General features: G+C 45.8%; 2 protein-coding genes, 1 long non-coding RNA gene and 2 pseudogenes across 3 annotated transcripts; 1 reads left to right on the top strand and 4 right to left on the bottom strand.

The window, feature by feature from the left end:
- Positions 1 to 26,313: 26,313 nt before the first annotated feature.
- LOC136508091 (probable inactive purple acid phosphatase 1) lies at positions 26,314 to 37,989 on the top strand (annotated as a pseudogene).
- LOC136507609 (uncharacterized) lies at positions 30,793 to 31,365 on the bottom strand. The gene has a single exon (XM_066502278.1). It carries the CDS (start codon positions 31,363 to 31,365, stop codon positions 30,793 to 30,795), a length of 573 nt encoding a protein of 190 aa, XP_066358375.1.
- Positions 37,990 to 38,277: 288 nt separating the features above from the next.
- Positions 38,278 to 41,634, bottom strand: LOC136508856 (uncharacterized; annotated as a pseudogene).
- Positions 41,635 to 45,577: 3,943 nt separating this feature from the next.
- LOC136506741 (uncharacterized) lies at positions 45,578 to 46,230 on the bottom strand. The gene is made up of 3 exons (XR_010771712.1): positions 46,141 to 46,230; positions 45,965 to 46,057; positions 45,578 to 45,883 (listed from the first exon to the last, which is right to left on the bottom strand). It is a non-coding gene; the product is annotated as an uncharacterized lncRNA (long non-coding RNA).
- Positions 46,231 to 46,239: 9 nt separating this feature from the next.
- LOC136507608 (uncharacterized) lies at positions 46,240 to 50,858 on the bottom strand. Its single transcript, XM_066502277.1, has 5 exons — positions 50,637 to 50,858; positions 46,875 to 47,410; positions 46,533 to 46,796; positions 46,340 to 46,442; positions 46,240 to 46,275 (listed from the first exon to the last, which is right to left on the bottom strand). The coding sequence occupies exons 1-5, from the start codon at positions 50,856 to 50,858 to the stop codon at positions 46,240 to 46,242; spliced, it is 1,161 nt and encodes a 386-aa protein (XP_066358374.1).
- Positions 50,859 to 72,089: the final 21,231 nt, after the last annotated feature.

Raw genomic sequence — 72,089 nt, 5'->3', positions numbered from 1 at the left:
TTGAGCCTCATCATCACAGACAGCCTGCTATCCTGCTGCCACGGCCATATCAGACACGTCCGGTAGGCATACCGGACACGTTCGGTATGAGCAGGCAGACAGCATGTCATGCGTTGCTTGCTCTTCTTGCTCTGGCTCGACGCTCTTGAGGTCTTGTGAGGCTTCTTCGCTGCATGAAGACACAATGGACATACTTTCCATTGACTCAATCTCAAGTGCATCATCACATTTGGATTTTCCATATAAATCAAAAAGTCTAGTCCAAATGACATGAGCACTCTCCGGAGGTGGTTGTCCATTAAAGATTGCCTCATCTTGAACCTCTGCACTCAATGTACTCAATATGACATTAATAGCTTGAGCATTGAGTTGCACGCATATCTCTTCCTCTTTTGACAAATTTTTGTTGTTGCTCCAATCAACTATAGGAAGAGGTATGCTTGCATCCACAATATGCTCAACAAGAGGACTAATATCCCTAAAAGCATTGAGTATAGGAATTGACCAAGGTAGAAAGTTTGAACCATCATTTCGGAGAATCACCGGCTCCAACTCGATAGGCGTCGACATCCTTTTCTCACGGCGGTGAAGCTTTAGGTGAGAACCTCGCTCTGATACCAATTGAAAGGACCTAGGATGCCGCCTAGAGGGGGGGTGAATAGGCGTTTCTGAAAATTAACACCTTTAAATGCGGAAACAATTAGAAAAGTGGAAACTACAAATTAAGAGTAATACCACCCCTCACAAGTTAGCCACAGAGTAAACAAGATATAAAGAATATATCTAGAAGCTACAACCCTGCAACACATAGTTAGAACAGAGAATAAATATTTTCAGCACAGGTACAAAATACCGGATGTGTCCGGTATGAATACCGAACATGTCCGGTATACACAATTTCTACAGAGCAGCCCCAAACTTCCTCCTTTCGATTTCTATCATCAAGCCAAACTATAGGTACCTACTAGAGATGACAATATACACAGAGAACCTGCACAAGAGCTAGAGCAACACAAATATCAAATGAAATGCGAATTGAGACATGATGTTTGTTTTACCGAAGTTCGGACTCATTCAAGTCCTACTCTCTATTGAGGGGGATGCGGGCAACATAGCGAAGGTCAGCCCTAGAGGGTACCACGAAGGTCACTCTATCCGAAGTCTTTTCCAACTCCTTTTCCTCCTTCCACTAGTTGATTCCGAGGTGGCGAAATCGACCATTACAAACTTTCCGAGGCACACCACAATCTCTTGGGTGCTCTCCGGTGACGCCTAGCCATCTAGGACCAAAGAGTCCAAGAGTAACAAATGCAAATCACGAGATTGACAATATGCACAAGTGCTCAGTGGTTGGATTGCTCTCTTTTTGAATTTCTCTCAACCCACAAATTGATTTGGCAATTTGGATCACACACTCACTAAGAGAGGGTTTGGGAGAGTTGGAAAGGCTCAAAATCGTGTATGTGTATCAGCAAAATCAACAGCTTCCAAAGGTGGAGGCTTGGGGGTATTTATAGCTCTCTTGAAAAAACTAGCAGTTTTATAGCCATTGCCATACCGGACGCGTCCGGTATGACTTACACTATGCCAACGATAACTAAGTTACAGTGATGTTGTGAGGCGTCAGAACTCCCGATGAATGCCAGAACTTCCGACCGTCGGAACTCCCGACCCTTAAGGCTTTTGAAAACTAGCCATTGGCCTCTGGCTGTCCATACCGAACACGTCTGGTATGAATACCAGACAAGTTTGGTATGACCACCACAGTGAACTCTCTAAGTTAGTTAAAGCGCGAGACGTCGGAACTCCCAACCATTGTCGGAACTCCTAACCGTCGGAACTCCCAACGAACCAACCCGAGATCAACAACATTACCATTGCTAGGCGAATACCGGACACGTCCGGTATCATTACCGGACACGTCCGGTATTGCCAGACCAGCAAAAAACAGATTAGCTCTTTTGTCTCTCAAACACTCAAAACTCACATGGGTTGGCTTGAGCACTTATGAAACATTATCTATCAACATGATGCATCCCTCTTAATAGTACGACATTCCTATTAACTCAAATTTAAAAGTATAACAAATTTAAACCTTTTGAATTGATCTCTTTCAACCGAAGCCATGTATTCCAATCTTAATCAAGTGAGGGTGCCAACATATTTATATTGATCTTTTCACTTGAGCATAGCCATCTTGAGCACGTGACTTGATTCCATTCATAAAATTTGAATAATCCCAAATGTATCAAGTCGCTTCCATCAAACACTCCAATAGTGATTTGATCCTCCACATTAACATGACCATCATAGCTTGATTAGTACCTCAACTAAATGCAAGTACTTCCTTCTTCACCCTAGCTAGGTTCTTTGGCCACCAAGCCGTCGTTTGCCCTTCACCCTTGCTTAGTACCTTGAAGCCTTTCCTTGCTATCTTCACCATCTCAAGCCATCAAGTCACATCTTGTGTTGAATCATCCATTCATTTGAATTGTTATCTTTTTCATTTCAATTTAGCAAGCTTCAAATATGAGAACATTCCATATGCAATCCCTCATGTCTCATTAATTAATTCTTACGAGCTTGCTTTCACATAGTACATGGAAATCCCACAATAAATAAGCCTTTGTATGAATTCCATTTGTATTGTTGTCTTGTGCTTGACTAGATTGTTTATACAATAACACATTATTTTGGCTTTCATTAAGTACCGGTGAGATAACCTATTATATGTCCACACTTAGCAAATGGGTTAGACCTTTAATCACATTGTCATGCAATCATCCAAAACCCACTAAAGGGCTAGATGCACTTTCACGCCTGCACATGGCACCAGTGATGGACAAGACCACGATGTAGCACCGTCTCTATTGATATCTATAGGGTCGGCGGGACCCACATGAAGGAGAAGAAGGACCCAGAGATCCTGAAGGCCTTGGTCTCTCTCTCTCTCTATTTCCTTTTCCCGCCACTATAACTCATGCTTTCCCTTGGCCTACGAAAGTGAAAGCAGGGTGTCCCCTTAGGGGGCTTCGCACGATCAGATCATTGGACGATCAACTCATCTGATCATCTGACCAATGAACCCATCGAACCTCGAACACAGCCAAGCAGCGACCGAGCTCTCAGCACCCGTTCGCTCCTTTCACCAGAGACTTGGGACCTATCCCTCTCTCGACTATTTATAATACCTACTACAAATTTTCAGTGCTAGTAACACGAGCAGCAGCAACGAACTAGATGTAGGGATGTTCCGCCTGAACTAGTATAAACCGCGTGTCTTCTTAGCACACCATCTAAGCTAGATGTGCAATATTAGAAATTTACATGTTGGTGGCAACTCAAAACACTAACAGTTGGCATGCTAGGTAGGGGCCTTTTGCGTGTCTCGACATCAACACTAGAGCTCGAGGAAGAACAACTCTAGCTCGAGCAGGAGCGCACGGAGCTCGATCAAGAGATTTAGGCCATAGAGACAGTGGGCGCATGCGTGCCTCGGCAAATGAGGTCTCCCCCTCTATCGGCTTCTGAAGAAGACCGACCTCTTCAAATGGATGCCCGAGGCCTAGGAGGCGCTTGACACGGTCAAGCAGCTCATGATGAAGGCCTCGATCTTGGTTCCTCCGACCAATGAAGAACTACTTCTGCTCTATATTGTGGCCACCACGCAAGTGGTCAGCGCCACCTAGGTGGTGGAGCGAGAAGAAGAGGGCCACGCCCTCATAGTATAGCATCCCATGTACTTCATCAGTGAGGTCTTGTCCGATTCCAAAACCCGCTACCCCCAAATCTAGAAGCTCCTATACACCATCCTCATCGCCAAGAGGAAGTTATGCCACTACTTCAAGTCACATCCGGTAACGGTCATGACGTCCTTCCCCCTCGGTGAGGTCGTCCAAAACTAGGGTGCCACAGGAAGAATCATGAAGTGGGCACTTGAGCTGATGGGTCAAGGCATCTCGTATGCCTCTCGAACGGCCATCAAGTCCCAAGTGCTGGCTAATTTCATTGCAGAGTGGATCGAGGTCCAAATGCCGCTAGCAGTCATCGACCAGGAGTACTAGACAATGTACTTCGATGGATCGTTGATGAAGAAAGGTGTCAGTGCAGGGCTGGTCTTCGTTTCGCCCCTTGGGGTAAGCATGAGGTACATGGTTCGCCTCCATTTTCCCTCCTCCAACAATGTGGCCGAATATGAGGCGCTCATCAATGGCCTGCGCATCACCATCGAGCTCGGTATCCAATGCCTCGACATCTAGGGCGACTCCCAACTGGTCATCAACCAAGTCATGAAGGAGTCAAGCTATCACAATGCCAAGATGGCTGCATACTACCGAGAAGTCCGCTAGCTGGAGGACAAGTTTGACGGCCTTGAGCTCAACCACATCCTGAGGCATCTCAATGAGGCAGCCAATGCACTGGCGAAAGCAGTGTCCATCCAATAGCTGGTGCCGATAGGTGTCTTCACCAGCGATCAGTACAAGCCCTCGGTCCGCTACGAGGAGCCATAATAATTAGGTAATGGGCCCCCTACCCTAGGCCCGGGGGTTGACCAACCGTCGGATCCATCTAACCCTGAGGTCATGGAGCTTGACGAGGATCCAATGATAGTGCCCGACACTCTGGTCGATTGGAGGACCCCTTATGTCAACTACCTCCTCCGTGAGGCACTGCCGACGGACAAGACGGAGGTTCAGCGGCTCACATATCGCACCAAGTCCTTCGTTCTTATTGAGGGTGAACTCTACAAGCGAAGCCACACTAGGATCTTGCAGCGCTGCATCCCTATCGAATAGGGGAAATGGCTGTTGAGCAACATCCATGGTGGGGTCTGTGGTCACCATGCCATGCCAAGAACCCTCGTCAAAAACACATTCTGACAAGGCTTCTACTGGCCGACATCAGTAGCTGATGCCGAAGAGATTGTGCTCACCTGTGAAGAGTCCAATACTATGCTCGGCAGACCCACCTGTCAGCCCAAACACTCCAGACGATCCCTATCATGTAGGCATTTGTGGTCTAGGGGCTCGATCTAGTTAGACCTCTCAAAAGGGCACCCGGGGGCTACACCCACTTGCTTGTCACCATAGACAAGTTTACAAAGTGGATAGAGGCTTGGCCGATCTCCACGATCAAGTCCAAGCAAGCCATGTTGTTCTTCCTTGACATCGTCCATCGCTTTGGGGTCCCAAACTCCATCATCACAGACAACGGCACGTAGTTCACCAAAAAGAAATTCCTCTAATTCTGCGATGAATACCACATCCATGTCGATTGGGCCGCCGTAGCGCACCCCCACAGGAATAGGAAGGTCGAGCATACAAACGGCATGGTCCTACAAGGTCTCAAGCCTAGGATCTTTAACCGATTGAACAAATTTGGTGCACGATGGGTTATAGAGCTTCCCGTGGCGCTCTGGAGCCTGAGGATGACCCCCAACCAGGCCACCGGCTACACACCATTCTTCATGGTCTATGGTTCTGAGGCTATCCTCCCAATCGACCTCGACTATGGAGCACCAAGGCGTCCCTCAAGGATGCAATGGACTAGCTAGATGAAGCCCACGATGTCACCCTCCTCCACTCGGCCAAGTACCAGCAAGCATTGCGCCGGTACCACAGCCATTGAGTGCGAGATTAGGCCTTCAACGTTAGAGACCTGGTGCTCCACCTCGTCTAGAGCAACAAGGACCACCACAAGCTCTCTCCGTCGTGGGAGGGACCATATGTCATCATAGAGGTGCTCCGACCAGGTGCCTACAAGCTCAAGACCATCGACAGCAAAGTCTTCATCAGTGCCTAGAACATCGAGCAGCTATGTTGCTTTTACCCTTTATAAATGCACACTTTCTCTTATCAGTTTCGCTATCGAACTCCCTGACCTTTAGTGAAACCTGACCCCAGCAACGGCGGGGGGTCGGGCCTCACTCGAGGGCTAATAAGAGCGTACCTATCTGGTAGACATTCTCTATGCCCGACCCCCTCTTATGTTAAGACCCAGAAGTGAGGTTTGTGGAAATGAACGCTGAGTAAAACTGGTCGGACTATGAGAGATCTATGCCTCAACGGCTACGGCGCCTTTGCTCACTAGCATGATCAGAGTTTTTTCCGCACCCCAGGCCTTTTGGCCTTAGCTACGAAAAGTGTCGGTGCACATCTAAGTGTTTATCCACCTAGCCAACTTTCTCTGTGCCTGACCCCCTCTCACATTAAGACCTAGGAGCTAGGGTTGCGGGAACACACTCTGAGTATAACTGGTCAGACTACGAGAAACATACGCCCTATTGGCTATGCCGCCTTTGCTCACCAGCGTGATTAGAGTCTGCCTACCCGCACCCCAAGCTTTACGGCCTCAACGACGAAAAGGGTCGAAACTCACTAACCATTTTATATGAAAAAGGGGAGAAAGGCTAAAAAGCTATTTGGCCATAATGAAATTTAAGAGTCCATTTATTACAAGTTCGTTGCTTGGCTTATCTGCCTAAATAAATTCTTGTGCGGGATGTTCTCATCCTCTATCTCTATAGGTAAGTCCTGTCCCAGCGGGTCACACAAGTCGACCGGATGACTTAGTCACTGCCAAGGGAAGGGTAGGGAGCAGCAGGATGCCCCACGCGGGTTATGCCGACCCTGTCACTAATGACGGACCCAGATTCCACTCGAACTTATCCAGTAAGAGCTCCCTGAACCTGTCACTCGTGCCATTGAGGTAAGTCATGTGCCCAAGCCGATCGAACGGCTTAGGTCGCTACCGAGAGATAGGTCACCCTTACTTTACGCACATTCTCTCATCTTAATTTCGCTATCGAGCCCCCGACCCCAGTAGTGGTAGGGCTCGAGCCACGCTCAGGGGCTAGCAGGAGTGTCTGTTCGGTAGGCATTCTCTATGCCCGACCCCTTTCTCATGCTAAAAATTAGAGGCAAGGGGTGCAGACACAAACACTGGGCCAAACTGGTCGAACTGCAAGAAACCTACACCCTAGCGGCTATGACACTTTTGCTCGCCAGCATGGTTAGGGTTTTTGTCTCCGTACCCTGAGCTTTAGCCTCCACCTTCCTAAGAAGGATTTGGAGAGGCCCACCTGTGGAATCTCCATCGAGGAGAGGTCAACAGGTCGCCCAAAGCCGATCGGACAGCTCGGGTCATGGCCAAGAGACGGGTAAGGAGCAGTAGGATACCTCATGTAGGTTATGCCGACTCCATCACGAACGATGGACCTAGACCCCACATAGACATATCCGATAAGAGCTCCTCGAACCCCTCGCTCGAGCCATCGAGGTAACTTTACCAACCCCCACTTTTTCCAGTGCATGAACATTCATTCATCCATTCATTCATACATTCATCCATACATTCATCCCATGCATCCAAGCATTGCATATGCAATTGCTGCATCACAACACTTCACATTGTGTCACAAAGCGGTAGTCATCTCATTCTATATGAGCGGGGACCGACCAAGGTTCGAAGGCTAGCCCGCGAAGGGCTTGAGGCCACCTCGCATCAAATAGAGCCAGTGGAGAAAAACTGAGATGAGCCCCAGTGGCCCTTGCTCGACCCCACTCAGAAGTAGATAGGGACATCTTGACCTTTCTCGATCGATCCTAACCTCGAGCCAAACCCATAGAATCTCCATCGAGGAGAGGTCGACAGGCCACCTGAGTCGCTCTCTGGAATGACACGGGCATCTGCCGAGAGGCAGGTTAAGGAGCAGTGAAATGCCACATGAGGGCTATGCTGACCCTGTCAGCAGATGACAGACCTAGATTCTACTCGAACTACCCGATAGCAAGCTCACCTAGCGTGACACTCGAGCCATCGAGGCTAGTGTCGTTAGCTCAGCCCCTTCGGTTGTGGAAACCAAGGACGGGGTGACGCATGAAATTTGGTCAAGCCCTACCGAGCCCCATGGGGCTCGGGGGCTCGAGCCGCCCGACACGAACTCAGGAATCCAACTGACTGGGGTTTGAAGGACGGCCCACGAAGGGCCCAAGGCCACCTCACGTCGAACAGAGCCAGGGGAGAAAACACAGATGAGCCCCAGCAGCCTTCGCCCGACCCTCTTAGAAACGAACAGGGTCATCTCAACCTTCTTGTTCGATCCTAACATCGAGCCAAGGCCACAGAATCTCCATCAAGGAGAGGCCAGCGGGCCACCTAAGTCACTCTCTAGAGCAACACGGGCATCTGCTAGGAGGTAGGTTAAGGAGCAGTGGAATGCCACAAGAGGGCTATGCCAACCCCATCACGAATGATAGACCCGGATTCCACTCAAACATGCCCGTTAGCGAGCTCACCGAGCACGTCACTCGAGCCACTGAGGCAAGTGACATTAGCTCAACCCCTCCAATTGCAGAAACCACGGATGGGGCGACGATCACAAAAACAAGCCGACCCTCAACCGGACCCCTGCTACGCATGGGGCTCGAGGAAAGTTGGACTCGCAAAGAGACCAAACGTGCGGTCGCAAAATGATGACTCAGATCCTAGGGAGGGGGTACACATGAAAACAATAGACACTTTCTCCTACTAGTTTTGGTATCCTCTCCTCAATCTTTAAGTGGCACCCGACCCCAACAATGGCAAGGGGTCGGGTCTCACTTGGAGGCTGATAAGGGCATATATACACTCTTTCTGAAATAGTCACTGTGCCCGACCTCTTCCTCACGTTAAACCTAGTGGCAAGGTCTGTAGAAACGAACGACTGAGTAAGGCTGGTCGGACTATAGGAAACCAATGCCTCAGCGGCTATGGCATTTTTGCTCACCAGCATAATCAGAGTTTCCCTCCTACACCTCGAACTCTACGGTCTTAACAAATGGAAGGGTTAGAACGTATTAACCCCTTTTTCACACATGAAAAGGGAGAAAGAACAGATTCGATCAAATGAAACAAAATGATAAGTTTGTTTGGATAGTACAGAGGGGTCGGAGCTTGTCCGCTTGTTACATGAATTATTGCCTGGCCTATCTAGCTAACTAACCCCTCCGGGGGAGAACTATGCTCTCTATTCTATCCGTCTGGTCCTACAAAAGGGGAGCCATCGCCGTCTCCATCTCCTCCAGCTCATGGGCTTCATAGCTAGGCATGAAGCCATGGCTCATCATCTCCAGGTTGATATTGTCCCCATAATGAGAATGAGCAATCGCGAAGGATTGATTAACCCTAGCACAAAGGGCATTCCTCTTGAGCTGGCGCACCCGAGCCATGATTTTGACAGCACGGGCCATGAGCGAGCTGGTCCCCTCTAACCTCACCACCTCAAGGTCATCGCAGACCACTTCAAGGGTGGCACTTAGGATACCAAGCTCATCACTCTCCGCCTGAAGATTCCTTCTCGCCTCGGCGAGGTCCAAGGCCTGCCCGGCAGAAACACTCTCGGCCTCCAGCTTCTAGGCCATCGCATTTCCAAGCTCAGCCTAGAGGGAGCCGACCTTCTGTTGCATGTTGTTGCACTCTTGGTAGTCCTGGTCACGCTCTCAGATGGCCTGGTCGCGCTCCTCATGAGCCGCACCACGCTCCGAGCAATGTCTTTCCACGGTTTAGAGCAGCTCATCCTGCTCCTTGCGCAATCGGGTGACCGTCGTGGTATCTAGGCTCGCCTTCTTCTCTAGGACCACAAGCTTCTCCTCGGCCCCAAACTTCAACTCCCTTTCCTTCTCCACCTTGGCCAGAAGGTCAAGGATCTTCTAGCAGACCTTGTCTCGCTCCTTCCTAACCTTGGCGGCCTCCTCGTCGTCTCTCTAAGACCTCGTCGACAGGGCCTCGAACGCCCTCTCAATCTCGTCTGCATGCCGATGGGCCTCATCCACCTGTGACCGAAGACTATTTGCCTCCTTAGTGAGGGGGGTCAGCTCGGCCACCCTCTGCTGGGCAGCAACAAGCTAAGTAGTCACCTCCCCCACGTAACCATGCCTCCTCAATGAGGCAGTACCAGGTTTCCTTCTGTTCATGAAGGAACCGAGACTTCCCCTGGCTATGAGCAATGAGGGACAGAAGGGATACAATGGTCAAAATACAAAAAAACATATGGTGAAAGGAAAGGGTGAGAAGCAGGATCAAGCAAATCCTAGGCTGGCGTGAACGACAACATCATGCAAGGCTCCCCTGGCATGGTCTAGGGCTTCAAGCAAGGACGTGACCCCCACATCGAGGCTCTCCCGCTCCATGCTCTCGGTGGCGTCATCAAGGGTGAAGAGTGTCAATGATGGATCCTCCAGATCCATCCACCAGAGCAGAGGCTAACCCCATGCAGGTGAGTCGCTGCCCACCATTGTTAGGGCCAAGGATGGCTCCCCGCTGGCTCCGAGCACCACTGACCCTTCTCGCAGTGATGTCCCCACCGGGACACTCCCTCCAGCGACATAAGGGGTCGACAGTACGGACACTGACCCCTCTCCCAGCACCACAACATCTAGGGACCCCTCTATCACATCCCCCTCTGTTTGGCCCATGCCAGGTGTCATCGCTTGGGCCGCCAGTGGCGCATGTCAGGCTGGTGCCTCAAGCACCACCATGATTGCGCCCAGCTATGACTTGCCTGTCACAGCCGCCACCTCCACCTACGACGGCGGGGTCATGACCAGCTGCACCATGCCTGCCATGGCCGGCGTCGTGAGCGTGATCAGTAGCTCCATCCACTCAGTCGTCGATAGCGGTATCATAGCCATCGCCGGCTGCTCCGTGACCTTCGAAGGCATCCCTTGAGCCCCCTTGTCTACCCATCCCACCGAGGTAACGGGCACCACCATGGGCAACGTTCGATAGACTGACGACGCAGTCACACTGGCACCGCTCCCTCCCGAAATGGGCATGACACCATCTAGTGGCTGCCACCTCAATTGGAGGGCCACACTCTTCTTTGGTGCCAATGCCAAAGGATTACGCTGCCTGCCGACATTGCAAGGGACAAAAAGCATAAGTCACGATGAAATCCATCCAAAACAGACAAAATAGGGGAAATGATAATTTACCTCAGCGCTGTCGGGCGGCAGATACGTTTAGGGGGCAAACCCCCCAACCTCTACTCTGCCTCATCGATTAAAGGCCATTTTGAGCCCGCCCCCTGCTCCTAGGCAGAGGGGCTCGCTCCCCTTGACTCTTGGGGCATGACGGTAGAGCCGCCCGCCTCCGCCAGAATCTTAGGCATGGCAGCAGAGCCACCCGCCCCAGTTGACTCCTGAGGTAGGTGGACGGTACGGCCCACCTCTGCTGGCTCTTCGGATGTGCCCTCCCCTCCATGGAACAGGAAGGGTCCTGACTCCTACAAGGACAAACCGATACCTGTCAGTACATCCATGTTCTCCAGGTTGTCCCACTCAATGTCATCGGCTACCATGTCATTGTTGTCATCATCATCATCATTGTTAGTGTCTTCCCTCAATTCCTGCGCCTATAGCTTCCGCTGCCTCTTCCTCTTCTTGTCCTCCTTCGCCTTCCTTGGCCACTCGCCCTCGGCGCAGTTCGCCTCCCTCATGGATGAATCCCTCAGCAATAGCGCTGGGTGATCCATGAAGATGAGGTCCCTCGACTGGTCCCGCCCCTCTCCAAGTTAGTATCAAGAGGTTGGGAAATCAATTAAAGAGGGGGCATGAGAAGGGGAAACTTACAAATACGACGTGGCCTGGTTCTGGCCACATTGGAGGATGTCCTGGCACCGGGTAGACGAAATCGAGGGGGCACTCGCATCATCCCACAAGAGCTCCATTGCCTCCTTGATGCGTTGCGCGATCTTGGAGTTGGGGAGTGCCCCTTGGACGAGCGCCGTTCTGTCGAATGACGCCTCGGGCGCCATTGCGTACAGTGGGAGCGCGCACATCATCAATGGCACCACCCGCCTCGCGTGGTAGTCCCTGATGACACCTGACCCCTTTAGGCCGCTCTCCTTCAAGTCTTGGCCATATACGATCCATGGGTTTTCCTCAAAGAAAGGCAGAGAGCCCTCGGGATTGGTCGAACAGACCTGAGAACTATATGGATTGACCGCTGAGAATCTAGAGTCGGTCACCAGCTGACCCTAGCCGGATCCCCGCGAATGGGATGCCAGGGCCCCAATCGGGAAAGACCTTTTCCAACCCACCAAATCTCATGACCATACCCGTGAAAGGTACGATCTCGACGAAAAGGAACCATCATCCCTAGGTCATGTCGTGGGTGACAAAAGAAGTCCAAGGCCCTCAGAGTCCTCCCATTTGGAAAAGCCTCCGAAGGAGTATTCTACTCCTTCGAAGGCTCGGGGGCTACTATTGGTGACCAATACTATGGTACCTGAAGAGGAGGGGCTAATGGTCGTCAACCCTAAATTCATATAAGCAGTCAAGAGCGCAACTACAGCTCCAACCGACCGCTAGGTGCTCAAGCTCTGCCTCGCCCAACCTCTAGGGGTGGGCTCCACCTCGCCCAACCTCTAAGGGCTAACTCCACCTCGCCCAACACCGAAGCCATGGGCTCCGCCTCACCCGACCCTTGGGTCCACGCTTCGCCTCGCCCGACCCTTGGGTCCAAGCTCTGCCTCGCCCGACCCTTGGGTCTGTGCTCCGCCTCGCTCGACCCTTAGATCCACGCTCCGCCTCACCCAAGCTCTGAGGGCTGGCTCCACCTTGCTCGACCTCTAAGGGCTGGCACCGCCTTGCCTGACCTCTAAGGGCTGGCTTCGCCTCGCCCGACCTCTGAGAACTGGCTCCTCCTTGCCTGATACCAAGGCCATGGGCTCCACCTCACCTGACCTCTAAGGACTAGCTCTGCCTCACCCGACACCGAGGCCATAGGTTCCACCTCGCCCGACCCTTGGGACTGCGCTCTACCTCGCCTGACACCAAGGCTGCGGGCTCCGCCTCGCTCGACGGAGACCCATACTGCCACCAACCAATCTAGGTCCAAGCGTATGGGTCTAGGTCAAAGCTTTGACATCAGGGAGGTGACCGGCATGCCCTGATATAACTCATGGCCATGATGGGCCATACCAGAGGATTCACATCAAGAACAGTGTTAGGCAAGCCGGTACTATTTTGCCTTACCTCCATATGAATACTGACCAGCACATTGGTTCACCATGACATCCGCTAGGATGGAGTGGAGCACCATGACTAGCAAACGACGCCTGCACATGGCGCTAGTGATGGACAAGACCACGACATGGCACCATCTTTATTGACATCTATAGGATCGGTGGGACCCACATGAAGGAGGAGAAGGATCCAGTGATCCTGAAGGCCTTGGTCTCTCTCTCTATTTCCTTTTCCTTCCGCTGTAACCAGTGATTTCCCTTGGCCTATAAAAGTGAAAGCAGGGTGTCCCCTTAGGGGGCATCGCACAATCAGATCATCAGACGATCGACGCATCTGATCATCTAACCAACAAACCCATCGAACCTCGAACACACAGCGGAGCAGCGACCAAGCTCTCAGCACCCGTTCGCTTCTTTTACCAAAGACTTAGGACATGTCCCTCTCTCGATCGTTTGTAACCCCTATTGCAAATTTTCAGTGCTAGTAACATGAGCAGCAGCAATGAACTGGATGTAGGGATGTTCTGCCCAAACTAGTATAAACCTTGTGTCCTCTTAGCACACCATCCGAGATAGACGCGCAATATTAGAAATTTACTTGTTGGTGGCAACTCGGAACACCGACACTAAGGGATTTGGGGAAGAAAGGAGGGGTGAGACTCACTGGCCTCCCTACCCCCTACTTAAATAAGCGCCCTAAGGATGGTAGCGGGGGAGTGGGTGGTTGGCATTAAAAATGCACTCAGGCATCGATAGGTTTTCCACAAAGTAAAAGCATGAGAAACAGAACGGTTCGAGTTCCCAGGCACCACTATCTTTATCTTTTACTAGATTCAACGACGCGCATACGATGTGTTCAAATGGGTGGGAGACTTCCACCCGAAGGAATCCTAAAACTTGGGAAGGCATTACTGCCAGTCAGCATAACCCACGCAGTTGTCCTGATACTCGGGGCCTTCTGATTGTATTCAAGCATCTTGGTACCTGAGAAAAGCTCATCGATACCTACAGTACCCGAGTGTTACAGGGACTCATAGCACCGAAGGATGGTACAGCTCTATGAGCCAGTCATTAAATCCTATGGGGGCTACTATCAGAGATATGGGCCCGGGGTACCCTCACCGACCACAAGGACTAGGCACAACTACCAACTTGGAGATCACGATGTATCAAGGATATATGCCGCTATCATAGCTATGGTAGGATAGAATTGATTTCTTGTAACAAGCTCGGAATCCAATCCATAGCGCCGATCACCCTCGTTGTAACCCTACCCCTCTACCTATATAAAGAGGGGTAAGGACTCCGTGATCGTCACGTCCACCATGACACCATCACCTCATTCCAATCTACCTTGTAGCTAGGAGCAATAGCCCCTGTAACCCAGCATACGAATACAAGAAGTAGCAACTAGACTTACAACTTTTACTCACTTTTCGGGGCCCAAACCAGTATAAATCTCTGTGTCTCATGTGCAACCATCTAGATCAATCTATGCAATCACATTACTAGGCATTGCCAGAGCTAAATAATCCGACACATAGTGCTTCTTATCCTTGGTTTGGCCAAGAATAGCTCCTACAGCAAAGTCACTAGCATCACACATGATCTCAAAAGGTAGCTTCCAATCTGGTGGTTGGATGATTAGAGCTGAAATGAGTGCCTTCTTGAGGATTTGAAAGGCTTCATGGCACTCATTGTTAAAAATGAAAGGTGCATCTTTAACTAGGAGGCTAGTCAGGGGTCTAGCAATTTGAGAAAAGCTTTTGATGAAATGACTCTAGAACCCTACGTGACCTAGAAAGCTACAAATGCCTTTCACATTTGTGGGAGGTGGAAGTTGTTCAATGACTTCGATCTTTGCTCTATCCACTTCTATCCCATGTTCGAACACCTTGTGTCCTAGCACTATTCCTTCCTGGACCATAAAATGATATTTTTCCTAGTTCAGGACTAAGTGCTTTTCTTCACACCATTGTAAGACTTTGACTAAATTCTCAAGACAATCAATGAAGGCTTTGCCATAGACGGTAAAGTCATCCACGAACACCTCCATGATTTTCTCAATCATATCAGAGAAAATGGACATCATGCACTGTTGGAAAGAAGCTGGAGCATTGCATAATCCGAACGACATTCGGCGGTATGCATAAGTTCCATACGGGCACGTAAAAGTAGTCTTACTTTGGTCATCAGGGTGGATCGGGATTTGGTGATATCCAAAATACCCGTCAAAGAATCAAAAGAAGGAATGGTTCACGAGATGTTCTAGCATTTTGTCAATGAATGGCAACGGGAAGTGATCCTTCTTAGTGGCCTTGTTAAGTTTTTGGTAGTCAATGCACATCCTCCACCCGGTGATAGTTCATTGAGGAATGTGTTCATTCTTATCATTCCTAACGACCGTCATTCCTCCTTTCTTTGGCACAACTTGGATAGGGCTAGCCCACTCACTATGAGGCATGTGATAGATAATCCCGGCATGCAAAAGCTTAAGGACCTCTTTTTTAATAACTTCTCGCATAGTCACATAGTATTGTTAAGCCTCCGTTGTGGTTCCCTTGATGGCGAAGAATTGGGATCGATAGGAATATGAAGAGTACAAAGAGTAGGACCCTATGAGGTCTTGGAGTGAGTAGCCTATGGTTGATTTATGTCTTTCTAAAATAGTGACAAGTTTATGGGTTTCCTCTCGAGAAAGCTTGTCACTTATGATAACAGGAGTTTCTTGATTGTTGTTGAGAAAGACATATTTCAAGCCTGAAGGAAGGGTTTTAGCTCCATTGAGGGTTGTGGTGGCACCTCTGTTAGATCTAGTTCGACAGGCTCTACAGCTCTTCCTCTTCTTGAATGAAATGTTCATCGTCGAGAGCTGATTGGGCCATGTCTTCTAGAGATGCCATTAAGACATCCTCAATAGGGTCATGTTCGGGCTTGGGTTCTACTATCGCGTTATTTGAGCGTGCAAGTGAAACAGTGATGGGAGAATTTCCTAGCTTTAAATTCAAGAGACCTTATTTTGGTCGCTCTCAAAAGAGTGTCCCTAAAGGTACTCCAATCAAGAGAGACATGTCCGAGATGTCATAGATGTGAAAATCTAGACGGTACTCGGAGCCTCTTATGCGCAAAGGAATAGACCTTATGACCCCATAACTTTTAAGAGTAACTCCAGAAGGAATTCGCAAAAGCTTATGAGATGGGATCGAGGACTCATTGGGGCAAAGTTTTTCAGCCAAAGCCATTGAAATAATATTCATCCCAACGGCAGGACTATAGTGAGCCTCTATGGTTGTTTTCTTTAGGATGCTAGTTAGGACATCTAAGGGGGCAATGATTTAGGCTACCTCAGTGGATAACTCCATTTTTGCCAACCACTCATGGCTCATGATGGCTGAAAGTCCTTTGATGTGTTCCATTAGGAAAGACTCATTATGTAGACCATCGTCATCCTCAAATGGTGCAGAGTGCACCAGAGGCTTCACTTGAACTGGTAAATTCGAGGCATTCTAAAAATCTTCAAAGAGATCTTCCTCAATTTCAAAGGGGAACATAGAAGGATGAGATTCATCATCTTCTAAAGTGTGGTGTGTTCCATCAATGGGAGGTTCTTCGGTAACCAAATCATCAAAAGAATTCAAAGGAATTTTGGATTTGGTTGCGTGTGCCTCCTCTTGTTGGTTGGGACTTGGCTCGAATTCTTCTTCCTCCTTAGGAAACTCATCAAAAACGCTAGTGTAGGGGGTGTTTTCAAGGATTTTCTCAAGAATGGCTTTCCCTTCACTAATGGTTTTGTGAGAGAACGAACCTCCTGAAGATATGTCGAGGTGGAGAGAGCAGCTTCTTTGCTAAGACCAAGATGAAAGTGATGTAAAAGGACATGGTCAAGCAAGGAGAGGTTTGGACTAGAGTTAATAAGGCTTATGAACCTAGCCTAGGCTGCTCCTAATGTTTCCTTCTCCTTCTATTGAAAGGTAAGTCCTTCTATTCACAGAGCAGCAATTCGAGAAAGAGGGAAGAAAGTAAGACAAAATTTGTCTCGAAGTTCATTCCAATTCCCATTTACTCCTCCTACGGTATGAGCATAACATTGTTTCGCTCTACCCAAAAGGGAGAACGGAAACAATTTCCATTTAATGGCCTCTTGTGTCATGCCAGCAATAGTCAGGCAAGAACACAATTGCTCAAATTCATGAAGGTGGGTGTAAGGATTTTCATCTTCTATGCCAGAGAAGGATTGCTCTCAAACCATGGCTATGAAAGCAAAACGAAGCTCATAGCCATCAGTAAGAATGGGGTGCGAAGATGGTGGAGGCTCCAATAATTCAGCCTTCAGAGCCAAAAGTTGAATGATAGTTGTGGAATCCATGTGGTAAGGGTGGTTGAAAGAGGTAAAGGGATGTAAGGACGAACTTGGTTCTAAACTAGCACGGCTACCATTCCCTGGTAATGGCATCAGAAATCTTGTTGGTATTTGTTAACGCACACAGAAAAATCCGCAAGCGTATGGATACCATTGTAGCTTTCACCCGAGAGTATTCCAAGGTATCGATTCCACGGGGAACGCGAAGTGTTCTAGTAAGGGTCAAGGTCGTCTAAGGATAAAAATAGAAAAGTCTTTTTGTGGGTAGAGAGGGATTTTCTAAGGCTTAAACTAGATAACTAAGGATTAGGCTTACTTTACTTACTTGCTTTGGAGCAACAGTACCTTTCTGACTTTTGAGGAGGTGAGAAAAAGTAGTCGGGAGAAGGCTGCCTAAGCTCTACGAAACACCAATTTGAACATGGTGGATTGCAACGGCCTAATAGAGCTATCACCTCTGGGGCTACCACAACTAACCATGAGATTGAGCGCAAACTCAGGTAAACACTAGCTTAGACACCACTTCTACGCTAATGATTACTACTCTAATCTAGATCTTAAGACTAGAGCACTCAATGCAAGCGGACTTCCCATAAGTAAAATAAAGTAAAGATTGAATTCAATTAAATAGAGAACTTATAAACACCAATAGAAGAACCTAGATGTAACTTAGAGATGGATCAGATCCATAGAGGTATAAAGTCAAGAAGAATCCAATAGATCTGGCTTCTCCTTAGATCTCTCTCCTCTCCTCTCTCTCCCTATTTTCTATAATTCAACTAGGTGAGAATCACCTAGAGGGACACTACTATAATTTGTGTATGAAATAATGAAGCTCTGGAGCGTAGGGTGTGTAGATGTGTGTCTCCTGGAGGGGGTCTGAGCATCCATATAAAGGGGGGTAGAGTAGAGACCAAGGAATCGCCATGTCATCGATCCATGTCGCAATCTTTGGTCACCATCATATCAAACCAACCTTCTTTGGGTGATGGAGATCATAGAGATCGCTTCTAGAAAGTTCCCAACCGACTTATGAAGAAAACCGGAAGAGAACCGGACATTTGGGCCCTGAGCCGGGCCTGAACCGGTGGGTTGGGCGCTACTCTACGTTTCTAGGAAGGAAACTAGACTCATGGGCAACTGGGCCAGCCAAACCGAGTAGCCTAGCTACTCCTCCGTGCGCCTACTGTGCCAAACTAGCCAAGGATAGCTAGGCCCCACTTGGCCTATTGTCTGCTACTATCGCCGATGCCCGCCATGTGGCCTAGGCAAGTGAGTGATGAAGAAGATGATCAAGTTCAAGTGCTCTCTATCTCAAATGTGCAAGATGACACTAATAAAGCTAGCACAAGTGGCTCTCATGACAATGTGCAAGATCAAGTGGCTAGTTCACCATCTCAACCGAATGATCAAACAAGTGTAAGCAATATTCCAATACTCCAACCAACAAATATTGCAAGGGATCATCCATTGGACACAATTATTAGAGATATTTCTAGAGGCGTACAAACAAGATCAAGATTGGCTTCATTTTGTGAGCATTTTTCATTTGTGTCATCCATTAAACCAAAGAAGATAGATGAAGCATTGAAGGATGTTGATTAGGTGAATGCAATGCATGAAGAATTGAACTTCACTAGAAATCAAGTATGGGAATTAGTTGAGAGACCAAAGGAACACAATGTGATTGGTACCAAATGGGTCTTTAGAAACAAGCAAGATCAAGATGGGATAGTAGTAAGGAACAAAGTAAGATTAGTAGCACAAGGATACACTCAAGTAGAAGGTCTTGACTTTGGAGAAACATATGCCTCAGTTGCTAGATTAGAAGCAATTAGAATCTTGCTAGCCTATGCTTGTGCCCACAACATCAAGCTCTATCAAATGGATGTCAAGAGTGCATTTCTCAATGGCTACATCAATGAAGAAGTTTATGTTGAGCAACCTCCCAGTTTTGAAGATGACAAGAAGCCCGACCATGTGTACAAGATGAAGAAGGACACTACTATAATTTGTGTATGAAATAATGAAGCTAGGTGAGAATCACCTAGAGGGACACTACTATAATTTGTGTATGAAATAATGAAGCTCTGGAGAGTAGGGTGTGTAGATGTGTGTCTCCTAGAGGGGGTCTGAGCATCCATATAAAGGGGGGTAGAGTAGAGACCAAGGAATTGCCACGTCATCAATCCATGTCGTAATCTTTGGTCACCATCAGATCAAACCGACCTTCTTTGGGTGGTGGAGATCATAGAGATCGCTTCTAGAAAGTTCCCAACCGACTTATGAAGAAAATTGGAAGAGAACCGGCCATTTGGACCCTAAACCAGGCCTGAACCGGTGGGTTGGGCACTGCTCTACGTTTCTAGGAAGGAAACCAGACTCCTGGGCAACTAGGCCAGCCAAACCGAGCGGCCTAGCTGCTCCTCCACGCACCTACTATGCCAAACCGGCCAGGGATAGCTGGGCCCCACCTGGCCTATTGTCTGCTACTGTCGCCGACGCCTGCCATGTGGCCTAGGCAAGTGAGTGATGAAGAAGGTGATCAAGTGCATGTGCTCTCTATCTCAAATGTGCAAGATGACACTAATAAAGCTAGCACAAGTGGCTCTCATGACAATGTGCAAGATCAAGTGCCTAGTTCACCATCTCAACCGAATGATCAAGCAAGTGTAAGCAATATTTCAATACTCCAACCAACAAATATTGCAAGGGATCATCCATTAGACACAATTATTGGAGATATTTCTAGAGGTGTACAAACAAGATCAAGATTGGCTTCATTTTGTGAGCATTTTTCATTTGTGTCATCCATTGAACCAAAGAAGATAGATGAAGCATTGAAGGATGTTGATTGGGTGAATGCAATGCATGAAGAATTGAACTTCACTAGAAATCAAGTATGGGAATTAGTTGAGAGACCAAAGGGACATAATGTGATTGGTACCAAATGGGTCTTTAGAAACAAGCAAGATCAAGATGGGATAGTAGTAAGGAATAAAGTAAGATTAGTAGCACAATGATACACTCAAGTAGAAGGTCTTGACTTTGGAGAAACATATGCCCAGTTGTGAGATTGGAAGCAATTAGAATATTGCTAGCCTATGCTTGTGCCCACAACATCAAGCTCTATCAAATGGATGTCAAGAGTGCATTTCTCAATGGCTACATCAATGGAGAAGTTTATGTTGAGCAACCTCCCAGTTTTGAAGATGACAAGAAGCCCGATCATGTGTACAAGATGAAGAAGGCATTGTATGGCTTGAAGCAAGGACCTAGAGCATGGTATGAGACGTTGAGGGATTTCCTACTCTCTAAAGGGTTCATGATGGGCAAGGTTGACACCACTCTTTCACCAAGAAGATTGGAAAGAACTTGTTTGTGTTGCAAATCTATGTTGATGACATCATATTTGGATCAACCAATCAAGACTTTTGTGAAGTGTTTGGAAAGATGATGGCTAATGAGTTTGAGATGTTCATGATTGGAGAGTTGAGTTACTTCCTTGGTCTTCAAATCAAGCAATTGAAGAATGGTACATTTGTAAGTCAAGGCAAGTACATCAAAGACATGCTCAAGAAGTTTGGCATGAATGAAGCAAAGGCCATTAGTACACCCATGAGAACAAATGGTAATTTAGATAGTGATGCAAGTGACAACATGGTGGATCAAAAGTTGTATCGGTCTATGATTGAAAGGCTACTATATGTGACCACATCAAGACAGGATATCATGTTTAGTGTGTGCATGTGTACAAGATTTCAAGCCTCACCAAGAGAAAGTCATTTGAAGGCTACAAAGAGAATATTGAGGTACTTGAAGCATACACAAAATGTTGTTTTGTGGTATCCCAAAGGAGCAAAGTTTGAACTTGTTGGATATTCGGACTCCGACTAAGCGGGATGCAAGGTTGAAAGGAAGAGCACCTCGGGCACATATCAATTGTTGGGAAGATCAATTGTTTCATGATAATCAAAGAAACAAAATAGTGTTGCATTATCAACCGTCGAAGTCGAATACATATCCATCGGTAGTTGTTGTGCACAAATTCTTTAGATGAAGGCCACCTTGAATGACTTTGGAATCAAGTTCAAGAAAGTGCCATTGCTATGTTACAATGAGAGTGCAATCAAGCTAACCAACAATCTGGTTCAACATGCAAGAACAAAGCACATTGATGTCTGCCACCATTTCATAAGAGATCATTAACAAAAATTGGACATTTGCATTGAGAGTGTGGGCATCGAAGATCAACTTGCTGACATATTCACCAAGCCACTTGATGAGAAAAGGTTTTGTAAGCTAAGGAATGAGTTGAACATATTGGATTTCTCAAATATGTGTTGATGCACCCCCCATTATATGACATGCATCTCCTTCGAGCAACCAAGGTAAAAGTTGATTGGCATGGCATACATCCTTTGCTAAGGACATGTTTAGTGCATCTAGTTATTCCTCATGTTTAATAGGCTCATTCATGAAAATCAAATAATTTTGATGCTTGTATGGTACCACTATTGCTTCTATGCTTGACTTGATCTAGTGGTAGCATATGATATGTTTGTGGGCTTGTGAACCTAGTGTTTGATCTAGAAAATGAGCTATAAGTGTTTAACTCAACATGGTACAAGATAACCCTTGAAATGAGGTGTGAAGAAGCTTGTCCTTGGATCAAACCGAGTTAAATATCTTTGGCAAGTGTTCTAGATTAGACCAAATTTGGGAAAATGATCATCACCCCATTGATTGACATTAATAATCTTAACCTATCTAAAATTGAACCTTTGTGGTCAATGATGACAAAGGGGGAGAAGTAATGCACAAAGATAGTGCAAAGATGACATAGGGGGAGAAATATGAAAGTAAGGGAATAAATTAAAATTTGAGCACACAAGTAGGGGGAGCAAGCTCATAAAAACTTGATTGATGCATTTGAATGTGCATTTGCATATGCTTGCTTGCATTGAAAAGTTTAAATTCAATATACATGCTTGTGTGGTGTATGCTAATTGTAGGTTTGAATGATAAAATAAAAAACTAGCATGCATAGGTGGTAGTTAGATTTGCCTTGCTTTGTTTTCACAAGTGATACTAGAACCTTGTTTATAATATATGTTGATCTCATGAGGTATCTAGTGTTTGTGTTTTGCAAGTGACATCTAACTAGCAATGGTGCTAAGGATGGTATATTGGTGCACTCCGATGGGTATCACGCTTCAAAGGTCCATCTCTTATACCTTAGCATCATTTGGTAGACATTACTCTCCCACAACTCAAATCTATGCATATGTGCAAGCTTTCAAACCAAACTCTTAGCACATATGTAGGGGGAGCTAATGCTACCAATGGGGGCTTATGAAACTTGTCCAAGCAACACAGATTCAAATTTGAATTTATTTCATTTCTTTGTAGAGGTTGTCATCAATTACCAAAAAGGGAGAGATTGAAAGCCCTCGTTTGGTTTTGGCTAATTGATGAAATCTACTTGGACTAACCCTATGCTCTAAGTGTGGATTTGAGATAGGTTGGTCCAACCCAAGTGAAGGAGCTAGGTGGTACTCATGGATGGAGATGGCCACATGAAATGAAGTCCATGGTGGTGGTGTGGATATGTGATGATGATCAAGCTCTAGGACTTGGAAAAGAAGAAAGAGAAAAACAAAATGGACTCAAGGCAAAGGTGATATCCATAGGGCCATTTTATTTTTGGTGATTGAGACACTATAGAGAGTGTGATCACATTTAGGATAGATGGTCGTACTATTAAGAGGAGAGCTCTTATCGGACAACTCGATCATCTAGTGCCACTAGGTGTTGGAATACTTGCATTGCATTTTAGACCTAGTGCACAATCGATGAGAAGTGATTAACCTTTAAAAATGATTGTGAAAATGCTAACACACTTGCACGTGATGGTGAAACACTTGGAGTGTTAGCACATTTGCAAAGGTGGTGAAAAAGGTGAAGAAAAGGAGGTGTTCCTGGGCTTGGGGTGCTACCACGGGGGCACCGCATTGCCCTGTTCGGTGCACCACCACCCCTGTGTCGGTGACCGACTGAGGAGTTCGAGAGCGTAGCGCTCTGGTGGGGCACGGCCACCCTGTCCGGTGGCACCGCCACCCCTAGAGCGGTGCCCCCCAGACCCTGGCCGAGAGCAACAGTGTAGGCGTAGGCACCAGTGCATCCGGTGTTCACCGCCATGGAGAGGGCGGTACACTGCCTGGTCACCACCGCTGGTGGGGCGGTAGCACCGCCTCTTTTATCTAGAGAGCAGGGGAAGGGCTACTGGGCACCGCCGCCCTGAGAGCGGTGCACTGCCATAAAAATCTAGAGAGATGGTATTTTGGGGGGTTGGTTGGGTGGTCACCGCCACCCTGTCTGGTGCCCTAGCCATTGGAAAGTGACCATTGGGAGGAGCACCGCCATGTCCGGTGCCAGGCACCGCCGTGTCCAGTGCCCTCATAGAAACCAACTTCAAAGGGGTAACGGCTCTATTTGCTTGTGGGCTTATAAATAGAGCTAGTGGCCGGCCTTGGCCACTCTCTTGGCACTTCTAACAGCCGCATACACCCTTTGAGAGCTGAGCACACCACTCCACTCACTTGCACACTTGATTTCATCATCTTGAGTGAGATTAGAGAGCCTCTAGTGTATTGCTTAGTGTTCTAGTATCTTGTGGCACTAGTTGGGCAATTTGGGTTGGTGGAGATATTGTTACTCTTGGTGTTTGCCGACACCTAGATGGCTCGGTAATTGGTGGATCGTGAGCGGTGGAAGGTGATTGTCTTCGGCTCCGATCATTGTGATTGTGAGGGGTTCTTGTGCCTTCCCCGGCGGAGCGCCAAAGGCAACTCTAGTGGATTGCGCATGGCTTGTGGATCCTCATCTTGTGTTGGTTGTACGGCACCCGGTTGCAGGTTAAACGTGTGATGCCTATTAGCACGTGAACCTCCAAGTGAGTGAATCGCCACAACGGGGACTAGCTTGCCAGCAAGCAAGTGAACCTCGGAGGAAAAATCATTGTGTCTTGATTGTCTCCTTGGTATTGTTGGTATTCTTGGTATTCATTGTGATTGATCACTTTCCACGTCGGTATATCACCTCTACCACTCTCTTGCTTTACTTTGTGTATTTAGTTGTGTAGAGCTTGTGGTAGTTGTAGCTAGTATAGCTCTTTAGTTGTAGTTCTCTTGCTAGCTTGTTCACGTAGGTGTAAATTAGTGACTTAGCCCTTGTGTGATATACTAGAGATCATAGAGATTAGAATTGAGTAGGTGGCTTGCAACACAAGTGTAGTGCTAGCACAAGATTCGCTTCGCCATCTTATTTACTAATCACTTGTCTTAGTGTTATTGTAGAATTTTTAATAGGCTATTCACCCCCTCTAGCCATTAGGACCTTTCAACAGCGCTCGCGGTGTGAGGCGGAGGTGTAGTGAACAGGCACCATGGCATGGCATGGCTTGTGGTGTCCAGGTATAGCACCGCCGCCGGGGTGTTGCCGGACGAGGGCACGAGTCCCCGATGTCGCCATCGGGAGGCGGAGGCGCAGGTCCCAACGCCACCTACAAGTCCGCGAGCCTACCGTGCCGGTTCCACCCGCTGGTGCTCCAACTCGACAACGACATGGCTGACCTGCGGGTGCTGGTGGGCCGCCTAGCGTCGTCGTAGGCCCCCGCCTCCGTCTCTGCGAAGGTCGTGGCCGAGGGCGCGGCGCAGCTGGGCGGGGTGCTCGTCTCCCTCTCCGAGCTGCTGCACCACCCGCAGACATAGGGCCCGCTGCGCCGCCTCGGCCCGTCCCCGTTCGTGGAGCGGCTGTTGGACGACTTCCTCCGCCTCGCCGACGCGCACGACAGCTTCCGGGACGCCGTGGTCGCGCTCGCGGGGCTGCAGGCCGAGGCCCGCGCCGCGCTCCGTAGGGAGGAGCCCGGCCGCCTCGCGTCGGCATCCCGGGCGCTGCGCCGATCAGTGCGGGACCTCCCTGGGTGGCCTCTTCGGTGCGCCGCCGCAACCACTGGTGGAGATCCGGAGATGGCGCAAGGAAAGGAGCTGGGGACGTGCTTGGCCCCAATCAAGACCGCTGCCGGCTCCGCCTCATTCTCCTCTGCGCCAAGCGCTTGCTTGGCGAAGCTGTCCTCCCACGTTCGCGGCTGCGCGCACGTGCCCGCCATGGTTATGCCCGAGCAGAGCTTCGGCCGCCGCACAAGGAAGCATGTGGGTCGATCACCTGAGGGTATTTTAGACTTTGTTCGGCGCTGGTTGACACCATTAGAGTCGAAAGTAGACGGAATGACGTGGAAGAGAAAAAAGTTTAGCGCGATGACACCTAGTGCGTTCGAACTTTTGAGTGGTCTGTAGATCGCGACCATCTTTTATAATGGCACACAGATAAAAGGCTCATGAATTTTTCTATACATGTAAACTAGCATTGGGGCAAATCCTACTTAATTGAGCGACAGAGTTCCTGTTATTTACTTTTTAAAAAAGTTACTCAGCCACTCTCTACTCTAGACGTGTGCCGAAACAACAAGAACCAAAAGCAAGTCTTGTGAAGCTGGTCATGTGACTTCGCTTCTGTTGGAGTGAAAGAGTCCGGAATCCTCTTGTCTTATTTGTTTCGATACGGATACGGACCATCGCCCGATCAGGGGTACCTCAACAGCATAGCTCTCCATGGCGATGGCGACGGGCAGACTCGATGGCGCAAACTTGAACATCACAACATGACTGGCACTGACACTGACAGAGCCAATGGCGACGCAACCAACGCTCTGCATTGGCGGCGGTCTCAGTTCCGCACGCCACTCTGGTTCCGGGAATATTCCGCTCCTGCTGTCCTCGATGATTGGGGCTGGGGGTATCTATCTACTACGCGATGCCTCATCCCTTCCGCAAACCCAGCACAGTACAGTTCGACATCAAGTCGGTGCCTTTTTTTTCCCTGGGAAATTGCCATTGCTACAAGTGGTTCGGCTGCTGTTTCTTTCAGACTCTCAGCTTGGAGTTCGTCTGGGCAGCATGAGGGCGCCGCTGCTGCTATGGGCGGCCGCCACGTGGCTGGCCGTGAGCGCCATGGCGCATCCTGGCAGAGGCGGCGGCGGGGAGCAGCCGCTGTCGAGGATCGCTGTCGAGACGGCGGTCCTCGCCGTCGACGATGCCGCGCAAAGGCGTCCCCTTTGGTTCTTGGGCTCAAGGTCAGCTCCAGTTCTCCCATCCACTCTTGTTTGGGGGTCAATTTCTGGTTCACTGACAGTCTAGGGAACATCTGGATTGTGGCGCTGCAGGGCGAGAACAGTGAATGGGTGGATGTGGTGTGGAGTTCTTCCATCCGAACCCATCCAGTGACGATTGGATCGGTGTATTCTCTCCTGCGAATTTCAGGTAAAAGTACTGGTTTCTGGCTAATTGATTGGATCAACAAACTCACTCAGCCAGATGGGGATAAATGTCTCCATAATTCTCCTTTGCAAAGAAAGGGCACGCATTCAATCTGATGTCTCTTGTTTGGGCATTGTCAGTGCTGCAATCTGTGAGCCTGAGAGTGCGAGGCAGTATCCTCCGGTGCTTTGCACTGCACCTATCAAGGTCAGCAATTCAGCATGTACCCTGTTCCGTTTAACTTGACTTTGTGTACAATAGCATTTCAAGTTTCAGATTTTCTGAATCCATTTATTTTTGAACCCTGACTGGTTTTTCTCCCCATAACTTCATCCATTCATTGCAGTACCAGTTTGCAAACTTCAAAAATGATGCCTATAACAAGACTGGAAAGAGCTATCTGAAGCTTCAGTTGATCAACCAGAGGGAAGATTTCTCATTCGCACTTTTTTCAGGAGGCCTCTTGAAAGTAAGCCAAAAAAGTTACTAGCATCTTCTGAACTTCTCTACTGTCCACTATAATTCTGAATTTCCGAAGATGCATTCATTCATGTTCTCCATCTGAACAAAAAGCCACTGCTGTAACAGCCCAAGCTGATTGCTGTCTCAAACAAGGTAGCATTTGTGAATCCAAAGGCACCAGCCTACCCACGTTTGGCACAAGGGAAGTCTTGGAATGAAGTAAGCCTTCTTGTCATTCCACAAATGCGACAACCGTTTCAGTTTCATGGATTAGATGAAACCTTGTGCAATGTGTATGTTTTTTTACAAGAAATTATTTTAGTATTCTGCTGTGAGCTCAACTTTGTATCAACAAAGGAGAACATACATTGTGGAAATAAATTAACTGTGGTCACCAGTCTAAGAATGCGACTCTAATATCTTTGTTTTTACAGATGACAGTCACCTGGACAAGTGGCTATGATATTACAGAAGCAGTTCCTTTTGTTGAATGGGGTGAGAAAGGAGGACGTCGGTTTCTTGCTCCAGCTGGAACATTAACATTTGACAGAAACAGCATGTGTGGTAAATTATTATTTTCCTAATCTCCCTAGAGATGAACGAAGAAGCTTTTGACAGTTCACAGTTTACTAGCCGATGTATCTATCTTTTAATTAACTCTAACCTGCAAACTCAGGCACACCAGCGAGAACTGTTGGTTGGCGCCATCCAGGTTACATTCATACTAGCTATCTGAAGGATCTGTGGCCAGACTCACCGTATGGGTTCTGCCTTGCATTTGTATTTGACTATTTATTTAAAACATTTCCATATGGTCAACCTGTTCCGGAACTATGACAGAGCCAGCGTGAGCTAATAAGCAACATGTTAATTTGGGAAAAAAAATCAGGTACACTTACAGGTTTGGCCATAGGCTAATGAATGGGACCTGTGTCTGGAGCAAATCATACAGCTTCAAAGCATCACCTTACCCTGGACAAGGTTCTTTGCAACGAGTTATCATATTTGGAAACATGGGAAAGGTACATGTTTGCTTCCATGTCTATCCTAGTTTCAGTCAAATCACAAATTGGTATTTTCCATTTTCAAATATTCTCAATCTTCTGACATTGTTATTACAGGCAGAGGCAGACGGTTCAAATGAGTTCAACAACTTCCAGCCAGGTTCACTAAACTACTTACCAGATCATCAGTAACCTAGAAAACATTGACATGGTGGTCCACATTGGGGACATCTGCTACGCGAATGGCTACTTGTCTCAATGGGACCAGTTCACTGCACAGATTGAACCAATTGCTTCAACCGTGCCATACATGATTGGAAGGTCAGCTGAGTGTTCCAGTTCGATACTCTCTTATGTTCCTCTCATGTATTCCTGTATACTGTTAACAAGAAGAGGAATTTTTGCAGTGGTAACCATGAGAGGGATTGGCCTGGCACTGGTTCATTCTACGGGAATCTCGACTCCGGTGGAGAATGCGGTGTCCCTGCCCAAACTGTGTTCTACACTCCAGCTGAGAACCGTGCAAAATTCTGGTAACAGTAGTTAAGGCCACAGCAGTTTCTTCAGATGCCATTTCTCAATTTTACTGACTGAACATTGATCCTTCTTCAGGTACGCAACAGACTACGGCATGTTCAGGTTCTGCATTGCTCACACAGAAGAGGACTGGAGGCCCGGGACCGAGCAGTACAAGTTCATCGAGCAATGCCTGTCGTCTGTTGACAGGCAGAAGCAGCCATGGCTCATCTTCCTTGCGCACCGCGTTCTTGGGTACTCGTCCTGCGCCTACTATGAGTCAGAGGGCATGTTCGAGGAGCCGATGGGGCGGGAAGCGCTGCAGGGGCTCTGGCAGAAGTACAAGGTCGATCTTGCCTTCTATGAACACGTCCACAGCTATGAAAGGACATGCCCAGTCTATCAGGTGTGCCATTCATTGTGACAGACGGTAGAAGTATAATTAGTAAATCACGCTATGAGCCAGCACCTCTGCCCTTTAATATTGGATTAGACAAGTCTGATTGGAATTGCTCCTCTACCTGAGCTGAAGAAACTCAAACATGAGTCCAGAAATTCACACGATGCAAGGCTTGGTCTGCCTGGTGCTCAGCGAAGTAGCAAATCACATGAACAAGCAGGTACTTACTTTCAGCATCATTCCTCAACGTTTGCTACATGATTATAGCCGAGGAATCCCATGCTTGAAATAATTAGCTGCCAAGACGTTTTCCCTATCATATACTATACATTAAATGGAAGTGAGTCAAATACTGCATTCCTTGGACATTTCAACACCCTCATGTATTATGTTGTCATGATAGACATACTTCCTGACTTCATGTTTCTCATATCGATTAAGTCTGTCAATGCAGTTTGAAGTAAAAACTAAACATTCAAAATAAAGTGCTAACTCCTAAGATAAATGGAAATCTTACAGTTAGACTGCAAGAATTTTAAACTTTTATCATAAGTATTTGCATAGTCATTTGTCCTTTGTCCTTTGTGCTGTTTTTTTACTGGTACCGTTACTATCACATAGGAAACTTTCATATGCCGTTTTTGTATAAACTCAAATCAAACATCCATGGTCAGGTAATACTAATTAATTGTGCCTGTAGAGAGTTTGTGATGACTCATGTCATGTGGACTGTGGAGCTTCTGTTCCTTTTGACTGATGTTCCCAGTTGAATTATCTTGTGACTTGTTAATTGTTATGCCATACTCTTCACTAGTAAGTTCTGATATCATCATAATCTAAATATTGAAACAATGGTTCCAACTTCCAAGACATGAATTATTCTATGCTCACTGCTCTGACAACCACTGATTTATATTGCATTAAGGAAAAGAAATACGCAAGAAGTACAAACCCCAACACACACAAACAAACACACTCAAACACACCCAACCTCAACAAGTCACATTTGCACCAGGTACAAAGAAAAACATGACCTCCATCAAGCCACCTTGCAGCCTCAAGAGACGACTGCACCCAGCTGACTAAACCCCCAACTCGTGCTAGACACCACAGCTCACCCTCTTCCAGGATAAACTTTAGGATCTGCTGAATTAGGGGAAACACCATTGAAAAACGAAATCATTGCAGTGTTTCAACAACATCCAAGCACCCAAGACAACCAGAGAATTAAGGCCCAGCTTCATGCTGCCCCGAATGAAGTCATTAATCCTCAATCAGCAGTCACTGAGCACCTGATAGGATTACGGATCCTACCGCGTAGATCACGGAGTCTGTAGGGGTGAGAGGGAGGTGGAGCAGGCTGGGAACCTCGCTGCCGGCGGCTGGACGCCGTGGTGGAGGATGGGCGGCTGCGGCTGTAGCCCTAACCCTCGTGTAGCTACAGTAACGGCGGCACTGTTCATGCGTGAACAGTAGAGGCGGCTAGGGTTTCTCCCGGCTCCCTGAGGAAGCCGGAAACAATAATATGTTTCTGCTTAATCTCACAAATAGAGTCTTACAAATATTTATATGTCTCTCTAATAGCGACAATTATAAAATAACCCTCTAGCAATACTATAATTGCGACAATTATATGGGCCATAGCCCTTTGATGGCCGGCTTCCCTCCTAGCCCTTAGCTGGGCTGCGACGGCTGTAGGGAATGCCGGTCATAACATCTCTCCCCGCCTGCAAAAACAGCTCGTCCTCGAGCTGGAAATCGGGGTGCTCGGCGCGGAACTCCTCGAGTGACTCCCACGTTGCATCATCTGCTGACAGACCGCGCCACTTGATCAAAATCTTCCAAACACCCCGGCGCTGCTGAGCGCGCAGGGCGCGTTCCGGGCCTGGCAGGGCCCGGCCATCCAAAGCCGGTGGCAAGACACCGGCGGCAGTGGGGGGATCGCCGCGGTGCTGCTTCAGGAGGCCCACATGGAATACATCGTGGATGCGGGCGTCATAGGGCAGCTGGAGGCGGTAGGCGACGCGACCGATGCGCTCAAGCACGCGAAACGGCCCCACCCAGCGCGGCCCCAACTTGCGCTTGGAGCGAGGGTCGAGGGACTGCTGCGTGGTGCGGTGAAGGAGACGCAGCCAGACCCACGAGCCCACCTCGAACTCCACATCCCTGTGGTTGGCGTCGTAGTAGCGTTTGGAGAGCTGCTGGGCTTGAAGGAGCCGCTGACGGACCTCAGCGAGCATCTCGTCGCGGCTGCGGAGTATGGTGTCGACGGCCTCGGTACGAGCCGTTCCCGGCTAGTACGGCAATATAGGCGGCGGTGGTCGACCGTAGACGACCTCGAAAGGCGTGGCGCGGAGGGCGGTATGGAAAGAAGTATTGTAGCAATACTCCGCCCACGACAGCCAGTCCACCCATGCCCGAGGCCGGTCACCTGTAACACAGCGCAAATACATGGCAATCACCTTGTTGACCACCTCCGACTGGCCGTCCGTCTGAGGGTGGAAGGCGGTGCTCATGCGGAGCTTGACGCCCGCCATCTGGAAAAGGTCCCGCCACACGTGGCCGGTGAACACGGGGTCCCAGTCACTGACGATGGAGAGCGGAAACCCGTGGAGCCGTACAATGCCGTCGAAGAAAGCACGGGCGACCGACGCGGCCGTGTAGGGGTGCCCGAGAGCGATGAAGTGCGCGTACTTAGAGAAACGGTCGACGACGGTGAGGATAACCGACTTGCCGGCGACTTTGGGCAGCTCCTCGATGAAGTCGATCGAGATGTCCGCCCAAACTTGGTAGGGCACGTCGAGGGGCTGCAGCAGTCCCGCTGGCTGCAACGCCTCCGTCTTGTTGCGCTGACACGTGGTGCAGGAACGCACCAAGTCGCGCACCAGTGCCCTGTCCCGCAGAATGTAGAACTCGGCACGGAGGCGGTGCAGCGTCTTCTGGGTCCCCTCATGGCCGGCGGCATGAGCCAGCAGGAGGACCTGGTGGCGGAGGTCCCCGTGATCCGGCACGAAGATACGAGACCCGTGGAGGAGGAGGCCGCTGTCCAGGCGCCACGGCTCCGCGAGCTCCCCGGCCTGGAGCTGCTGCAGCAGCCGCTGGCCATCCGGCGCCGTGGCTGTAGCGCGCCTGATGGCGTCGAGGAGGTCAAACGAAGGCCCGGACACAGCCACTGCTGCCCCGAGGGCGTCCAGCGACGGTACAGGCGCCACCGCCTCACTGTCGCGGCGTGACAGAGCGTCCGCCACGGTGTTGAGGCGGCCCGGGCGGTACTCCACGGTGAAGTCGAAGCCGAAAAGTTTGCTGATCCATTGGTGCTGTGGGACGGTAGACAAACGCTGATCAAGCAAAAATTTGAGACTGTAGTGATCAGTGCGAACCAGGAAGGGGCGCCCCCACAAATACGGGCGCCAGTGGCGCACAGCTTGCACCAAGCCGATGAGCTCGCGTTCGTAGGCGGCGAGCTTGAGGTGGCGAGCTGCAAATGGCCTGCTAAAGTAGGCGAGGGGTCCCGCGCCCTGGTGGAGGACGACGCCGAACCCCGCACCCGATGCATCGCAGTCGACCACGAAAGTAGCGTCGAAATCCGGCATCTGAAGCACGGGCCCCGTCGTTAAGGCGCGCTTGAGCGCCTCGAAAGCCGTCGTCGTGTCGTCGTCCCACACGAACGCGTCTCGCCGCAAGAGACGCGTGAGCGGGGCCGCGATGATGCCGAAGTCGCGGATGAACTTCCTGTAGTATCCCGCCAAGCCCAAGAAGCCGCGAAGGCCCCGGGCCGAGCGAGGTAGAGGCCACGCCGCCACCGCGTCGACCTTGTCGGCGTCCATGGCGACACCGCCCTCGGCGATGACATGGCCAAGATAGGTCACGGATGGCGCCCCAAACGAGCACTTGGAGCGCTTCAAGTATAGATGGTGCGCCCGCAGGGCGCTGAGGACGATGTTGATGTGCTGCAGATGCTCGGACCACGACGAGCTGTAGATGAGGATATCATCGAAGAAAACGAGCACAAACTGCCGGAGGTAGGTGCGAAGCACATCGTTCATCAGGGCCTGGAAGGTGGCCGGGGCATTAGAAAGCCCGAAAGGCATCACCAGAAACTCGAAGTGGCCGTGGTGAGTGCGGAACGCCGTCTTGGCGATGTCGTCGGGATGCATCCGCACCTGATGATACCCCGAGCGTAGGTCCAGCTTTGTGAAAAAGCGAGCTCCATGGAGCTCATCGACCACCGGTATCGGGAACTTGTCCTTGGACGTCTTGGCGTTGAGGGCGCGGTAGTCAATGCAGAAGCGCCACGACTGGTCCGCCTTGCGCACCAGCAAGACGGGCGCCGAGAAAGGTGAAGTGGTCGGCCTGATGATCCCTTGGGTGAGCATGGCCGCGCACTACCGCTCCAGCTCGTCCTTCTGTAGCTGGGGATAGCGGTAAGGGCGCACCGCCACCGGCGCGGTGCCCGGTAGCAAGTGGATGCGGTGGTCGTACGCTCGCGCCGGCGGAAGGCCCGTGGGTTCGGTGAAGACGACGGCGTGCTGCTGGAGGAGGACGTCCAGCAGCGGCTGCCGTGGGTCGGGGGCAGCCGTGGCCAGCAGCTTTGCCGAGGGGGCTGGAGAGGGTGCAACCGCCCCGGCCACTCCCTGCCAGGTGACGCGGCGGCCGTCGCGCCAAAACGACAGGGTGAGGGCCTCGCAGTCCCATAGTATGGGGCCCAAGGTGCGGATGAAGTCGAAGCCCATGATGAAGTCAAATCCGCCCAAGTTGAGGCCGACACACGTGATGGCGAAGTCCTCGTCGTAGATGCGAATGGGCACGTTGCGCGCGATGCCCTCACAAGGCATGCGGTCGCCATTGGCCACCGTGATCCGCAGGCGCTCCCCGCCCACCGGAACGAGGCCCAGGCAGCGCATGGTCTCCACCGACACGAAGTTATGGGTGGAGCCCATGTCGAGGAGGGCCAGGAAGCGTTCGCCCTTGATGACGACGGGCAGCAGCATGGAGTTGGCGGCCCGAATACCTGCAACAGCCTGGAGGGAGACCACAAGGGCGTTAGCGGCGGCCATCTCCGGGCCGGCTAACTCGCTGGACGGGGTGTCCTCAGTTGCCTCCACGGGAGTCTCCACGATGTAGTCGTCGACCTCCAGGTAGAAGAGGCGCTTGCACATGTGCCCGCGTACGTAAGGCTCGTCACAGTTGAAGCACAGCCCCTGGCGACGGCGCTCCTGCTGTTCGGTCGGAGAGAGCCGACGAAAAGTGGGCGCCCCCGGTGTCGGTGTAGGAGCGGCGGCCGCAGGTGGAGGACCGCTCGGCGTCCGCTGCTGCGGAGTCCAAGTTGACCGCAGGGGCGGCCGGACGCCACGAGGCTGCGGGGCAGGTGGAGATACGCAATCCTCGAACGCCCGTGCCAAGTACATGGCGGTTTGGAGGTCGGGCGGTGCGCGGAGCTGAACCTGCTTGCGGAGCTGGTCCGGCAGCCCGCCAACGTACAACTCCGCCTTTTGGCGAGCGGAGAGGTTGCGGGCGTGGCATAGGATGGCATTGTAGCGCTCCGAGTAATCCTGCACGGAAGAACCAAAAGGAAGGCGGGCATGCTCCGCCAACCGTGTGCCCAGAACAGGGGGCCCGAAGCGGAGCGAAAATAACTCGCGGAAGCGCTCCCAAGGGGGCATGCCCTCGTCCTGCTCCAGGGCGTAGTACCATGTCTGGGCAGTACCTTGAAGATGGTAGGACGCGAGCCATGTGCGCGCGGATGCTAGCGTCTGCTGACCGCGGAAGAACTGCTCGCACTGGTTCAACCAATTCAGGGGGTCTGCCGAGCCGTCGTACGTAGGAAACTCCAATTTGTAGAATTTGGGCCCCGCCTGTGCGCCCGCGAGGGCAGCACCAAGGCCCGGGTCAAGGCCCCCCTGCTGCTGGAGACCCGAGGAAGAAGGCGCCCCGAAGAACAGCGAGCCGTCCACCCCCCCAGAGAGAGGACTGCCGGCGGAAGGCAGGGTTGGAACCGCTGTTGTCGCGATCGTCGTGGAGGGTGATGGGGTTGTCGACGTGGCTATCGAGTAGAGCGGAGCAGACGCCGTCACGGGCGGCTGCAGCCAATCAGGCAGCGGTGACGGCGAGGCCGGCCATTGCAACAGATGGAGCGGAACTCCGGCCCCCGTCGACGGCATGCCGTAGGGGTAGGAAGTCGCTGGCGCAGTGGGGATCGGTGCCGTGGGCACCGGCGGCGGAGGCAGTGGTGGTGTGGGAAACGGCGGCGGTGGAGGCGCCTGGAGCAGGCCGGCCCACGCCGTCTGCATGGAGACCACCGCGTTGGCGATCAGATCAACCTTGGCCCCCAGCGATTCCAACGTCAGGGGCTGGGCAGAGGCGTTGGACGCCTCCGACAACTCCGACGACGCAGCGGGCGGCGGCGAAGTGGTCACCGGGATGGAGGAACTCGGAGGAGCAGTCGTCATCGAACCCGGCAATGCTGATACCAGGTTGATAGGATTACGGATCCTACCGCGTAGATCACGGAGTCTGTAGGGGTGAGAGGGAGGTGGAGCAGGCTGGGAACCTCGCTGCCGGCGGCTGGACGCCGTGGTGGAGGATGGGCGGCTGCGGCTGTAGCCCTAACCCTCGTGCAGCTACAGTAACGGCTAGGGTTTCTCCCTGAGGAAGCCGGAAACAATAATATGTTTCTGCTTAATCTCACAAATAGAGTCTTACAAATATTTATATGTCTCTCTAATAGCGACAATTATAAAATAACCCTCTAGCAATACTATAATTGCGACAATTATATGGGCCATAGCCCTTTGATGGCCGGCTTCCCTCCTAGCCCTTAGCTGGGCTGCGACGGCTGTAGGGAATGCCGGTCATAACAGCACCACATATCCGGCCTGAGGGGAAGGGGAGAGTCCAACTCGCCGGAGGAGAAGCCAAAGCCACACCAGCCTGGAAAACACGCAGCCTATCAAAATATGTTGGATGGTCTCTTCTTTTTTATCACATAAAGGGCAGTGGCTCAGGTGTGGAAGGCCCTTCTTAGCTAGTCAGTCTGCTGTCCAGCACCTATCATGTGCAGCAAGCCATAAGAAAAATTGGCATTTCTTTGGTGCCCAAGTTCTCCATATAAGCTCGCAAGGTTCAAAGACAGGTAGACAACAGAACCAAAGAAAAATGCCTTGTAAGCTGACTTTGCAGAATATTGGCCAGACTCAGTAAGCCTCCACAGTAGACTTCAGGTTGCAAAACAACATCAGAAACAAACTCCCAGATATCCATGTATTCCAAAATAGCAGCAACCAAGAAGCTGTGGATGCTTGTAATCATATTATCAGTTCTCTGAGTTCACTTTTCATTTATGTTTCTACTACATACTTTCCTTTGGCATCATTGGTAGTACAGTTCTGTAGTCTAATTTCACACATGAGGATTTCTAGACACTCATGTGTCCCAGTGACCTCTTTCACGTGCTGCTAATGACTGGTAATTGAAGTAAATCCCAAACAGTAAGGTTATATTGAAGGGTGACTTCTCTGTATGAATGGCATGCTTCTTCATTGAATTCATTCCATTTTAGATTTATTTCCTCCCCTTTGAAGCATTTGGCACATCCTAAATATGCATATTTGATCTGCAGGTTTACGTGATCGACTACTCCTATTCTTTATTGGGGTGAGCATCGGTATTATATCGTCTTCTCTGTCAAACAAGAAGGAATTTGATACGTTGAAGGGCACACTGAAACAAATGGAGAACTTAGTTCAGGATTTGCAAGATGAACTGGAGATGAAAGAGGGTTTAACTGTGAAAGAATTACGTAATGAAACTTCTAGTGAACATGATGGTAAAGTATCAATTGTTAAAATTTTCTTACAACATTTTTAACTTATTCAAACCAAAACCTGATGTATCTTATGTGCTGATAATAGATTATAATAACAAACTACACGTATTTGATCCAGAGCCAATGAGCAAAATCGAAGCTGAGCTTGCAAGACTGGAACTGAACATCACTTGGAAACGTTTGGAAGAAGAAACATCTGACTTTAATGAGGTAACTATCTTTCACTGAAATATTTCACATACGTCTGTTTGTAGCCTACAATTCTATTTATTGAAATTCTGCATGTGTAGGTTGACGAGGATTTCATTTGTGACATTGTTTGTGGGGAACTTAAAGCTGATATGATCCCTCGTGACCATACAGATTACAGCAGTGAATGTGACCATGGCAGGGACAGCAGGGAAAGTTCCCCAGATTAGAGAGCAAACTATCCCGTCTCGCCTAGAGATCTCAGCCATCTCCACAAGGTGATCCAACGTAGGCTTGAAGACCGAATCAAGGAGCTTGAGTCAGCAATTGCCCACAGACAGAAGCAGGCACAGCTGCAGATGATGGTGACTGATCAAATATTCTCTGAACCAATATGCTCAAACAGTGAATCAGGTTCTTCTTCAGGCCAGGGAAGTCCCATTTTCGTACAAGAAACTAGCTCCTTGGCAGAACCATACTGTCTAAACCTATATGGTGACGTACTTGAAGCTTATGACGGAGCTTACGAAGAATTCATGAGAATTGCTGACTCCCCTTGCACCATAAGTACAAACGGGAAGCAACAAACTGAAGATTACTTGGTAGACCGTGGTTTAATCTGGGAAATGGAGGACAGCTCTAGGAAGCTGAAAGAAGTATCCACTTGGGAGAGAGCTCTAAAGAGTGCAGATCCTAGCAGAGATCAAGAGAGCGATAGAGATGAGTCAGGTGACGATGATGACAACGACGATGACTGTAAATTGCTGATTCAGCAGATTGTAGAGAACTAAACAAGGTTCACCTGTACTCGTTAACGCCCAAGAACTTCTGTTTTCTGTGGATCAATAGGTCATTTGCACATACACCATTGCTTTTCAAGATATAGCATGTAGTGTCAAATTATTATTGAGAAAAAGGAAATATTAATTGTTTTGAGGCTTCTTCTCGTGATATCTTTTCGATGCTTGCTTCAATTTCTTCGAGGTATGCACAATGCATATTTAACCCCTTCATGTTAGATTTGGCTACAATTTATCTGTATATGCTTACGACACTCCACACGTAACAGAGTTCCTACTGCCGTCTGATGACATCATTTCACGAATTTTCGTCAGGGCCAGGCATGCTCGAACAAGGACATTCATATGAACATTCGATAAGATCCAGCCAGAATCTGGGCCAGAAACCAAACCAGATGAAACTGAAAAATGCATACAAGAACACAGACGAGAACAAGCTAAGTATATGAAGGTACGGCAAAAAGCAACTAGGTACATCTGCCCTTTAGTAATGACACATTTCACTGGAACATAATGAAGTAAATCAAATGTTTTGGCTACCAGATACCAATCCTATTCATCAATATTTCTTCCTGTGGGATCTCCAAGTGACCTTGACTGACACCGCTCCAAAGCCCCCTAGGTCTGCCACTTCTTCATCCGTCCCATGGTAGCCAGAGGTGAAGCTACATTGCCACCGTGAACATGGCACTACTTTCTGGTCGACGTTAGGATGTTCTCTTGGATACCCTTTGATGTAGAGATCAAAATCGCTGTGTCCCTCCACCGCTATAACAAAGCTCATCATGAAACCCAGCTTTGGAGCCACGCCGCGAAAAAGCCGGATCACCTCACTGAAGCCGCTGGTCCTGGCGAGCAGCTTCATGTTGACGACGTCATCGATGGCAGCGGAGCGGAGGACTGTGACTTCAACCCGGGCCTCCACTGCATTCATCAGTACCAGGTACTTGATGTCCAGAGCGCACCTTTCGCCGTACAGGCGCTGGTGCTCAATGAACGACCTTGATTCATACATATTGTCTAGCTCAGTGCATCCTTCAATGATTGGACCATCATCGCCATTTGTCTCGTCTTCACTTTGGGCATGGAGCTCAAACTCGATCAATGCATAGGATGACATTGAAATGACTCGAGTAGGGCTCGTCAGAGACAATCGTGCCATGCCCATGCCCTGCAACGAAGTCAGTTATATATTTGCATTTTTATCAGTTATAAGTAGTGGGAAATCCATCTTCTTAGATAACTGACATAGCAAATAAAAGTGAAACATGCGCAATAGACCAAACAAATTTGGTATTCCCAAAATATGTAGAGTAATAGGAATGAATTGCTGTCAAATAAGTACAAAAATTTATATAAAAATGCACAAATTTACAATTGGCAAGTTCATAATAGAGTGCACTTTCAGATTGAAAAAGGAGCATGCAGGAAGATAGTCGTGGGAGTATGCAAAATGAATTACCATGCAGACTGTCAACTTTTTACAGCACACAATAAATATGGCAGTCACAAACTCTGCATTTACAAAACACTATGCTAAATTTGGACATAACTAATGTATTGCTTTCATGATAAAAGGAGCATGCATGTAGACAATTGCACTTTGCGGACCAAATACTACCATTCACTTCACAAATCCTATTAGTTCAAATGTCAAATGTAAATCTGTTGTAGAAGAAATTGAGACAACTATCTAAAGTTATACGAGCAGTACCTAAATCTAGATGTGGAAAATTGCAGTTTTGACATATCCTAGTGTTATACGTACAGATATTTATGAATGATTAAAAGGAGCATGCACACAGACAATTACAAGCCTAGAAGTGTGAACCAAATATAATTACCGTTTTTCAGTTCACAGGAACAGCTTCACAATTGTCAATAGCACGCCTATAGATATAGTTGCGCAAGGGATTGATTCTGTCCCGTGCTGCAACAAAACCAAAAATCTTGGCTCGACCAGGATGGCTATGTTGATAACCAGCAATCTTGACATCAATGAACTGAATCAATTCCATTGGAAGGCAGCAACATTCCTTTAAGCAACCCTCAACATTGGTCAAACTCACTGAAAAATCAATGTGAAAACATATAATGTGTATAGAGTGCCAGCCAGTTTAGAATATATGATATATGGGACGAAAGGGGGAAACAGAAAAAGAAACTTACTTTCAGATTTATCACTGAGATTATAATCTGAATCAAATAAATGTCTTCCAGTTTTGAATGGAGGGAAAAGCATGATTGGAGAAGGCCCACGACGTTTAGTTTCTGGATTTGCAAATACCAACTCAGATTGCTTGTCATGGTCCCAACTAGCCCTTGGAAAATTATCGACTGTAAAAGGGCTACACATCCCTACAGAAAATAAAATATCATTAAAATCAGCACAAAAAAATGTAAGATCTCTAAAGTTTAATCCAAGCATAATAAACTTCTGTTGACATATTATGGTTCACAATCCCTTTCCAACAAGCATGTAGAAATAGGTTGAAATCAGTTGTAATTCACGTGGCTGTATACATGTGTAAAATTACAAATGTTAGATTCTATTATTCATACCAAGTTGTTGTGGATAGGTATTGAGGGGTGAACGTTATAATAGTGGGAAACAATGGGATGCTTTGAATGTCATAAAAGGAAAGCTTAAGCTTCTTACAGGGAAAACATATTAAACCATGAGCATATACAATTTATTACTTTATATTATCTTAAATCGAGCTCAGATATAAAAAAGAACCAATTGCGATGTTTGAACCACTGCAACATAGGAAACAGTTGATGCAGCAATGCGAGGCAATATTTTGCGAACAAGGAAGAAAGAACTAAAATTTTGACAGGTGGTTCTAGGATATCAAATCAGCTCCTCTACAGCAACTCAGTAGATGTTTTCTTTCCTACGAAATGCCTGTTATAAATATTATGTAAAATAATTTTTATTTTCTGATGAAGTGATGAAGCTAACAAAAGCAGCTGAATCCACAAGCATGGTTCAATGAGCCCAGTCATCAATTCACACATTAACAAAGTGTTCCGATGAAAACGGTGACATGGATTTTCAGAATTCAGTTCCTAAACATTTCGATCCCAACTTCCAAAGCTCACTGCCCAAGAACGACCCCTATGAGGGGAAATCTTGTAACTGTCTCTATGTTAAAATGGAAATATTCATTTCTATGTATTAAGACTGTGCTAATGATTTTCGTCGCTACAGAGAATTCGGCATGATCAAACTAACATACAGGTGATGTTGATTTTTTGCCTTGATTCCCGCAATCGTCTCCCTCTTCGCTGCTGCTGACCAACCATTCATCGTTACCATCGATGGCGGAAGACTTGGATGAATCCTCGTCACAGCGCGGAGAATGTGGCCTCTTCTTCTTTCCGCGGCCAGCGTCAATGGCCTCCGCTGATCTGCTTCCGGTTCCTTCAATCTCCATCGGTTGCTCCTCCTCCTCTTCCACAAACCCTAGATGTAGAGGGCCGGCTGTGGAGTCACCCATTTCTTACCAGCTCAAATACTCTTACGGATTTCAAATTCTCACCACTAACCCACCTCGATACCTCCCGGCGACCCCCAGACCCGGCCAGCCCCGGCCGTCTGCCACCTGCCGGCGCAACGAGTAGATGACGCGCCGCCGCCAAAGCCCTTTCGATGGAGAAGATGGTTTCGCACGGAAAAGAGGCCAGGAGCATTTGTGTCCTTCGTTTTATCAATTTGGGTAGGGAATTTTGTCATTTGTGGCCTTGATTTGGCCCATATGTATATGGGTTTTGGATATTTTTTTATTTTTATATACTTTTGGATTATAATTTCTAAATTGTATCATAAATTTAGGATTTTTTAGAACTAGTGGATATGTACATGCGCCTAGGGGTGAAACCGGTACGGATATTTTTCGACCGTATTCAGGACCGAATCCGTTTAGAGGAGTTCAGATCTGTCCATATCCGAGTCCGGATATTCAACATCCGATACCGTATCCATATCCGAATAATCAAATCACATATTTATGATGTCAATATCCAATCGTATCATATCCGTCATGGTTGACAATATCTGTATTCGAATCCGAAACTGGATAGAAATATGAAAACAAATGTAATATCAGTTATATCCGTTCGTATTTGATCCATTTTCATCCATACATGCGCCATATACTTGTATATTAAAAAAATATAAGTTCATCTTTAATGGTTTATTTATAATTATATTCTTTCAACAGGATAACTTTTGAGGCGGTTGGTTTTGTGACCGTCTCGGTTAATGTTTGAGCAGTGCCTCGTAAAATCATTTTTGTAGTAGTCCTAGCTAATCCTACTCAATGAAAACATTAGTCAACATGGTTGACACTCAATCACCAAAACAAACTAGAGCTTTCATCCATTGGATATGGTGGCCACGTCCTAAGCATCGCCGCTAGATGTGGTGGCCACCCTGCGCACCGATGCCTGGGGTGGTGGCCCCACCCCCATGTCGCCGCTGGGAGAGGTGTCGTGGGAGAGAAGTGAGAGAAGGGGCGGCATGATTTGGAGAATTGAGAGAGGCGCTGACTCCTCGCATATATATAAGCTCGATAGAAGGAAGCGGCGGGATTGGATATGGGCTTAGTTGGGCATTGAGCATATTAACTAAGGCGTGCCTCTTTGACCTCTATTTTCATAGATGGACATCTTAAGAGGCTACATGTATTAATTTATTTTGAGAGATGGATAATTTATGGCCGTCTTCGTAAATAGATTTTGGGAGATGGATAATTTTTTGTCACCTTCGTAAATAAAACGACTATCTCTAAAAATCCTCAGGTATTTTAGAAGACATGTAAATTTTGTGACCGCCTTTGTTAATAAAACTAGCTTGTCTCCTAAAACATTTTTTAGTAGTAGTGATACTCCCTGTTGAGGCAAGTCCTTGGATCATCGCTGCTCTAGAAGCCTCGCAAGCCCTCAAGCATGTCCCTCAATATGGGAACTCGTTTATGCGTCGACTGATCAAACAAAGCACTCCAACAAACCTTGATTCCACTAGAGTAGCTCTTCATGAACTCCCACGGAGCTGACCACAAAACCCCTAAAGAATCCATCTTCTGGAGTCCCCGCACGACACTACAAAGGATCTAGTGATGAGTATCTAAGACTGGGGTTGTAATATTACCTCTACAATAGAATTGAGCCCCGGTTGATTCTACCAATCTTGTCTTAGATTTTGAAATTTAAAATTTAGAATTTCAAAATGACTTTTAATGTTCACATGTCTAATACCAAAGTTGTTGTGGTCGACCCAATGTACAAGTTTTTAGTTGATAAGTTTTTTATTTGAAGTTGTTTAGAGTTTCAAATATTTGTTTTAGTTCTCATATTTTGATATTTAAATTTTTTTTTTAATTTCAAACAATCTCGAATGGAGACACGTACTATATATAAAGTTATAATGTTTGACAAGCTTTAAAACTTTTTGGTTAAATTTTTTTATTTAAGATCATTTAGTGGCCAAAATATCCAATACAAGATTAAAAACAATGATAACAAAGATCGCATCCTATGTATTTAGAATCCTCATTCTGTATTTCTTGGTTTTCTGAAAATTATTAACTGAGGCAGTCATCTTAACGCGTGCAGCTTTGTTAATCGATTTATTGAGGCTGCCTCTCTATAAGTGGTCTATTAACAGAGGCAATTGGACAGAGGTGCCAACCTGCCCGCTTGTGTAAAAAAATGCCTACCGTTCAAAATGCTTTTGGTAGTAGAGTGCTGTATGGAATAAATTTGTATGCATATACTCATTCCGTCCCTAAATGTACGCCGTTTTCGCTTCCTGATAAACAATTTTGATTAAATATATATTAAAAATATTAATATTTATAATATATAATTAGTATCATTGATATATATTTGAATCTAGTTTTTGAATAAATTTATTCAGAGATAGAAATATTGCACGCATTTCTTATAAATCAAGTCAAGTTAGCGGCACGTAAATCACAGCGATAAACATTTAGGTACAGAGGGAGTACTGATTTATGCATTTATTGGTAGTAGTACTATGTAGCTTCGCCACTGGGCGCAGGCGGAGGGCCTGGCCTTTGGAGGCTAAATTATTCATACTAATCCTATCATGGTGTTGGGTGCACAAGACAAGTGTACAAAGATACCACTCTTCGAAGGTCCCAAAATCTGATTAAGATCATAACTAGACAGCCGAAAAGACCTCATGTAATTTGGCTATTTTATTTTAAAAAAAGACCAGGTATCAATATCAACCCAGTTTCTACCTGAAAATGCTGGGAACGAAATAGGAAGTTCAGCACCGGGGCAATAAAGAATGTTATCAAAATGCAAACGTTTGACTTTTTTTTTGACCTCACTCCGTTCCAAATTATTACTCACTCCGTTTCAAATTATAATTCGTTTGACTTTTTTTTTTTGACCTGGGAACGAAATTATTACTCACTCCGTTCCAAATTATAATTCGTTTGACTTTTTTTACCTCAAGTTTTGACCGCTCGTCTTATTCAAAAAATTTATGCAAACATAGTCAAATTTAAGTCATTCTAGAAGAACTTTTGTTAATAAAGCAAGCCACAACAAAAAAGTGATATTAGCATAAATTTTTGAATAAAACGAGTGGTCAAACTTGGGATCAAAAGAGTCAAACGAACTATAATTTAGGACGGATTTAGTAGCTAAAATTTGCCAAAAAAAAAAGGAAATATTATAAATTAACTAGCAAGTATATTTAATAACCCTCAACTAACAAAATAATAATCATCGCAAGTCGCAATGCTCTGAGACTTGTCCTACCAGAAATTAAACCACTATGTCTGCTGGAAGGACAAAATAAATTAACTGACAACCATATAGTTCATCAACTGACAGGTCTAGTATTTGAGTTTGATGCTTTCATTTCACTTATTAGTGCACCTAGCCTTTTCTAACTTTGCTTTGCTTCTTGGGCTGGGGCACATTGGTTTCAATCCAGTAATCCCATTTCGATCGGCAAAGGATTTGAACCCCATCATATACTTTCCTAACCTTTGCTGATGTGGTCGGGGATATGACGCTCTCTTTTGTTCCTCCATTTTCTTCATAGAAATCACGGCTTGTATCAGACCAGCCGTTGATAAGAAGTCTGTTCTTCTCGCCGACACTACTATAGAAGTTAACTGTAGAGGCGGCTCTAGAGCCTTTGTAGGGACGGCTGCGCCAGCCGTCCTTCCCAGGGTGTTCCTACAGAGAGTGTCTCTGTAGGGGCGGTTTCCTGACGCCCCTGCAGTGCCCTCTGTAGGGGCGGCTGGTGTTTTCAGCCGCCCCTACAGTGCCCTCTGTAAGGGCGGCTGGTAATATCAGCCGTCCCTGTAGTGGACTTTTGTAAGGGCGGTTGTATCATCAGCTGCCCCTGTTGTGTGTATTTGTAAGGGCGGTTCAATCAAGAACCGCCCCTACAGTGGATTTTCCAGCAAAAAAAATTTTTTAATTCAAATCTGACCACATATATATATATATATATATAATTCAAATTCGAATCTGACCGCCACAAATATACATATATACATCCACAAACACAAGGCTATTATTTAGAACATCATCACAGATCATAATTCACAAAAGTTCATCATTACAACATAGTCCATTATGAAGTCCATCATTATAACATAGTCCATTAAGAAATCTACAAGTCCACATGCAAAACAAAGTCCAAACCGTTCCAAAGTCTGATCCAAACCATACCACAAGTCCACATTGTCATCAACGGCCTAGGGCTAGCCTATCAGTCTCCCGAAGGTGTTGGTATAGAGGATTACTACCTAAGTCAGAAAGAAGATGATGGTAAGTGCCTTTATGGTACACAATCTGGTCCATTATGAAGTTGCAAAGGTCGCCGACCATCTCTAAGAGCTCGTCATCCTTGTATGGGTTTCTTCTCGTGTCTTTATCTTTCTCCAACTACAAGAGAACAAGTTTAGGTTTACTATATCACAACATATGCGAACTTTTCATACTACGAGCGAAGAGGTTCAAACTTACCAGATTGGGGTTTCTGTTGTAGCCACCGATGGTACTCATCATAATACATGTGTAGTATCCACAATGTAGACTCCCAGGCTTCTGCTTGGGGCACTGTGTGTTTTGCATATGGAGATGTTAAGTAATGCTATTGACAGACACGTAATATATGGAGTACCAAAGTAAATGACACTTACCGCACATAGAGTTTTGACATACAACTTTTCCTTCCTATTTGGATGATGCCTCCCCTTATGTTCCTGGACATAGTGCATGAATGTCCTATTCCAATGGTTTTAGCAAATGCAACTTGTTAGTATCCCACATTGAACCTTACAAGTATGTATACAAACATAGTAGCTAAAATGAGGATTGTCAATATGTATACATCTTGACAATCGCTATGAAGTCTTTGTATGTCTCGACTGGGAAATCCGCTGAATCAAAGACCCATGCCATGCTATGTGAGAGCCAGACGCCTATGCAAATCCAGTGATCGCTGCATGAATTTAGTCATAGAAGGAACACATAAGCTCTTTTGCATCGAACAAAGTATATTGAACAAAGCTAAGTATACAGTCGAACTTACTTGAAGTGGTATGGTATCCATATATTATCGTGTTGTTGGAGATTTTTAAAACATAGGGCAATGTATGCCGCAACCTTGAGGGACTCTTCCAATATTTTCTTGTTCCTAATGTCCTCTTTCTCCTTAAGTGTCTTTCCAGCTCCTAGTTCTTTGCAATCTAGTTTCCACTCTTTAGGGTAATTAAAATTTGTTGATGCTATAGGTGAAGGGTCTATATACCCGTGTTTCAGAGCTGGCCTCTTTTTTACAAAGTCCATTTGCATTCTACAAATCACGGCGCGGGTTAGTTACAACAAAATCAAAAGATTACATTCATATCATATCGAGAGGGCAAGGACTTACAGGCACCATATGCGAATTAGATTCATTTCCATTCGTCCGAGGTGGAAGCATGCCTGGATATCCTTAAACTCAACGGCAATTTGCCCACCTGGGGCTCCAAATGTGCCGACAGGGATCCATGCTTGTAAGATTTCTAGTTCTGTTATCTGAGCACGCAAGTACCAATCGTGGAACTTTCTCATTCCACGTGGCAAGCACTGTATGACTTGGTTTGGTAGGAAGTTCTTGCCTTTTTCATATTTATCCGAGCAATCATTTGACCATTTGAGGTTATCAACAGCTGGATACTTGTTAAACCCTTTGTGCAGTTTGCTAGTGGTGCCCTCCTCAGAAGCTGGTGCTCTGAATTCTTTTACTTGGTTCTTAGGCTTGAACTGGTCATGGGCCATCCACTTGTGCACCGACGAGACGTCATTAATGCCCATATACGATGGCTTTATCTTGATTGAGATTTTGTTTTGAGCTTCCCATTTGGGCACGTCCTTGTCAACTTGTGCATCACCTGCTCTAGGGGCCACTTGTTCTTCACGTATCGGCTGTTCACGAGGCAATTGCTGTTCATGAGACACTTGTTGTTCATGTATCGGCTGCGCTTGTTGAGAAGGATGTTGCATCTCATCATGCCTTTGCTCGGTACGAGCTGGAGAAGGACGTGGCATGTCATCATGCCCATGCTCGATATGAGGTGGAGAAGGATGTGGCATGTCATCATGCCCTTGCTCGGTACGAGGTGGAGAAGTCTCTAGCGTGTGGTGGTCATGGTCATGGGCTGGTGAGTATACCTCCCCGTCCTCGACGGGTCGCTCCAGAGGATGAACTTCAGTCGGAGTTGGTGAAGACTCGGTCAATACAATGTCCCGTCTGTGCCAGAGGATGAACTGGTTCATGACGTCTCCGAGTAACACGAGCCCCTCAGGAGTAGGGTGTTCTATCTTCCAAGTCATGAACTCGGACTTCACTGTATGCACCTCGACCCGAGTGTAGTCCTGCGGGATGTCCCTATTGTGCCACGTGCCACCCAGAGGATGTGCCACGCCCGTTGCCACCTCAATGATAACGTTTTGCCTGCCCATCGGAACCACCAATTTGGAACTGGTTGGCGCCCGTATGCGATCGACGGGGGTTCCGGTTGCATTGGAACCTTGACTGCATCGAAACAGGGCCACCTTTATATCCCTTCCATAGTCAAGTTCCCATATATCTTCAATTATGCCAAAGTACAGGACCTTTCACCCCACTACGTTGAGAGCCTCTATTCGGATGCCGCTGTTCTGATTCACAGATTTCCTGTCCTTTGTGTCGGTATAGTATGTGTACCCATTGATGTCATAAGCATTCCAAGACGTCACCTATTTCGATGGCCCAGCCGCCAACCGACTGATGGTAATAGAATCTATGGTTTCTCTAGGCTGTATGTTCTGGTCCTTCAACCATGATGTCAGGCGTTGCTTATGCTGTTTCATGACCCAATCATCTGAATGGCCATTCCTCTCAGCCATAATGATAGCCATGTGTTCATCAATGTACGGTTGCATCACTGCCATACTTTGCAAGACACTGTAATGCGCTCGACTCACCTCTCTGTAATCATTGTCGAGGAACACTTTCCTACCACTTGTGCCCTTCCTAGCTAGCCTTCCCTTGTGATGAGAATCAGGATTACCAATCCCTCTCTATACTTTTAGCCACTCTTGGCAGCACTCGACGACTTCTTCGGAATTGTAACCCTTTATCATGGAGCCCTCTGGGTGTGTTCGGTTATGCACGTATCGGCTTAGAACCGACATGAACCGCTCGTAGGACCACATTTCATGCAAGAAGCTAGGGCCCAGCGCGTCGATCTGATGAACCAGGTGAATCATGAGATGTACCATTATATCAAAAAAGCAGGAGGTAAACACATCTCTAGCTGGTTCTGGGTCTCCACCATGAATTCATGTAGGTCACTCAGCTCTTGCCTGCGAATCGTCTTCTGTGAGATCTTCGAAAAGAAGTAGTACATGCGGGTGATGGCCATATTTAGGAACTCTGGCTTTATAGCCCTGATTGCAATTGGTAGGAACACTATCAGCATCACATGACAATCATGAGCCTTGCAGTATGTTAATGATAGGTCCTTCATCGACACTAGCTTCTTCGGGTTCATCGAAAATCCAGTTGGCACTCTGACCCCCTAAGGAAATTACATATAGCTCTCCTCTCCTCTAGGGTTAGGTTGAAGCTAGCCGCGGGAAGACTACACTTGCCATTATCCTGCTGTACCGGCCAAAGCTCCCACATCACGTTTAGCTGCACCATGTCTTTCCGTGATCTGAGACCATCCTTTGACTTTCCCGTGTCCATCAAGGTAGCCATGAGACTCTCAAAGACATTCTTCTGCACGTGCATCGCATCAATGGCATGGGGGACCTCCAAGTCTGGCCAATAAGGCAGGTATTGAAAGAAGATCGATTGCTTCTTGAATGGTACGCCTTCGATGGGAGGTGTGCTTCTATCTCTAATCGTTCCATCCGGATTCTTCTTTCCATAGACGACGTGTATGTTTTGGACCATTCTGAACACATGTTCTCCATTACGACGTCTCTCTGGAGGGGGTTCATTCTCCGGGATGTTGCCATAGTATCTTAGGTACAATTTGCCGCGGTACTTGTGATCTGTCTTTAAGAAGCATCGGTTCCTTATGTAAACTATCTTCCTGGATCCATCTAGGAACACCCATTTAGTACCATCCAAACAGACTAAGCATCCAGTCTTGCCTTTGAACTGTCCAGACAGGGCAAACAGCGCGGGGTAATCATTGGTAGTAACAAATATTATTGATTTGCATATGAAGTCCTCCCGCCGGAATGCATCGTACATCGGCTCCTCATACCTCCATAGCCTCTCCATTTCTTGCATCAGAGGCTCCAAGAACACATCTATATCAATGCCTGGTTGTTTGGGGCCAAAGATAAGAATGGTGAGGAGAAGGTACTTCCTCTTCTGACACAAATATGTTGGGAGATTGTACATGGTCAAGATGACTGGCCATGTGTTGTGGTCGGTCATCCTCTCATTGAAGGGATTCATTCCATCGGTGCTCAAGACGAACCATACATTCCGTGGGTCATCACTGAATTCTGCTTTCTACTTGGCATCGAACGCTTGCCACTGGCTACAATCGGTCGGGTGTGTGATCGTATCATCATCCACCTTGCGCTCATCATCCCACCATGTCATCAGTACGGCTTCCTTAGGGTTTAGGAACATACGCCTCAAGCGGTCGGTCACTGGCAAGTACCACATAACCAGGGCAGGAATTCTTCTCTTATTTGCATCGTTGCCTAATGGAGTTTCCTCTGGGGGCTGAGATTCTTGCACCACCTTCTTCCCACCCTTCTTCCTCTTTCCTGTGGAGGCTTCCACCCCACTTTGAAGGTCATTGTTCTTGTATCGACTAGCCCCACACCTAGAACATGTATCTAAAGTCTCGAACGATGTGCCACGCCGAAAAAGGATACAATGGTTGGGGCATGCATGGATTTTTTCAACCCCCAATGTGAGTGGACTTATAACCTTCTTTGCTTGGTATGTGTTGGCGGGAACTGTGTTCGGCCGTGGGAGCAACCGTGACATGAGGCACAACAGATCATCGAAACTGCAGTCCGACCAGCCGTACTTAGCCTTTAGGATGAGTAGCTCAAGCACAAAACGTAGCAGTGTGAAGTATGTCGGACAGCCCTTCTCAGCATCATACACAGTCTTCTTCGATGCTTTTGTCACCCTCTCAAGATTTTCTAGACCTCTCTTGCTCTTTTCTAATATTTCTGGTCCAAAGGCCCCAAGCATTTCATCCAAGTTGTCACCATCATCTGCATCTCCCTCACATGCTTCGCTATCATTGCTGGCACCACTAGCATCATCACCACCTTGTTCATTGCGAAAGCCACCACTTTGTTGATTGCCAAAGCCGCCACCTTGTTGATTGCCATAGTCATGATCCATTTGTTGCTCAAGATCGTCTATGAATCGGGACAAGTATGCTTGGGTTTCAGCTTCATCAGCTAGATCATCGTCGCTGTCATCAACAACCACTGTTTCACCATGATGAATCCACACTGTGTAGTCCGGAACAAATCCTCTCCTAATCAGATGTTCTTTGATGGTACTCACATCTCGAAATGCAATAAGGTTCTTGCAATCTTTGCAGGAACAAATAATCGTGTCACTATTCTCTTTCAACGTCGCTGCATGCTTCTCTACGGCTTTGATGAATTTGTCCACCTCATCATGGAAAAGAGCGTCGTGTCTTAACGAACCATACATCCAAGAGTTCCTGTAGTCCATCTTATAGAAAAAAACAACCAAAGAAAGAATATTACTCGAGAATAATTGTATATACCTGAGACACGCACTATGGTAGTAGAGGATAGTTAATTAATTGACTATTAATGCATAAATATTTTAAAATATAAATTAATTGGTTCAAATAAACAATTTCAAAGAAAACAATTAGCAACATTTAATATTTCATCCACTACCTTTCATGCAAACTCCATTCCAATTTCATGGTAGAGGATAATTAATTAATGGCCTATTTATCCATAACTAATTAAAAACACACATTATAGAAAGGAATCAAAATAAATATTAAATGATAATTAGTAGCCATGGTAGAGGATATTTTACACATTAGCAACAATTAAAATCTTACACATTCACCTACATGCAAACCCTAGTCACATAAAGAAAAATTTGAAAAAGAAAAAAAAACAAAATCCTAGATCTAGATCTAGATATAGGGTTTCATAACACATGCATCAAACTTCACTAATACTACACTAAAATCAACAAAGATGTACTAACAAAGGGTGCAATCTTACTTCCCTACCTAATTTACCCTAGTATAGTAAAAATTAGGGTCTAATTTCACTCATAACTAGCTCAAGCTCCATGGAAGAGAGAGAAAACCAAAAATCAAATTACTCACTAACCAACTAATTAAACTTCAAATAAAGAGTTGGAGAAGCACTTCCTTACCTTTTAGAGCCTCTCCACCAAAGGATTTGAGATCAAAACCTCCCCCCTTAGTAGAGCAATTTTTAGGAGGAGCCAAAGGCCTCCCAACCTTTTTTTAGAAGAGTGTGTCCCGAGGTGGAAGAAGGGGGTGGCTGCTATTTATTCGTGCGCCATCAGTAGGGGCGGCTGGTGATTCAGCCGCCCCTACAGTCGACAGCCGCCCCTACAAATAGGCACTGTAGGGGCGGCTGGTGATTCAGCCGCCTCTACATATCAACCCCAACTGTAGGGGCGGCTCAGGTTACCAGCCGCCCCTACAGTGCCATCTGTATGGGCTGCTGGGGCCTGAGGACGCCCACTGTAGGGGCGCCCTCAACTCCAGCCACCCCTATAGTAAAAATGCCCTCGTTCCTACTGTGTGAATCTGGCGTAGTGCGACTTGGTCATCCTTCTTGTCCTTCAGCAAACTTAAGCAAAAATCAAACAGTTCCTTGAGTCTGGCCGCCTCGAAACACATGACCAAAACTACAGCGATAGCTGTCTTGTAGTTCGTTCCAAGATCGCGACCTTTTCTGCCAAGTTTTGCAAGCTCCTGCACAGCTCTCCGGAGGGATTGGTAGCCTACTTTGCAAATGTTCACTGAGTCACTAAGGAGCTTCGGGTACATCCCATTTGTATGTAGTGAACTAGACCCTGCCATCACTTTTGGGTGCTTAGCATCATCTATCTCATACCTTCTACCATCCGCAGTAACAATTCCTCGGAACCACCATTGGTACTTATCACACACGACTCTCAGTCGAGTGTTATCAACCAAGAGGTCAAAGGAAAAGTTACCACTACCAGTAGGAGAATAGTCCACTCCGGGAGTCACCGGGACAGATCGCAGGACCTCTTTGGCACGGCCCCGGCCAGCTCCGGCTCCGCCTGACAATCACTGTGAAGATCACTGTACCGCTTGATAATCACTGCACAGATCACTATAGCTCAGAGTTGGTTTTCTCTCCCCTGCTTTCTTCTCTCACTGTAGCACGGGTACTGTTTACGGAGCCGGAGAAGCTCGTTTTTGGCTCCTGGGGCTCCGGCTCTCCTGGCACCTGTCGGATTCTGGGCGGCCGACAGGATGTTAGCCGGAGCCCTGCCAAAAAGGTCCATCGGTAAATTTGAACTCCACGTCAGTGTCCTCTATCACAGTCTGAACAAGCTTCTCAATGAAGTTCTTGTAGTTCTTTTCCAGGTTTTCTGTATCACCTAGATCAAGTGTCGCGATTGGTGCTGGTATGTCCTGCATTTTATAGAATTGTCAAAATTCAAGAGCATATTCTCAAATAGATGTCCATAAATAAATGCATAAAAGCCCCATACTCCTATTCCAAAGTATAAGGAGTTTTACTTCTGTTCTAAGTCGATCCTCTTCGAATTTGACTAGTAAGTTTATAAAATACACAGCATATATCTACAACATATGGTCCTACGTCTTGACTGGGCTAACTCTATTGTGTGGTCTGGTCATGAAATGCCCCAGACATATGGGCTTGTTTGGTTTATGCCGAAATTTGCCACACTGAACCTTAGGCAAACTGTGCCTGCCATAGAAAGTGTGGCCAGTAAAATTGAAACCACACTTGTGGTAAAGTTTGACAAGAAAATTAGTCTATGACGTTGTTAGCAACCTAAGGAATTGGAGACGGAAAAGAAGGGGGTTCGGTAGCCCGCCGGACAGGCTATCGACTTGGAAGAGAAGTAGATAGAAGTTTGGTTTACAGTTCTCTTCTTTGTTGCCATACTCACTCTTCCTAGTTCCCTTTTCTAATACTCTCTCACGGCCCTCTCTCCACATATGTTACAAACCCAGTCTGTGCCGGACACCTTCACATTCCTGGGCCTTGGGCGAGAATTCCTCATGGGCTTGGCTGTCTCTCGGGTGCGGTGTCGTGATAGACGTGTGAGATAGTGTGCTAAGAAAATATGACACGCCATAGTTACAACAGTGAACTAAACACATACCTAAGAAACTATGGCACGCCTAACTTGCGACATGGCAAATTGTGATCGCGAAAAAAAGACCAAATGCCATGCAAGCCGCGTTGGAGAAGGCCCATGCACACGACCACAGCGATCGTCACAGAGCACTCATACATATACGGACTCACCATCTGCTCAAAAAAAAAAATCCGACTCACCAACTATTACTATCTTTCATGGGCAATTTGTTGTCACCTATACTTATGCACTATATTAGTTGTAGTTTTAGTTTAAATTTAAAGTTGCTTATTTATTTATATCATTATTTGTGCTTGTCCTTGTCACCCTCCCAAAACTTACTTATACCCGTTGGATAATAACCAATCCTATCCATACTCTGATACTCATTGTTTTGAGTTGAACGACTATCCAAAACAAATATACGTGTTATATAGAGCTCTACAACAAAGCTAGACCCCTAGAATAGAAATATCATGTTCACAAATTAAAAATTGAGCAAAATTAATTAAACTGTTTTAGATGACTATGTACGACAACAGGCTACTTCCTGCCGACTGGTGCAGCTGGATTTGAACATGGGCCCCATCTCCAAATGTTGAACTCTAGAATTAAAATCTCACGAGCATGCTTTAAAGTCTTAGCAAAATTGACTAAAATGTGTTCCAGATGATTTAATATAGCAATCGGTACTTTGTGCACAGTAAGATTAATATGTGGGTTATACATTAGAGATTCAGAACTAAAATGAACTTTTATGACTCTGATCGGCGACTGTGCACACACTGTCCATATATACCAGAAGAAAACTAGCAGTGACAACGTTGCAGCAGCTGGGAACGAGTAGCATAGTCGAGCGCTACGTATATTATCTGATCCACACATTTGCACTAGTAAAGGAGTAATTAAACTAAAGACTAACATACCCGGAGAATTGCATCCGTGGTACCGGTATCCACCACCTTAGCTTTGCCTTTCCTGTCCGCCATCTGAATCGATTCTAAGCACAATTAGTATACCACAATTAGTACTATGCAACCAAGAGAGAGATTGGAGAGGAACACGAGAGATTGGAGAGCGCAGGGCAGATCTGCAAACAAAGCAGCGGTAGCTAGTGTCACCTCTGCTTCGTGCGTGGGCGAAGTTGGAGAGCGCACCGGGTAGCACACCGGCCAGCCGGAGTCCGGAGATGACCGTGCGTGGGCCGACGGAGGGTTGGGCTGCGCGTGCTTGCACAGCCGACCGGAGCGGAGGACCGGATCGGAGACGAACGCGCGTGGTTGACGGAGATACCGGCCGGAGCGGAGAGCTGGAGGCCTGGAGCCGAGACGATTGCGCGTGACCGACGGAGACGCCGGCCGGAGGGGAGAGGCGGAGACGACGCGCGCGTCCGACGTAGCGATGGTTGCGCCGCCTGCTTCCGCGGCCAGCACGCGCTCCCGCACGGCGGGCCGGAGCAGACAGCCCGAGACAACCGCGCGCGGCCGACGGAGAGAGATGGCTGCGCCGCTTCTACGGCCAGCACGCGCTCCCGCTCTCCCGTCCGGCCCATCTACCCCGCACCCCCGCGGCCCCGCTCGAAAACCCCCGCAGCAGGGGATATGATCACTGCTGCTGGCCTCTACCCAATGTTTTAAATAGCGGGCTATCATATTTAGCGGTGAACTTCTCCAAAAGCTATAAAAAGCTATAGCGGGATATAGTAGAAGCTATTCATTTAGCGGTTTTATAGAAAACATAAAATTTCTTAATGAACTATGCACGAAAATATTTAACTAGACAAAAATTTTATGAACAGAAATACTCAAATACATGTAGAATATCTAGGAGGATATGTTTTAAATCCATTATATTGGAACCAGCGGCACATGTAGAATATCTAGGAAAATATGTTTTTAAGTCCATTATATTGAACCAGTTGTTCCGAACAGTTGAAAGAGGGTGAAGAGAGCTCGGCTTTGGAGAGGGAACACACTCGGATTTTCAACAAGTGGAAATGAGTGGGAAGTGAGTTCCCTTGCCTTTATGCCCTTGAGGCACTTATATAGGCAGTGACTATTTACATGTGGCCCCTTGGAGGGGTTGGATTTTACATGACACTACTCTGCCTACTAGCTGGGCCTCTTCTAGGGGAGACTTGGCCCATATACATCAAGGGCTCCCCCAACATTGCCCCGTCAAACACTTTGGTGGGAGGGCTTCACCAACACTTCAGCTTATACAATAACTCACTCACACCAATGCTTCGGCGTGAGGGGTCTCAGTATCATCTTCAGCCACCGCAATGACTAACCTTTGACTCTAACAGGTAGAGGGTCTTCTCCAAAATCTTTGACGTTAGCACTACCAATATATCATAGTCAATATCTTCAGCGACTACAACAACTTGCCTCTGCCAGAACTTCGGCACGAGGGGCTTCCCTGGCATCTTCAGGATCTACACCAACATTGCCTTCGTCAACACTTTTGGTAGGAGGGCTTTTACCAACATCTTCGACATCCACCAAAAATCGCCTCTACCAAAACTTTGGCATAAGGGGCTTCGCCAACATCTTTGGTAACTATGACGGCTCGTCTTCACCAACACTTTGGTAGGAGGGGATTCACTATTATCTTTGGCTGCTATAATGGCTCAAGAGCTAGGGGAGTATACTAGAGGACCCTACATTCCGTAGGGTGAAGTCTTTTGCCCAACGCTTATGAGAGATGATTTAGAGGCTTCACGGAAACCTTTAGCTACGACTACTATGACAACAACCATTTGTAAAGAAAAGACGTGTCTCCATGCAAAGCCTTAGACAAGAAGGTCCCGAAGGTGAAGATCTGCATGCCAAGAAGGTCCCAGAGATGAAGATCCATGCATTGAGAAGGTCCTAAAGGCAAAGATCTGCACGTCAAGAAGGTCACGAAGGTAAAGACCTATGCGTCGAGCGAACCTAACAATCCATGTCACAGAAGCGGTCGAGGAAGCCGAAGCTCGTATATGAAGATACCTTGGAGATCGACATAGAAGCACTTGGAGTCAGTAGCTTTCTAAGTTAGCACTTGTATAGGCTAGAGTCATGTACATGATCTTTTCTCCATGCCCATTTTCCCACAAGGTTTTGGGATGAAGTTTTTAGTGAGGTGCACACGCATAGGTTGCAAAGGGAGATCCCCGCGACTAGGGTTTGAGTTCTATTTGCGTCTCTTCTAGTATGGGCATCTATTAGGTCATGTTGTACCGACAATAACCTATTAGCTGAGGGGCTACTATTGGGGGAGCCCATGAGGTATGTGGGCCAAATATCCCGGTCCAACTAGTAGCTAGAGTAGTGTCATGTGAAATCCAACCCCATCAAAGGGGCCACATGTAAATAGCCATTACCTATATAAGTGCCCAAGGGCATAAGGGCAAGGGGCTTCACCTCCCACTCACTCATTTCCACTTGTTCCAAATCCTAGTGTGTCCCCTCTCCACCGCCGAGCTCTCACCCCTCCCTCCCTCCTCCCTCTCTCTCTTCCAACACATTACTTAACATTTATCATATGGATCAACGTACTATTGTGATCAACACTCGACATTCAACAATTCAATAATTATTTAGTGGTTTATTACATCATTTAATGAGTAAAGAACATAAATGAGAGAGAGAGAGGGGCATAGATTATAGTGCTTTAGTCTAGACTAAAGAATTAATATCTACCTCGGTCAGTATTAATGGTGTTAAATATATATCGCGACGAAACTAAATAGTGGTGTTTAGTGGAGCTAAAATGTCATTAGCGGAAATAGCGAAATAATTAGCAACAATGTAGCGGTAGATAGTCTGAAAAGCTATAACGAAGCTATAGCGGGCTATTTAAAACCATGCCTCTGCCTCTCCTGCCTCCAGGCAGGGCCGTATGCTACTTGCTTTCTGCATATGCCAGTGCAGCGCGTCGTAGACGGTTTACGTGAGCGAGATGCGTTGCATGCGGGCCCTTCTTCTGGGTAGAAAAGCATGTGTTAGGAGTCTACATTGATTCAAATCAAATAACGTAAAATATGGTACCAATTGACGATAGGAATAAAAAAAAGTATTTCTAGATGAAGATAATTATTTTCATACTTTTTTGTTATTTTATTAAAATAAATTAGGATGACTTTTTAGAAGATAAATTCAGTTTTTATTATTTTTAAAAAAGCAACATTTAGTGCTAGTAAAGCCCCAAGTTTGTCTTGATTTGACAACGTCGGGTGGTTTCGCAGTTTATTTAGTCCTTGTTTGGATGTCTATATATCCACCCCAACCTATGTGTGTTGTGGTGGATGAGTGTAGAATTTAGTTTAAATTCTATACCAAACAACTCCCACACACATGGATTATGTGTATCCAAACAAGCCCTTAGGGTTAGAAAAAATCTCTGTTCTCCCCTACGGGCTTCGACAGCGATCGCCTTGGCTAGCTAGCTGGCGCGCTGGGCATACCACCTCGCCTTGCCCCACGTAGATCAAGGCGGCCATGCCTACTAGAATCGTGCGACCGCTGCCTGTTCATGCCTGGTGCCTATCTTGCTCTCTTGGCTCTTACCCCCTGTTATATAGGTTGTGTTTAGTTGAGCTTTTTGAAAATTGTTTTTGCTGTTAAAAAGTAGAAAATTAACCAAATAGATGAGAGATAAACCTGAAGCTACTTCTTTAGAAGCACTTGTTTTCATGTAGTATAGTTTTGAAAGCACTTTAGGTCCTACTTTTAGCTATTGGCTTTCTACTTTTCAAAATGAGTGGAAATAGAAAATCGTTGATTTTTATTTTTTCATCATATTTTATTCGATAAATGCTGATGTTGGTTTCCTAATAATTGAATTTTAATTTACAGTATTTATATTTTCTATCTAATTTATCATTAAATAAAATTTTTAGTCTTCGAGACGTAGCGTCCCTATTTTATTTATCATAGTTGGATCTCCTGAAGTGGTGGCTCTATCTCCCCTTCCTCTCTCTCTCTCTCTCTCTCTCTCTCTCTCTCTCTCATCTTCCTTTTCACTATGGACGTGTGCCTCTGACGGAATGCGGGCCCGACACTCTGGACGTCCCCACCATTTCCAATTCAGGTTCCGTGGGTTCGCTCTCTCTATGTGGCCCCCCTTTTCCATTGTCGAAACAGAACGCACCCTGTCCCTGCGCTTTTGAATATTTCGTTCATATAATTTGGTTGGCGTTCTGCCTTTCGTCAGGTCACATAACCAGGGGTAGATCTAACTAAACCCGCTACCGCTACTTGGAGCATAGAGCCCCAACTAAGGCAGCCTCTCCTTACAAATCTGTATCTGTATAAACGCTTAATGGAGAGAGTAGAGATGAAAGATAATGAAAAGGAACCTCCTAACACATTTTTGTACGTCCGTAACGGCACAAAACGATACATGTTATGTTAATCACCATGAATACGTCTTTTTCGTTTCTCCTATATTTCAAGTGTCTAAATTTTAAGACGGTTCACTAATACAGAGACGGGCTTTACTCCCGGTGGGGAACCCCCTCTAGTCCCGGTTCCCCACCCGGGAGTAAGCATCCGGGACTAAAGGGGGGTCCTTTAGTCCCGGGTCACGAACCGGGATTAAAGGAGGACCTTTAGTCCCGGTGGGTAACACCAACCGGGACTAAAGGTCCTCCCAGCTTTAAAAAAAATAATACCTCCCACCGCTGCGTCCCGTGAGATTCGAACCCAAGACCTCATGCATTGCCTCGCGCGTAGCTTACCACCCCACCTACACAACACATCTGACAATGGATGGGATGCTTCCCTTTTGAACTAACACATCGAGGGACCTTTAGTCCCGGTTGGTGGCTCCAACCGGGACTAAAGGGTCCTTTAGTCCGGGTTGGTGTTACCAACCGGGACTAAAGGGTCTACCTTTAGTCCGGGTTGGTGTTACCAACCGGGACTAAAGGTTGAGGACTTTTAGTCCCGGTTGGTGGCTCCAACCGGGAGTAAAGGTCCACCTTTAGTCCCGGTTGGTGTCTCCAACCGGGACTAAAGGTCCCCTGCCACTGTGCCGAGCGCAGTAGCCGTTGGGCAGGGACCTTTAGTCCCGGTTGGAGACACCAACCGGGACTAAAGGTCTCTCTAGTCCCGGGCGCAAAAAATGCCGGGACTAGAGCCCATTTTAGCCTCGGATGAAAGGTCTGTTCTCTACTAGTGGTTTCAGGCGACATTCTTGTACAATCAACTTATACAAGTAGATTGTTACTTTGTGATTTGTTATTTATCTTTGTATCATAGCATATCAAATTTTTGTTTTTAACTAACTATGTAAACAATTGTAAATTGTTAATTGCCTTTGTGCCAGCTCAGATCAGATTTTTCGGTTTTGTAGTTTTGTCTAACGATTTTTTAACCGAGAATTGCATATTGTGTCTACATAAATTTCAACGAACTAAAGCTCTACAATTTTAATATAAAATATATGCAATAGCCGTCGTCCGCTTTTTTTTTCTTAATTGCCATGCTTACGTCTTACCATCGCCAAATAATTTGTTCTCTTCTTCTTCCTAATTATCAACTCATCAAGATGTAGATTGGTTAATTGCACGTTGTTACTGATTTGGATATTCAAAAACCCATCTTCTAATGACATCAATCGCCATGCAATGCATGCATCCAAATTCCAAATTGCGTACTAGTACGCCGTACGATCGTCAGCACCCAAAACCCCTCCCTCCTCAGTACCCGGCACGGGCCCCACATGCCTCCTTGCCTCCCATGCCTTCTTACCAGGCACATGGGAACCGTGTTTCTGTCCCATCAAATTAGCCCTACGAATCAGCCATAGCAGCCATACACATATTGGAGTGGCTAGCTAGCAGCCACTTTTAGTGCAGGACGGACACGGACATGCTACATTATTAATTTCTACTTGTCGTTAGAGCTCGGAAGTACTAGTTACGTGGATCGAAAGCAGGTTGCATGCATGCATTTGGCATGCCGCATGCGATTGGTGGCTATAGGATCGGAGTGTCCCACTACCAAATAACGTTGTTTACTTAGTTGACTAGTACCTACGAAAATCATGAAACACATCTTAATGAACATTATTTCTATGTAAAAGCTTTGTCACTATATTTAGCTTTTAGTTAAACATATCGGGACTTTTTACTAGCTAGAAATATATTTCCTATTTAATCTTATTAAACGTGATTATCTAATATTGAACACGTGACAACAATTTTACTAAATTATATATTTTGGTTAATCAGATTATAAAAATACATGTTAATTATACAAAGATAAATAAAAGCACACATTAATTTAAGCATATTATAAATTAAGAAAATTCAGTTGTCTTTTTTGTTTTGTCACCGTATGTTTATTTGTGTATATTTGAGGTATTATTAATTAAGAAAATGAATCAATTAACTCTCTAGTAGACAAGAAAACACATGACCTCAATTCATTTAGCTTTCTTAGGCGAGGCTTCTAACCAAACAAATAACTCCCAACTTGCTTGGCCAGACAGATTCTTTCAGAATTTCAGCAGGCAACACTTTTCTCCATGCAAGTCATCTAGCCCTCCAACCAAACAAGCCCTTGGTACCAAAGAGCACCATTGTTCCTTACAATGGTAATTCTTAATCGGATTATTGCCACCTGAATATGGTAGCTTATTCCGGCAAATCCGCCGCGAAAAAATTATCCAGGTAAGGACTATCGTCCCCCTTTGAATTCAAAAAAAAAATATCCCCCCCGACTGGATAAAACTAAATGTGGATGCAGCTTTTGATCCCCACTCTGGTCCTGCCGGGGCTTGGTTTCATTGCAAGGAACCATGTGGGCGAGGTTTTGTTCTCTGGATGGTCAAGCTATCAGCAATGCAGGTCAGCTGAAGAAGCAGAATGTCTTGCTGCTTGGGTGGGTCTAAAACATACCCTTACCTCCTGGAAAGGGCGCCTCTGGCTAGAATCAGACTGTTTTGCGACGGTATGCTATTTGAAGGATCCGTGCAGAAATCGCTCCGTAACTTGCCACATTATCGAATAAGCAAAGGAAGTCCATCAGCGTTTCCAGGAATTCAGAGTTTCCAAATGCCACCGAAGCGCAAATGAGGCAGCTCATGAGTTGTGTCAGTTTGGTAGGAGAGAGCTTTACGATGTTTTCATTGCTAATAGCATCCAAACCTGCGTGTCGGCGGCTTTAGCTTCAGTTTGTAATCACGTTGTTTTAATATAATGAAGCTCTCCTTTTAAAAAAAATCTTCCACTACATTAAGAGAAATGATTTTGGAGCATTTATGACGAGGTTCCCATTTTTTCGCCTCATTTGAAACACCTTTAGCGCGACGATAAGACTCGAGTTCAGTCAAAGCATCTGGACTTCTGGAGTAGGCTTTGCTCGCTAGCGCTAGCACTAGTGGCCCAGTGCCTGTGCCCGTGCCGGGTAGTTGGGGCAGTTGCGTGCCGTCCCCCGAATCTGCAACACGTGCGCGCTGCTTTTTCCATACGCCGTACGTACGCGTACGTACGCACAGCGGCACAGGGCTTGGCTGTGCGCCTACGCCTGCGCCTGTGCCGGCCAAAACAACTAGGCGTGCTCCGCTTTCCACCATACTGAATTACTGCACAACGCAATTCCCACATTACGGATCAGCGGAGGACTGGCGACGAGATTACCAGGATTAATTATTCTCGTTAGTTTTCTCTCTTCTTTTTTTTCCCTCCTGTTTTCTACAATTTGATGTAGGGCATAGTAATACCACAAACAAGGTTACCGTACCGTACGGTACCATATTCTGACATACATGGGGAGCCAACGGTACCATATATGGACAGTAGGGTGTATTGGGATAGGATAGATCTGGAGAAAGGAGTGAGTGATATGTAGGGAGATGGAGAAGAAAGATGTGGCCTGATTGAAACGCGTTCCAAAGACAAGCAATTTGAATATACATTACACATTAATTAATCAATTAATTAGGGTTTCCATGTAAGAAAAATTATAATTTAGAATTAGAGTTAAGGAGTAGATCAATAGAAACAAGAAAATGATAGATTTCTTGTGCAAGAAGCTAGAGGTCGCCATGAGAACTACTAATCAAGGGATCGGAGCTGTAGGGATAATAAGACGAATAGGATATAAGAGACAAAAAGGGGATTAGATGAACAATTATTCTGAAGGAAAACTATCAACTGGGATTAGGCCGGGTTTCTCTATGTAGTCTCTATATTATTGCACACAACACACACTTTATCCATTTAATTTCATCACGTGAAAATTGACCTCAGAACACTTAACAACGCCATTAATATTATATGTATCTATTGATCTACTCCTTTTAGTGAAGTGATAATTAGTAAAAAAAAACTACGTATCTCAAAAGAGCTGTTATATAGAAGGCTAATAATTTGAAATGGAGCGAGCGAGCAGTAAGCTGAACTGATCTCGCAACGCAAAGATCCAAGCGTTGCTGGCTGGCTACAGAGACTTCCCAGGCCGCCGCCCACCCGCATTCGAGTTCCAGGCCTAGCTAGCTTCCAGTTCCAGCTGGCCCTTCTTGGTCCGGGCAGACCCAACCCGGTACTTTACATGCATATTTGCTGTAGGCACGGTCAAACTGGAAGTACTTTAATTAAGATTGAGTTTCATTAATGTGTTTATGCGCATACATATATACATGTGCAAAACAAAATTTTGCGAGGAACATGCATGTGTAATATAGGTGCACGTATATAGGGTATACTTTGGTTACTTTTTATATAGTCTGATCAGATATATTATATATAACACCAAAACGAACAATCACTGCTACACTATCACTACCGAATATTACACGTACTGTCATTTCGTAAGCACGGCCCCATCACTGCTGAATTTTAAAATCAATTGGCAGTGATAGCTAATTATCACTGTCGGTTAGTAATACAACCCGACAGTGATATCACTGCCAGTTTATATTACCAATCGGCAGTAATCTCTGGGTCTCCCACCCTAAATTTGTATTGACTGCATTTAACTGCATGGTTGTTCACGTCAGCACCTCATCATCTCTCCCACTCTACCTACGGCCTTATACTCTCCCTGCTCAGATGTCTCTCCTCTCCTCCAGGCCACCACAACACGGGCGCGACGGTAGCCAGCACTGGTGAGGCATGCTAGCGGCCCCGGTACGGACGTGATGGTGGCCGCTACCGGCAAGGCCCGGTGACCCTAGTGCGGACGCGGTGGCAGCGGGGCGGCTCTTGGGTGGGCATGGTGGGGCTATCGTGGTCGTGGGAGGAGCGAGGGTAGACTGACGAGGCTGGGCAGGCAACGGATGCGGCGGTGCGCATCCAGCATCCCTGCTTTTTTTTTTTTTTTTTTTTTTTTTGCAAAAATGAACATCAGTGTCGGGTGAGCAACCGGTAGTGATAGGGCATGCCTATCACTGCCGACTGCTTACTGTCAGATCAAAATCCGACGGTGAAGCCGGTTTTGAACCGCATGAATAGATTCTGGTGTAGTGTAGATGGATTACGTAGATGAATATTATAGTTTATTCTATTTCTAGGTTATTTTGGGTGATGATAAAAGTAGTAGTTAATTTACATTTGGGTTTAGGGACCATGGATGGATAACGTTGGACGCTTATATATGAAGTCCTTCGTCACGTGGCCACACTCACACACCGAACGCGCCCATTATATATATTCCCCTGGTCGGTTGATCAAGAGGTCCTAGTCGTACTCGTAACGTCTCGCTCCATGCAAGAGGCAGTACTCCTAGCGGCCAGGGATGTAAAGAAGGTTATATGGTCGGTACGTTGATCACCGTAAATAAATTTAACTTTTATGGGTTATATGGTAAGTGGTTAAAATTAAGTCTACTTATGGGTTTGTGGACAATGTGCCACTAGTACAGAAACATGCTTTAGTCCCGGTTGGTAAACCCCTTCAGTCCTGGTTTCCCAACCGGGAGCACGAATCCGGGGCACTGGTTTTTTGCCTGGGACTAAAGGTCCACCTAAAGGTTCACCTTTAGTCTCGGTTGGTAATACCAACCGGGACTAAAGAGGCCTCCCGGCCTGGCCACGTGGGCCGGACCAACCGGGACTAAAGGTTTTCTCTTTTTTTTTTCTTTTTTTTGTTTCTATTTTCGATTGATGATTCGTTTTGGTTTTTGAATACGCATTCTATGCTGCTAATAATATACGTATTCTACACGCTTATAATGTTCGAATATTTTGTACAAACTAAAGTATGAAACTAACGTATATATTACATGCATATACATATATTGTACGTTATTTTATGTACATATAATATGTATATATATATATTACAAATAAAGCTTGTATTGTATATTCTATCATATCCTTGGGATAACAAATTCACTCCATCTGATTTGGCTTCCATGTTTCGTTCACGTCATTGTAAAACTCGTCGGCGGGGTTTAAGACCTGGTCATTAATATATATATATATATATATATATATATATATATATATATATATATATGCGTGTTGGTCACGTGATTACTTATATATATGGGCAATAAAAGAAATTGTGAATATATGAATATATTTATATAACGTATTTTGAGGGTCTCTTCAGGAGTTCTTTTTGCGTACGCCATGATGAACTCGTAAACATAGTATCCGCAGTAGTTGTTCCCTTGTTCTTGCCTCAAAACCCACTTTTACGAGAAAAAAGATCCGATAAATTGAAAGCATGCATGGTGTTAATTGAATTATATATATATACATATATATATATATATATACTTACTTTGTGTGTGTATATATATATATACTTACTTTGTGTGCGATTACATCCAGTGGCGTTTTGCAATGTTTTATGTGGTGTTCCTCAATGAAACTTTTCCAAACACTGCGCCCAATAAAATAAAAAATTAATTTGGCCTTTAATAATTATTGCAGTTAAGAGATCGGGGTATATATAGTTGCTAGAGAGACCAAATTACCCTTGGATAATATCTATCATGTCTTGGTACTCTGTTTGCTCTTTTCTTAACAAGTCTAAGATGCTCAACCAACTATTGGCCATATCAATGACCATCAATATCCAGTGATTGCTGCATATGTTTTTATACACAAATATGATCGACATTAACTAGAGTCAACATATATATATATATATATATATATATATATATATATATATATATATATATATATATATATGGGAGATAGCTTAGCTAGTAAGCAAATAATTGAAAAAATGTCCATATGATCGACATTAATTATTTAACACTCACTTGAAGTTGTAGGGGAAGAGTATGTCCTTGTTTTGTTGGTTCACTAAGAACCTCATGAGATTTTTCTTGAGTTCAGCTTTCCATTGAGGCGGGGGATCAGGGTGTTTAAATACGACATTTGGATCAACGAAACCAACATCATTATCCTTTCTCTTTTTGAGTTCTGTCGTCTCATATCTGCATATATAAAAATATAGTGTGATGATATATAATTTATATATATACATGTAGCTTTATATATATACACTTTAATAGTAGAAAATAATCACACTTACAGACAATAGCAGTTAATGAGACTTTTGTCGAGAGAGTCCAGGTGGCATAGTTGGTGTAATTCTAAAAACTCGACATATATAACATCATCGCCACGGAAGTAATGTTGGTTTCTAACTCTGACAGAAACAAAGTTCTCTCCCCGTTCACATGCCGCTATGTATGAATGTCTTCTCTGCTTCTCCTAGAGTCTTCTCCCCATCACCTCCTGGAATGTCAAGAGCCAGATCACTAAACCATCGCGTGGTGTGGTATGGCATTCCAGGATTAGAAACAAGTGGTACATATGTCGGCGTGTAAATGGGGAGAGAATTTTGTTTCTGTCAGAATTAGAAACCAACATTACTTCCGTGGCGATGACGTTATATATGTCAAGTTTGGAGAATTACACCAACTATGCCACTTGGACTCTCTCGACAAAAGTCTCATTAGCTGCTATTGTCTGTAACTGTGATTATTTTCTACTATTAAAGTGTATATATATAAAGCTACATGTATATATATAAATTATATATCCTCACACTATATTTTTATATATGCAGATATGAGATGACAGAACTCAGAAAGAGACAGGATAACGATGTTGGTTTCGTTGATCCAAATGTCGTATTCAAACACCCTGATCCCCCGCCGTCTGGATCGAAAGCTAGACTCGAGAAAAATCTCATGAGGTTCTTAGTGAACCAATAAAACAAGGACATACTATTCCTCTACAACTTCAAGTGAGTGTTAAATAATTAATGTCGATCATATGGACATTTATTCAATTATTTGCTTACTAGCTAAGATATCTCCCACATATACATATGTTGACTCTGGTTAATGTCGATCATATTTATGTATAAAAACATATGCAGCAATCACTAGATATTGATGATCATCGATATGGCCAATAGTCGGTTGCACATCTTAGACTCGTTAAAAAAAGAGCAAACAGAATACCAAGACATGATAGATATTATCCAAGGGTAATTTGGTCTCTCTAGCAACTATATATACCCCGATCTCTTAACTGCAACAATTATTAAAGGCCAAATTAATTTTTTATTTTATTGGGTGCAGTGTTTGGAAAATTTTCATTGAGGAACACCACATGAAACATAGCAAAGTGCCACTGGATGTAATCGCACACAAAGTAAGCACCATGCATGCTTTCAATTCACCGGATCTTTTTTCTCGTAAAAGTGGGTTCTGAGGTAAGAATAGGGAAACAACTACTGCGGATACTATGTTTGCGTGTTCATCATGGCGTACTAAAGAAGAACTCCTGAAGAGAACCTCAAAGTACGTTATATAAATATATTCATATATTTACAATTTCTTTTATTGCTCATATATATAAGTAATCACGTGACCAATAAACACACACACACACACATATATATATATATATATTAATACTTTTTTAACTTTTATTGAAGACTCTATGGTTGAAGAAAAAAGTCATACGACGTGACCAACTGAAAGCAATTCAAGAGACCATGGCAGGATTTCTTAATGACCGGGTACTCAACCCCGCTGGCGAGTTCTACAATGACGTCAATGAAACATGGAAGCCAAACCAGATGGAGTGAATTTATTATCCCAAGGATATGATAGAATATACGATGCAAGCTTTATTTGTAATATATATATATATATATATATATATATATATATATATATATATATATATATATACATATTATATGTACATAAAATTACGTACAATATATGTATATGCATGTAATATATACGTTAGTTTTATACTTTAGTTTGTATAAAATGTTCGAACATTATAAACGTGTAGAATACGTATATTATTAGCAGCGTAGAATGCGTATTCGAAAACCTATTCGAAAACCAAAACGAATCACCAATTAAAAATAGAAACAAAAAAAAAGAAAAAAACCTTTAGTCCCGGTTGGTAATACCAAACGGGACTCAAGGGACGACCCACGTGGCCAGACCGGGAGGCCTCTTTAGTCCCGGTTGGTAAGACGCGAAACCGAGACTAAAGGAGGGATCATTTAGTCCCGGATTCGTGCTCCCGGTTCTAAAACCAGGACTAAAGGGGGTTGAGAACCGGGAGTACAACTCGTTTCTCTACTAGTGTATGTAGCCTTACTAAGCAAGGATAGGAAGTAAGCTTTGCTTGTTTGGATATCTTATCTAAGCACCTTGGGGCCTGTGCGAGAGTGTTTCCTTGCCTGCCTGACAGAGCCAAATTGGCTCATCTGGTTGGGCAAAAGATTCTCGTTACATGCATTAGCTAGGTCAGATCGGGCTAGCTGAGCCAGGTTGAGAAACCAAGCTGCCCCCTAAGTGACAGCTACATTCCTTTTGTATTTACCTTAATGAATATTGTAATTCTAAAGGATTCAAATGAAAAAAATATAAACTAAAACGTTTTAGATCTGTTTTGAGTAGTACAATTATGGATTAGGTCATTTCTCCATCTGAGGCCATTTGAATAATTCAAAAAAATATGAATCTCAAAAATCATTGATCTTAACACAACATTTCTAGATCCTAAATGATTTCAAATAAAAGTCATTAACTACAATGTTGCATATATCTTCGAGTACTGCAACTTTCATTTAGGTTGTTTCTCCATCTGAGTTTCTTTGACAAAATGGTTTTCAAAATCTGAAAACTGAAAACAAAATTTCCAGGCACTAAATTATTCTAAATGAAAAGTAGAAAACTACAAAGTCGCAGATCCTCTCAAGTAATAGGGCAATACAACTGTAGTTTAGGTGTTTCACCGTCAAAGTTATTGGAAAATTTTGAAATATTAACTTTTAAATTATGAAAGCTTAAAACAATTTTTTAGGCCTTAAATTATTTTAAATAGAAAAATTATCAACTACAAAGTTGTATATCTCTTTGAGTACTTTGACTTTTTTCATCCATCTTGATTTGCAAAGGTTATGAGTTTTATTGTGCTCCACTTATTTTTAGATGTGGGATAAATTCTCAACCACCTCTAAAATCATTTCTAGAGGAGACTAAATTCCAAGCCGCCTATAAAAATGCCAGTCATGTTTAGAGCCGGTTGAAAAGCACAACCTTTAAAAATCAATTTCTGAAGACGGGTCATTTCAGTTTCAGAAACCATTTTAAGACATTTTAATAAAACCATCTCTACAAAAGGAAAGACGCTTCAATATGGTTTCAGCCTGCCGGCGTGTGCTTCCGGCGGGAGTACCATTGCAAGGAGACAACTACCCAGTCATATTCTCCACTAGTAAAAAAAGGCTTCTATTCTCGGCTGCCAACCTCCTTTATTCCTGGTTACGCAGCCGGAAATAGGAGTTCGGGAATAAAGGGTTAGTAGCCGGAAATAGAAGTGGACCTTTAGTCCCGATTGATGATACCAACCGGGACTAAAAAGGTAGCCACGCCAGCGCCTGGGCTGGCCCCTTTATTCCCGGTTGGTATTACCAGCCAGGACTAAAGGGGTTTTTTTTTCTTTTTCTGCTTATTTCAATTGATGATTCTTTTTTGTTTTAATTTGGTTTTCGAATACGCATTATTCGCTGCAAAATATATGTATACGCGCGCGTACTGTAAAGTTTTCGCTCGATCAATGCACGCAAGCAACACAAGTAAAAGTAAACTAAAACATAATATTACATTTCATCGTCACATGTAAAGTTTGCATTAATTGTACATTTCATTATCACATGTTCTTTGGATCAATATGAAATTTGACTTTCATCATCACATATTTGGGTCATAGTAAAACTCGCCGCCAGGAGTTAAGACCTGATCATTCAGAAATCCACCTATTGTCTTTTGGATTGCTTTGAGATGGTATGTGTCCAGGATTTTTTCCTTCAACCAACGAGTCTTCAATTTGAGATATGAGATAAAGAAAAAGTATATTAGTATATATATATATATATATCAAGAATAATGATAAATAAATTGTATCTATCACGAATATATATATATATATATATATATAAATATATGTATGAAGAATATATATGTATATATGTGTGTACACTTACCCTTTTTTGCTCTAGACTAATTCTTTTTTAGCACACTCTCATGAACTCGTAAACATAGTATCCACAGAGATTGGTCCCCTGGGGCTACAGCAGAACTCACTTTACGAGAAAAAGATTCATCATCATCCGAGCATAGGGAAATTGAATTAAGGTAGGTATATAGTACTTACTTTGTATAGCACTACTTTCAGTGGCACTTTGCGTTTCATATGGTATTCCTAACAGACCTTTTCCCAACAACTACCAAATAACATAAAAAATATTTGGACCATTAATTTGCATGCAGAGAGACTGGAATAGTTTTGCTAGTGAGACTGCAATTACCTCTGAATAATATCTATCATCTCTTGGAACTCTTTTTGTTCTTTTCTCATCGAGTCCATGATGCCTAGAAGACCTTTCTCCAGATCGAGTTCCATCAATATCCAGTGTTCACTGCCATGTCCATTAACACTCATTAATTAGCTAATAGGTACAATGAACATATATATATGGATACACGATCGTCGACATTATGAACACTTACCTGAAGTTGTAGGGGAAGAGTATACATTTCTTGTAACGTTGCTTCTCTAAGAACATCTTGATATTGGCCTCCGTTTCTGCTTTCCATGTTGGTTGGGGTTTAGGGTTTTCGAATACGATATATGGATCAATGAAACCAATATCAGTACACCCTCTCTTTTTGCACTCTCCCATCTCAAACCTGCATCATATATATAGAGTGAGGATAATAAACACAGACATGTGCGTATGTAGCGACTTATTATTAATTAGTAGAAAGAATCACTTACAGACAATAGCAGCTGATGAGAGTCTTGTCGAGAGAGTTCCGGTGGACTAGTTGGTGTAATTCAGTAAACTCAATGTACATAACATCATCGCCACGGAACCAATGGTCGTCTTTGATTCTGACAGAAATAAAGAACTCTTTCCGGTGACACGCGTCGAGGTACAAGGTGTTTAGCTTGAACAATTGTGTACCCAGTTCACTGATGGTCTTAGGATTCCATAGACTCCTGCCATGCTCATATTTCTGCCATTCATCCGCTACCGGCGCACTTTCGAAGAGGAAATCGCCAAGGTCGATACCTCTCATAGCATAAAAGTTAGCAAGTTCCGCCATATCCACTTCTTTATCAGCAGGTATTTCCATCATATCTAGCATATCTATATTTGAACCATATTCATTAGCAATAACTAGGGGAGGGACTGATTGCAATTCTTGTTCTCCGAGTTGTGCAACAGTTTTCCCTGCTTTAGCAGCTTTCTTGATTATCTTGCTAAGAGTGCAGTCAAAGTCTGTGGTGGCGAGGGCTTACGAGCTTGCCGCCTCTTTTTCTGCTCAGCTTCCACCATCTGCCTTAGTTTAGCTGGAGGTAGGTGGAAGTGCTTCTACTCCTGCTGCTTCCTCTTCCCTGTGCCTAAGAAGAATGCTTCGACGGTTTTTTTAACCGCATCATGTAACTCCTCTTTACTCATTTCACCAGGCAATTTCTATGGAATTGGCCTTGGTTTCATGGGGGCCTTCTTGGTCGTCTTCGCCGGCGGGGCAGATGGCTTATTTGTTAGCAGCCTTCTTCCCTGGTTCATGGGAGGAGGTGGGGGAACAGGCGTTGGAGACCTTCGAGGCGGTGTTGGGGAACGCCTTGGAGGCGGTGGCGGCGGCGGTGGAGACCATCTTGGAGATGGTGGGGGAACAGGCGTTGGAGACCTTCGAGGCGGCGTTGGGGAATGCCTTGGAGGTGGTA

Source organism: Miscanthus floridulus, chromosome 15 (genome assembly GCF_019320115.1).
Source record: "Miscanthus floridulus cultivar M001 chromosome 15, ASM1932011v1, whole genome shotgun sequence".
NCBI classification, from domain to species: Eukaryota; Viridiplantae; Streptophyta; class Magnoliopsida; order Poales; family Poaceae; genus Miscanthus; species Miscanthus floridulus.
The sequence above is the reverse complement of the archived record's forward strand: the minus strand, read 5'-3'. Positions and strand labels throughout refer to the sequence as shown.

What these genes read in the sequence shown, in the direction of transcription:
- LOC136507609 (XM_066502278.1), bottom strand. Translation starts at nt 31,365, where the DNA reads ATGCTCGCTGAGGTCCGTCAGCGGCTCCTTCAAGCCCAGCAGCTCTCC.
- LOC136507608 (XM_066502277.1), bottom strand. Translation starts at nt 50,858, where the DNA reads ATGGATCATGACTATGGCAATCAACAAGGTGGCGGCTTTGGCAATCAA. An exon ending in GTCTAGAAAATCTTGAGAGG is followed by an intron (nt 47,411 to 50,636) that starts GTGACAAAAGCA and finishes CCTCGTGAACAG; the next exon opens with CCGATACGTGAAGAACAAGT. An exon ending in ACAAAGACTTCATAGCGATT is followed by an intron (nt 46,276 to 46,339) that starts GTCAAGATGTAT and finishes CATACTTGTAAG; the next exon opens with GTTCAATGTGGGATACTAAC.